Source organism: Gorilla gorilla, chromosome 22 (assembly GCF_029281585.2).
Source record: "Gorilla gorilla gorilla isolate KB3781 chromosome 22, NHGRI_mGorGor1-v2.1_pri, whole genome shotgun sequence".
Lineage (NCBI taxonomy): Eukaryota > Metazoa > Chordata > Mammalia > Primates > Hominidae > Gorilla > Gorilla gorilla.
The window spans coordinates 44696765-44757712 of NC_073246.2; the positions used below are offsets into that span (position 1 = coordinate 44696765).

General features: G+C 51.5%; 1 protein-coding gene across 5 annotated transcripts; it reads right to left on the reverse strand.

Annotated features, from left to right (window-relative positions):
• Positions 1-24380: 24380 nt before the first annotated feature.
• Positions 24381-60711, reverse strand: WDR4 (WDR4 tRNA N7-guanosine methyltransferase non-catalytic subunit). Of its 5 annotated transcripts, XM_019017764.4 has the most exons (12): positions 60586-60711; positions 57898-57963; positions 54730-54870; positions 44655-44811; positions 43498-43610; positions 40816-40876; positions 36791-36889; positions 35671-35735; positions 34680-34863; positions 33349-33418; positions 31134-31335; positions 24381-24553 (listed from the first exon to the last, which is right to left on the reverse strand). In XM_019017764.4, the coding sequence occupies exons 1-11, from the start codon at positions 60672-60674 to the stop codon at positions 31142-31144; spliced, it is 1239 nt and encodes a 412-aa protein (XP_018873309.1). In that variant the 5' UTR covers positions 60675-60711; the 3' UTR covers positions 24381-24553; positions 31134-31141. The 5 variants fall into 5 exon arrangements, with proteins under 5 accessions (XP_018873309.1, XP_004062914.1, XP_055229634.1 ...); XM_004062866.5 differs by having other exon boundaries at positions 24381-31335; XM_055373659.2 differs by lacking the exon at positions 60586-60711 and adding an exon at positions 59385-60144 and having other exon boundaries at positions 24381-31335.
• Between the last annotated feature and the right edge of the window lie 237 nt (positions 60712-60948).

A 60948-nucleotide genomic window follows, 5' to 3' on the forward strand; every position in this document is an offset into this window, starting at 1 on the left:
GACCAGGCCAGCACCTTGATCTCAGACTTCTTGCCTCCAGAAGCCCCAGTGCAATAAGGAGGTATCCACGGGATCTGGCCCCAGAATTGTCCTGGTGCAGAGTTCCAGATCCCAAAAGGGATGAGGAGAGTTTACTTATGGGGACAGCAGTGGCCCACAGGGTGCCAGGGCCCAAGAACAGTGGTCAGGACATCCATGTTAGGAGGTGGGGCCATCCACTGGAAATTGGTTAGACACTGGGGATTGAAACAATAGTAAACACATTGATGATAATGGGAACCAGGTTTCTCACTGTTGGAAAAGGGAGAAAATGGAAAGGGAGAAAATGAGAATGCGCTCCATGGGGTTAGGTCGGAGGAACTGGTGTGCACTCATGGTCTTCAATATAAGTAAATACAGAAATAGATCTGCATAGAAATGTATGCTTGTTTCCTTGCTCTGTCCACTGAGAAGGCCTTAGACCTCAACAGTAATGAATACACCTAGAGCCCAGATCTTGGTTTCTAAATACCATTCTCTAATATATAAAATCAGGGCTCCCTGGAGAAATGGCTGATTGTAGAGCTTGGGCAGGAAAGGTACAAAACAAGCCTGAAATCTTTTTTTATAGAAAGAAGGCAGTGCTCAAAGAATGATGGGACATGTCAAAAAACAACACAGGGGAAAAGAGGTGGAGCAAGATAGCCAAATGGAATCCTCCACCAATTGTCCTCCCAAATTTAACAATGATCTACACAAAAAAGCACCTGCATACGAACTAAAAATCAGGCTGGGCACGGTGGCTCATGCCTATAATCCCAGCACTTTGGGAAGCTGAGGTGGGTGGATCACCTGACATCAGGAATTCAACACCAACCGGGCCAACATGGCGAAACCCCATCTCTACTAAAAATACAAAAACTAGCCGGACATGGTGGCAGGCGCCTGTAATCCCAGCTATTTGGGAGGCTGAGGCAGGAGAATCATTTGAACCCGGAAAGTAGAGGTTACAGAGAGCCAAGATCATGCCACAGCACTCTGGCCTGGGTGATAGAGTGAGACTCCGCCTCAAAAAAAAAAAAAAAAAAAAAATCAGGTGAGCAATCACAGTTTTAACTTCGTATTACTGAAAGAGGCACCACAGAGGGTAGGAAAGGCACTCTTTAATTGCTGACACCATCCCTCTGCTGCCCGCTGGCAGCTGTCACATGGCACAGAGCAATCATCTGTGTGCTTGTGGGAGGGAAGGTGCAGTGATTGTGGGACTTTGCATTGAACTCAGTGCTGCTGCTTTGTCACAACGGAAAGCAAAACTGGGCTGAACTCAGCCAGCACCCACCCATGGAGGGAGCACTTAGACTAGCCCTAGCGAGAGAGAAATTGCCCATCCCAGTGACTGGAACTTCAGTTTGGGCAAGCTTTGCCACCACAGGCTAAAGTTCTCTGGGGGCCTAAATAAACTTTGAAGGCAGTCTAGGCCACAAGGACTGCAACTCCTTGGCAAGACCTAGTGCTGTGCTAGGCTCAGATCCAGTGGACTTGGGGGACATGTGACCTAGTTAGACACCAGCTTGGGTGGCTAAGGGAGTGCTTGCACCATCCCTCCTCCAACCCCAGGCAACACAGCTCACGGCAACGAAAGCAACTCCTTCCTTCTGCTTGAGGAGACAAGAGGGAAAAATAAAGAGGACTTTGTCTTGCGTCTTGCATACCAGCTCGGCCACAGTAGGACAGGGCACTGGGCAGAGTTGTGAGGTCCCCATTCCAAGCCCTAGATCCTGGATGATACTTCCAGACACACCTGGGCCAGACAGAAACCTACTGCCTTGAAAGGAAGGACTCAGTCTTGGCAGGATTCATCACCTACTGACAAAAGGGCCCTTGGACCCCGAATAACTAGTAACAATACCAGCTAGTACACCACGGGCCTTGAGTGAGACTGAGATGTGCTGGTTTCAGTTTCTATCTCGGCCACAATGGGGTAGAGCACCAAGTGGGCTCTTGGGGTCCCTGACACAAGGCCTTGTCTTTTGGGTTCCCTGATGCAAGGCAATTCTGGACCTGCCTTGGGCAAGGGGGTGCCCATTGCCCTGAAGGGAGGGTCCCAGGCCTGGCAGCATTTACCACAAGCTGACTGAAGAGCCCCTGGGCCCTAAGTGAACACTGATGGTAATCAGGTAATACTCTCCATGCGCTTGTAACGGTAGTAGCCATGGGAGAGGCTCCTCTGCTTACGGAAGTGGGAGGAAAGAGTGGGAAGAAATTTGTCTTGTGATTTGAGTGCCCACTTAACTGCAATAGAATAGAACACCAGCTAGATTTCTAAGGTTTTTTGAGTCCAGTTTCTGGCTTCCAGATGGCATCCCTGGACCCACTTGGGATCTAGGGGAACTCACTGCCCTGAAAGGAAGAATATAAGCCTGGCCAGCTTCACCACCTGCTGATTGTAGAGCCCTATGGCCTTGAGTAAACATAGGCAGTAGCAAGGTAGTAATTACGGCAGGCCTTGGGTGAGATTCAGTGTTGTGCTGGCTACAGGTCTGACCCAGCACAGTCCCAGTGGTGGTAGCCACGAGGGTGCTTGTGTCACCCTACCCTCAGCTCCAGGCAGCTCAGCACAGAGAGAGACTCCATTTGTTTGGGAGAAAGTAAGGGAAGAGAACAAAATCTCTGCCTGGTAAGCCAGAGAATTCTTCTGGATCTTATCCAAGACCACGAAGGCAATACCTCTATGAGTCTGTAACAACCACACTGTTACAGGGCTTCAGGTGCCCCCCACCCCACCCAGTGCAGATACAGCTTAGATCAAATCAAAACACCTAAGTCCCTTCAAATACCTAGAAAGCCTCCCCAAGAAGGATGGGTACAAATAAGCCCAGACTGTAAAGACTAAAATAAATACCTAACTCTTCAATGCGCAGACATCAATGAACACCCACAAGCATCACAACCATTCAGGACAACATGACCTCATCAAATGAACTAAATAAGGCAGCAGGGACCAATCCTGGAGAAACAGAGATACGAGATCTTTCAGACAGAGAATTCAAAAGAGCTATTTTGAGGAAATTCACAGAAATTCAAGATAACACAGAGACAGAATTCAGAATTCTATCAGATAAATTTAACAAATAGATTGAAATAATTCAAGAGAGTCAAGCAGAAATTCTGAAATTGATACATGCAATTGACATAATGAAGAACATATTAGAGTCTCTTAATAGCAGAATTGATCAAACAGAAGAAAACATCAGTGAGCTTGAAGATAGGCTATTTGAAAACACACAGTCAGGGGAGATGAAAAAAGAATAAAAATAATGAAACATGCTGACAAGACCTAAAAAATAGCCTCTAAGGGGCAAATCTAAGAGTTATTGCCTTAAAGAGGAGGTAGAAAAAGAGATAGGGATAGAAGCTTATTCAAAGAGATAATAATGAGAACTTTCTAAACCTAGACAAAGACATTAATATTCAAGTACAAGAAAGTTACAGAACACCAAGCAGATTTAACCCAAAGACAAGTACCTCAAGGCATTTAATAATCAAACTCCCATAGGACAAAGAAAGGATCCTAGAAGTAGCAAGAGAAAAGAAACAAATAACTTACAATAGAGCTACAATATGACTGGCAGCAGACTTCTCAGTGGAAACCTTACAGGCCAGGAGAGAGTGGCATGATGTATTTAAAGGGCTGAAGAAAAAAAAAAAAAAAACTTTTACCCTAGAATAGTACATCTGGTGAGAAAATATCCTTAAATAAAGACTTTCCCAGACAAACAAAAGCTGAGGGATTTCACATTCTTTTAAATGCTGTATAGTAACCCATAAAATGAATGTACCATATTTAACACCTAATGTTTAACACATTATTAAATGCCTAGGAGCATTATTAAATAATGAAACATGCCTATAAAAACTAGAAAATAGCCTCAAAGGGGTGAATCTAAGAGGAGGTAGACAAAGAAACAGCGGTAGAAGTTTATTCAAAAAGATAACAACAAAGAACTTTCCAAACCTAGAGAAAGAGATCAATATTCAAGTACAAGAAGGTTATAGAACACTCCTCACCAGACTTCTCCTACAAGAAACGCTAAAGAAAGTTTCTTCAATCAGAAAGAAAAGGACATTAATGAGAAGTAAGAAAACTTCTGAAGGTATGAAAGTTACTGGTAATAGTAAGTACATAGAAAAACATAGAATATTATAACACTGTAATTATGGTGTGTAAACTACTTTTAAGTAGAAAGACTAAAAGACGAACCAATAAAAAATAATAACTACAACAACTTTTTAAGACATAGACAGTACAATAAGGTATAGATAGAAACAAAAGGTTGAAAAGCAGAGGGATGAAGTTAAAGTATGGAGTTTTCATTCGTTTTCTTTTTGCTTATTTATGTAATCAATGTTAAGTTGTCATCAGTTTAAGATAACGCATTATAAGACAGTATTTGCAAGCCTCATGTTAACCTCAAATCAAAAAAATGCAATGAATAAGAAATAATAAAAAGCAAGAAATGAAATCATACCACCACAGAAAATCACCTTCACTGAAAAGAAGACAGGAAGGAAAGAAGGAAGACCACAAAACAACCAGAAAACAAATTACAAAACTGCAGGAGTAAGTCCTTACTTATCAGTAATACTAAACTCTCCAGAAAAGACATAGAGTGGCTGAAAGGATTTTAAAACAAACAAACAAAAACCAAAAAAAGACCCAGTTATCTGTTGCCTACAAGAAACACACTTCATCTATAAAGACACACACAGAGTGAAAATAAACAGATGGAAAAAGATATTCTATGAATATGGAAACCAAAAGACAGCAGGATAGCTACAGTTCTGTAAGACAGGATAGATTTCAAGAGAAAAACTAAAGAAGAGGCAAAGAAGGCCATTATATAAATAATAAAGGGGTCAATTCAGCAAGAGGATATAACAAGTGTAAATACGTATGCACCCAACACTGGAGCACCCAGATACATAAAGCAAATATAATTAGAGCTAAAGAGAGAGATAGACCCCAATACAACAATAACTGGAGACTTCAACACCCCACTTTCAGTATTGAACAGGTCTTTCAGACACAAAATCAACAAAAATAATCAGACATAATCTCTGCTATAGACCAAATGGACCTAATAGGTATTTACAGAACATTTCATCAAACAGCTGCAGCATATACATTCTTCTCCTCAGCACATGGATAGTTCTCAAGGAGAAATAATATGTTAGGTCACAAAACAAGTCTTAAAACATTCAAAAAACTGAAATAATCTCAAGCATCTTCGCTGCCCACAATGGACTAAAACCAGAAATCAGTACCAAGGGGAATTTTGAAAACTATATAAATACATGGAGATTAAACAATATGCTAGAATCGCTCGAACCCAGGAGGTGGAGGTTGCAGTGAGCCAAGATTGTGCCACTGCACTCCAGACTGGATGATAGAGCAAGACTCCATCTCAAAAAAAAAAAATTAAAAACAAAAACAATATGCTCCTGAGTGACTAGTGGGTCAATGATGAAACTAAGAAGAAAACTGAAAATTTTCTTGAAACAAGTGATAACAGAAACACAATATGGGATAACGCAAAGCAGTACTAATAGGGAAGTTTATAGCCATAGGGTCTACATTAAAAAAAAAAAAAAAGATGCCAGGTGCAGTTTAATCCCAGCCTGGGAGGCCAGGCGCAGCCTGTAATCCCAGCACTTTGGGAGGCCGAGGCGGGTGGATCACCTGAGGTCAGGAGTTCAAGACCAGCCTGGCCAACAGTGAAACCCCATCTCTACTAAAAATACAAAAAAATTAGCCAGGCATGATGGTGGGAGCCTGTAATCCCAGCTACTCGGGAGGCTGAGGCAAGAGAATCGCTTGAACCCGGGAGGCAGAGATTGCAGTGGGCCGAGATTACACCATTGCACTCCAGCCCAGGCAACAGTGCAAGACTCTGAAAAAAAAAAAAAAGAGAAAGAAAGAAAAAAGAGAGAGAAAGAGATAGAAAAAAAAGGAAAGAGAGAGAAAGAAGAAGGGAGGGAGGGAGGAAGGAAGGAAGTTAGTTCAATTAAACAATGTAACAATGCATCTTAAAGAAATAGAAAGGCAAGAGCAAACCCAATCCAAAATTAGTAGAAGAAAAGTCAGAGAAGAAACAAATGAAGTGAAATGAAGAAAACAATACAAAAGATCAATAAAATAAAAAGCTGGTTTTTTGGAAAGATAAACAAAATTGACAAACTTTAGCCAGACTAAAAAAAAAAAGAAGATACAAATAAATAAAATTTTAGATGAAAAAGGGGGTTATTACAACCAATATTGCAGAAACTCAAAGGATCATTAGTGGCTACAGTGAGCACTATATGACAATAAATTGGAAAATCTAGAAGAAATGAATAAATTCCTAGACGTATATAACTTGCCAAGATTGAAGCATGAAGAAATCCAAAACCTGAACAGACCAATAACAGGTAACAAGATTGAAACTCTAATAAAATGTCTCCTAGCAAAGAAAAGCCCAAGACCCCATGGCCTCACTGCTGAATTCTACCAAACATTTAAAAAACTAATACCAATCCTACTCAAATTATTCCAAAAAATAAAGGAGAGAATACTTCCAAACTCACTCTACAAAGCCAGTATTAACCTGATACTGAAACTAGACAGACACATCAAGGTAAGAAAACTACAGGTCAATATCTCTGATGAATATTGATGCAAAAATCCTCAACACAATACTAGCAAACCGAGTTCAACAACACATTAAAAAGATCATTCATTATGACCAAATGGGATTTATCCCAAAGACGCAAGGATGGTTCAACATACACAAATCAATCATCACTGTGCTACATCGTATCAACAGAATGAAAGACAAAAATCATAAGATCATTTCAACTGATGCTGAAAAATCATTTGAGAAAATTCAATTTCACTTCATGATAAAAACTCTCAAACAACTGGATATAGAAAGAACATATCTCAACATAATAAAAGCCATATACAACAGACCTACAGCTAGTATCATACTAAATGAGGAAAAAGTGAAAACGTTTCCTCTAAGATCTGGAACATGACAAGGATGCCTAATTTCACCACTGTTATTCAACATAGTACTGGAAGTCCTAGCTAAAGCAATCAGACAAGAGAAAGGAATAAAGGGCATCCAAATTGGAAAGGAAGAAGTCAAATTATTCTTGTTTACAGATGATATGACCTTATATTTGGAAGAACCTAAAGACTCCACAAAAAAAAACATTAGAACTTATAAATTCAGTAAAGTTGCAGGATACAAAATCAACAAACAAAAATCAGTAGCATTTTTATATGCCAACAGTAAACAATCTGAAGAGAAATCAAGAAAGTAATCCATTTACAATAGCCACAAATAAAACACCTACAAATTAACTTAATCAAAAAGTAAAACATCTCTGCAATGAAAATTGTAAAACATTGATGCAAGAAATTGAAGAGGACATCAAAAAATGGAAAGAAAGTCCATGTTCGACCCAGCGTGGTGTCTCACACCTGTAATCTCAGCAGTTTGGGAGGCCAAGGCGGGCGGATTGCCTGAGGCCAGGAGTTCGAGACCAGCCTGGCCAACATGGTGAAACCCTGTCTCTACTAAAAATGCAAAAATTAGCTGGGCGTGGTGGCAGGCACCTGTCATCCCAGCTACTCGGGAAGCTGAGGCAAGAGAATCACTTGAACCCAGGAGACAGAGGTTGCAGTAAGCCGAGATTGCACCACTGCACTCCAGGCTGGGTGACAGAGCAAGGCTCTGTCTCAAAAAGGAAAGGAAATTCCATGTTCATGGATTGAAAGAATCAATATTGTTAAAATGTCCATACTTACTCAAAGCAATCTATAGATTCAATGCAATCCCTATCAAAATACCAATGACATTATTCACAGAAATATAAAAAAAAATCCTAAAATTTATATCAAACCAGCAAAGACTCAGAATAGCCAAAGCTATCCTGAGCAAAAAGAACAAAACTAGAGGAATCAGATTATCTGACTTCAAATTATACTACAGAGCTATAGTAACCAAGGTGCTGGGATTACAGGTGTTAGCCACCACACTTGGACTTGGCTCCTGTGAGTGTTTTTCTTTCTTTTTTTTAATTTTTAATTCTTGTGGGTACATAGTAGGTATATATATTTATGGGGTACATGAGATATTTTGGTACAGGCATCCAATGCATAATAATCTCATCATGGAATATTGGATTTCTATCATCTCCTCAAGCATTTATCTGTTGTGTTACAAACAATCCAATTATATTCTTTTAGTTATTTTGAAATGTATAATTAGGCTGAGCACCGTGGCTCATGCCTGTAACCCCAGAACTTTGGGAGGCTGAGGCGGGTGGATCACCTGAGGTTGGGAGTTCCAGACCAGCCTGACCAACATGGAGAAACCCCGTCTCTACTAAAAATACAAAATTAGCTGGGCGTGGTGGTGCGTGCCTGTAATCCCAGCTACTCAGGAGGCTGAGGCAGAAGAATCGCTTGAACCCAGGAGGCGGAGGTTGCAGTGAGCTAAGATCACGCCATTGCACTCCAGTCTGGGCAACAAGAGCAAAACTCTGTCTCAAAATAATTATATATATATATATATGTATATATAGATCGATATATATATAGTACAATTTAATTATTATTGACTATAGTCACCCTGTTGTGCTATCAAATACTAGGTCTTATTCGTTTTGTCCATTTTTCCCCCCATTAACCATCCCCACCTCCCCTACCCTCCCACTACCCTTCCCAGCCTCTGGTAACCATCCTTCTACCCTCTATGTCCGTGAATTCAATTATTGTGATTTTAGATCCCACAAATGAGCACATGTGATGTTTGTGTTTCTGTGCCTGATTTATTTTAACACAATGACCTCTAGTTCCATCTATATTGTTGCAAATGACAGAACCTCATTCTTTTTAATGGCTGAATAGTACTCCATTGTGTATATGTACCACATTTTCTTTATCCATTCCTCTGTTGATAGGTACTTTGGTTGCTTCCAAATCTTGGCTAGTGTGAATAGTGCTGCAACGGACATGGGAGAGCAGCTAACAGTTGGATAGACTGATTTCCTTTCTTTGGGTCATATACCCAGCAGTTTGATTGTTGGTAGTTCTATTTTCAGTTTTTTGAGGAACCTCCAAACTGTTCTCCATAGTGGTTATAGTAATTTACATTCCCACCACCAGTCGATGAGGGTTCCCTTTTCTCCACCTCCTCGCCAGCATTTGTTATTGCCTGACTTTTGGATAAAAGCTATTTTAACTGGAGTGAGATGATATCTCATTGTAGTTTTGATTTGCATTTCTCTGATGATCAAGGATGCTGGGCACCTTTTTGTATGCCTGTTTGCCATTTGCAAGCCTTCCTTTGAGAAATGTCTGTTCAAATCTTTTGCCCATTTTTAAATCAGATTATTAGATTGTTTCCTATAGAGTTATTTGAGCTCCTTATATATTCCGGTTATTAATCCCTGTCATATGGTTAGTTTGCAAATCTTTTCTCTCATTCCGTGAGATTTCATTTTTGATTGTTTCCTTTGCAGTGGAGTAGCTTTTTAACTTGATGTGATCCCATTTGTCCATTTTTGCTTTGGTTGTCTGTTCTTGTAGGATATTACTCAAGAAATTTTTGCCCTGACCAATGTTCTGGAGTTTCCCCAATGTTTTCTTTTCTTTTCTTTGAGACGGAGTCTCACTCTGTCACCCAGGACAGAGTGCAGTGGTGTGACCTTGGCTCACTGCATCCTCCACCTCCTGGGCTAAAGGGATTCTCGTGCCTCAGCCTCCCGAGTAGCTGGGATTACAGGCATGTGCCGCCATGCCTGGCAATTTTGTGTGTGTGTGTTTTTAGTAGAGATAGGGTTTTACCATGTTGGCCAGGCTGGTCTCGAATTCCTGACCTCAAGTGATCCACCTGCCTCAGCCTCCCAAAGTGCTGGGATTACAGGAGTGAGCCACCGCCCCTAGCCCCCAGTGTTTTCTTGTAGTAGTTTCATAGTGTGAGGTTTTAGATTTAAGTCTTTAAAAAAAAAAAATTATTTCATTTTTTTGAGACAGGGTCTGGCTCTGTTACCCAGGCTGGAGTGCTGTGGCACAATCATGGCTCACTGCAACCTCCACCTCCCAGGCTCACGCCACTCTCCCACCTCAGCCTTCCAAGTAGCTGGGACTACAGGCACATGACACCATGCCTGGCTAATTTTTGTACTTTTTGTAGAGAAGGGGTTTCACCATGTTGCCTGGCCAGATTTAAGTCTTTAATCCATTTTGATTTGATGTTTGTATATGGTGAGAGATAAAGGTCTACTTTCATTCTTCTGAATATGAATATCCAATTTTCCCAGCCCCATTTATTGAAGAGATTATCCTTTCTCCAACGTATGTTCTTGGCACCTTTGTCAAAAGGGAGTTCATTATAGATGTATAGATTTGTTTCTGGGTTCTCTGTTCTGTTCCATTGGTCTATGTGTCTGTTTTTATGCCAGTACCTTACTGTTTTGGTTACTATAGCTCTGTAGTATAATTTGAAGTCAGATAATCTGATTCCTTTAGTGCAGATGCCATGTTAATCTGATGGTCAAGGTTAACATCACCACCAATGGGCCACATTAAAGCTGTGTGCCCTGGCAGGATGCAGTGAGAGCTCTGCGTCGCTTTCACCATCTTCCTGCCCAAAAGGCATAACCTGAGCCTCATCGTGGGGGAATCATCAGCCCAACCCGCACTGAGGGGAGGGGGCTCCACAAGACACCTGGCCTGTGATCATCCAAGGGCAAAGTCCTGAAAGTCAAGGAAAGATGGAAAAGCTGTTCCAAGGAACAGCTCGGAGAAGGAAGAGACATGACCACTAAATGCAACAAGGGATCCTGGAAGGGACTCTTGTGCTGTAAAGGACGTCGCTGGGGCCATTGAGGAAACTCGAACAGGGCCTGTGGATCAGATAATCATGATACATCAGTGCTGATTTCCCGATTTCTATGTCTAGATGTGGTTACGTAGGAAAACATCCCTGTTCGTAGGTAGTTCACACTAACATATTTGGTGGTGGGTTATCATGGTGACAACTCAATTGGTTGAGAAAAAAAAAACCCCTTTGTGATATTCTTACAATCAGTGAATGAGTGAGTGAATGCTAACCCCTCACCACAGTACAGGAAGGTTACAACAAATGCAGTCATAAAGACTGGCTTCAGCCACCCTCTGCAGCCAAACCCATGTGACGGGCCTACAAGTCATCCAAAGTGTGCTCATTCATTCATTCGATGTACATTCATTCATTCCTTCCACATATATTAAGCACCTCTTGTGTGGGGGGGACCGCACAAGGTTCAGGGATCCAAGGACAAAGAAAGCCGTGTCTTCTCTCAAGGAGACAACAGTCTAGTCCATTATAAGGTTTGACTTTGTGTTTTTTGGTTTTTTTTTGAGACAGAGTCTCGCTCTGTCACCCAGGCTGAAGTGCGGTGATGCGATCTTGGCTCATGGCAACCTCCGCCTCCTGGGTTCCAGCAATTCTCCTGTCTCAGCCTCCCAAGTAGCTGGGACTACAGGCCACCTGCCACCACGTCTGGCTAATTTTTGTATTTTTTAGTAGAGGCAGCGTTTCTCCTTGTTGGTTAGGCTGGTCTTGAACTCCTGACCTCAGGTGATCTACCCGCCTCGGTCTCCCAAAGGGCTGGGATTACAGGCATGAGCCACTGCGCCCAGCCAGTTTGTTTTGTTTTGTTTTTTTGACACAGAGTCTCACTCTGTCATCCAGGCAAGAGTGCAGTGGTGCGATCTCAGCTCACTGCAACCTCCCCCTCCCGGGTTCAAGTGATTCTCCCACCTCTGCCTCCTGAGTACCTGGGATTACAAGCACCCACCACCACACCTGGCTAATTTCTGTATTTTTAGTAGAGACGAGGTTTCACCACGTTGGCCAGGTTGGTCTTGAACTCCTCACCTCAGGTGATCCACCCATCTCGGCCTCCTAAAGTGCTGGTATTACAGGCGTCAGCCACCGCACCCAGAGTGGGGGGTTGACTTTGGAGGAATGCCAGTTCCACCCCTGGCTCCAGCACCTTCCTGTGTGTGACCACAGGCAGTCATGGAGCGCCAGGCGCCTCACTCATGAAGTGTGACAGTGATAGCAACTTCCCTAGGTGGCAGTGAAACTTCAGTGTAGCGGCCGTGAAAACACTTCCCACGGTGGCCGGCGGGTACCTGGTCCTTGGGAAATATTATTTTTCTTCTCATTTCCATGGAAATAGCCTTCAGAGTTCTCAGAATCGCTTTCCCCAAAACCTGAAAATTTTAAAGGGGAAACCATTTTCAGAATAAAAAGAGCCACCTCTCATGACTCACACTGCCCCCTGCTGTGGTCCCCTGATGAGGACCAGGGCACTAGTGGGTAAGGTATGGGCTGTGCCTGCCAGAGAGACAAGCCCAGTGTTTCCAACATGAAGTAATACTTACAAACTAAACAGGAGTTCCAAAAATTTTAAACTTGAAGTTGGGGTTTTTTTTTTTTTGGAGATGGAGTTTTCGCTCTTGTTGCCCAGGCTGGAGTGCAATGGCATGATCTCCACTCACTGCAACCTCTGCCTCCCAAGTTCAGGCGATTCTCCTGCCTCAGCCTCCCGAGTAGCTGGAATTACAGGCATGCGCCACCACGCCTGGCTAATTTTTGTATTTTTAGTAGACAGGGGGTTTCACCATATTGGCCAGGCTGGTCTCGAACTCCTGACCTCAGGTGATCCACCCACCTCGGCCTCCCAAAGTGCTGGGAATACAGGCGTGCGCCACTGCACCTGGCCCTCTTGCTTCCTTTTAATGCTGTGTATATTCCTTTGGATGAATGTGCTGCAATTTGATTTTTCATGGACATTTGGTTTGTTTCCAGTCTGGAGCTGTTGAGAATGGAACTGCTGTGAACATTTTTGTGCGAATCTTTTCAGGGACATTGCTTTCATCCGCCTTGGGTAAATGCCTAGGAGTAGGATTGCCTGGCCATCAGTGCATTTATGACTTTATTAAAAACTGCTGATTTTGTCTTTTTTTTTTTTTTTTTTGAGACAGAGTCTTGTTCTGTTGCCCAGGCTGCAGTGCAGTGGCACAATCATGGCTCACTATAGCCTCCAACTAAGGTGATCCTCCCACCTCAGCCTCCCAAAGTGATGGGGTTACAGGTGTGAGCCACTGTGCCTGGCCCAAAACTTCTGGTTTTCTGAAGTGGTTGTGCCACATCCTTGCTAACTTGTTTCCTTTGTGCTTTTTGTGCTTGTTTTTTTTTTTTTTTTTTTTTTTTGAGACTGTGTCTTGCTTTATTGCCTAGGCTGGCATGGCTCACTGCAACCTCTGCCTCCTGGGTTCGAGCGGTTCTCCTGTCTCAGCCTCCCAAATATCTGGGATTACAGGCGCCTGCCACCATGCCCAGCTAATTATTGTATTTTTTTTAGTAGAGACAGGGTTTTACCATGTTGGTCAGGCTAGTCTTGAACTCCTGACCTCAAGCAATCCACCTGCCTTAGCCTCCCAAATTTTGGGATTACAGGTGTGAGCCACCGGGCCCGGCCTGCAATTCTTCTAAGCTGCTTTCCCCCCTCCCCCCGCCCCCCCAGCTTCAAGTGATTCTCCTGCCTCGGCCTCCTGAGTAGTTGGGATTACAGGAATGCGCCACCATGCCTGGCCAAATTTTGTATTTTTAGTAGAGATAGGGGTTTCACCATACTGGCCAGGCTGGTTTTGAACCCGACCTCAAGTGATCCACCCACTTTGGCCTCCCAGCACAGGTGTGAGCCACCGTGTCCGGCCCTAGGCTGCTTTTAGCCATCAACGTGTATTGAGGGCAAGGACATCTAGAGTCGAGTGAATAGTGGAGAGGCACCATGGAAATGCAGCCACCGGACTGCATCAGAGGGACCTGTCCTTGCCCTGCCTTCCTCTGACTGTCTAGTGAATGTGCAGGGTGGGGAGCGGGCCAAGGTTGGGTGCATCGTTTTATTTTAGTTCGATTGCACGGCAGTCTGAAACAGAGCAGAATGCTTCTTCCAGGACTGCGTGTCATTCTGTGTCTGCTTTGAAGTTCGCCATGCCTTTTCCCCACACTCACACGTGCTGTCTGCCAGCCCCCTCCATCATCTGCCAATCCCCTCCAACCGCAGGACTACTCAGTGTCTGTGGGATGCCTCTGCCACCCTCACTGGAGCTGTGGCCACGAGACGTGCTCTGGATGCCTCAGCGGGTCCCTCAGGACCTGCAGGGACAGTATCCCGCACAACATCAGGACAAAGTGCTCTTGGCTTCTAGTTCTAGAACGAGCGGCTCGTGCCAATCAACCCTGCTTCCAGCTCTTCCTGTCTTTATTTTTTGACCTGAAAATGTGCATTTACCTGTTACTGGGGAGACTGGCTAGCCAGGCAGGGAGCGCGAATCCTAAGTGCACACACATTCCTCCGTGTGAACAGACCACAGCTTGCTTTTCATTGTCCTGGCCACATCAGGAAACAGCACCCGCAGCGGCTTTGCAGACCCCTCCCCTCAAGTGTTCTTGTATTCAACCCGTCCCCTGCAAGACGTAAGGATGACCCTGACTTCTGACACCTGACGTTGGCTTTGCCTGTTTCTGAATTTGGCTGCAGAATCACTCAGCATGTTCTAAGGGCAGAGTCACTGGTGTCGCTGTGAGTACACATTGCCTTATCGAGGGTGCTGCCTCCCCGTGTCAGGCTGTGGTGCTGCTGGGAATTGCTTGCATGTGTCACACCTGACACAAAAGTTAGCCAGGCGTGGTGGCACGCGCCTGTAATCCCAGCTACTCAGGAGGCTAGGGCAGGAGAGTCACTGAAACCTGGGAGGCAAAGGTTTCAGTGAGCCGAGATGTCACCACTGCACTCCAGCTTGGAGACAGAGCAAAACCCCGTCTCAAAAAAAAAAAAAAAAGAGAGAGAGAAAGAAAAAGAAAACCTGGCAGATACCTCCTTGCCCTTGTGCTCAAGGTCAACACTGCCAGTCATGAGACCCTTGGACATGTGGACCCCTGGTGTGGTACCCTGGGAAGGTGCATGCACTTCCCGCCAAAATGTGTAGCCTGTGAAATGATGTCAGGCCAAACATGGAGACACATTCCGCAGCACTCACCCCTCAGAGGTGTCATGACCACTGAGGCCAGGACGAACTGAGGGACAGTCACAGCGTGGAGGAGACTAAGGCGACAGCAAAGGGCAGCCTGGGAGCCTGGCTTGGGTCCTGGGACAGGAAGATGATGGCGTGGGGACACTTTTTAAAGTACGGAGTCACTTGGCCTGGCTGTGTTTGTGCATAAACCAGCAGAGGGGGAGAAAGTGGTCAGGTCATAGCGGGAGGGCCGCAGGGGACATCCAGGGGAAGTGAGACCGGGAAGGACTCCTGCCTGATTTTCCTGCCTTCCTGAATTTCTGTGTTTGCAGGGGCGGGGAGGGGGATGTAATTTACATACAGCAAAACAGAGAGATCTCAAAAGATGCTGTTGGGTGAGTACTGTCAAACGTGTACACCATGTAACCGTCACCCCAGTCAAGACGTGGAGTGTTTCCATCACCCCTCAGGCTTTGCCCCGTGCCCCACAATCATACTTCCCAGTGCCGCACTTAGACCGGGTAGGCAGGACGCCGTGCCTCAGGGCTCGGGCTGACCGAGGAGGAAGCAAATACTTCAGCAGCCCTACTCAGGGGCCGTGCTCTAGTATTTCTTTGGGATTTTCCAAGTCCATCTTTGGTGCTTGGGAATGGTTGGTCCCCATCTTTCCCATGTAGGGCACTCTCTGATCCTCTATACCCTACCTCCTAGGGTCAACCAGTCCATGCCTGTCTTGGCCTTCAGCAGTGCGTGTATGTGTGTGTGCATGCGTGCATGTGTGCACACATACCCTTTGGTGTTCTGCTGTTCTACTTTTCTGGTTAAGCACCCAAGGTGGTGGGGTAGTGGCGGGGGTCCTTCACCCTGTGCACTCCAGGACACACCCCCATCCCCTCTGTAGGCTCCACTCCACACCACCTGCCCACCTCCACACCTATGACCTCGTCCCCTCTCGCCTCTGATCAGGATGGTGATGCTGTGGTGAGGTGGTGTTCTCCCAGGTCCATCTCCAGGCCTGTAGACAGAAAGACGGGCCTTCCTCACACAAGTGGACCTCTCTTCTCGCCTGACCCAGAGCCCTGCTGGAGGCACCCAGGGAGGCAGGGGTGTGGGCGACACTGGGAATGCTGCCATCGTGGCTGAGGAGTCCAAGTGGGCCCATGACTGGAAGTGTCCTGGTCTACTAAGAATTTTTTTTTTTCAAGACGGAGTTTTCCTCTTGTCGCCCTGGCTGGAGTGCAATGGCCTACCTCGACCTCCCAAAGTGCTGGGATTACAGACGTGAGCCACCTGGCCGTATCCAGTTATCTGTTAATATCAGTATGGATTTGGGGACATTTATTTTATGCTGTTATAAACCAGTGCTATGGCCATTGACTCATTCCAGGTTTGGCCCCTGGGATCTCCCTCAGGCTGGCCCCTGGGTTCTTTCAACAATTCCCCATCTTTTTCAAACACATCCTCATTTCCTGGGTCCACAAAGTACTCCAGGCTTAGCTAGGATTTCGTCTGCCCCAGTCCTGGAACAAACCAGTTCTCCAAGGATTGCCAGTTTCATACACTGGAGAATAGTGCTAGAAAACGAAGATCTGAGTGCAAGGTGAGCTCACTGTGGCTGGGATATCATCGTTTCTAGACCCTTTGAGCTTAAAGACCTAGAAAAGATGTGCACACATAATAGCCCAAGCATAGGCAGGCTTCTACATTTATTCCTGTATCTACCTGCATATATATACATGGTAAAAACCATGGGTTTACAGATACCTTGGAGCCAACCCAACACCAAGGGCTTTCCTTGGCCTCCCTCTGGCTCTCACTGTCCACTGCAGATTAGATTTACCTGTGTGGTCAATCCTCGTGTGTACATACATTTCAGAACTGCTGGCCTGGACCCGTGTGAAAAACAGTCACCATCTACAGCAGGGGTGTCCAAGCTTTTGGCTTCCCTGGGCCACATGGAACAACTGTATTGCACCACACATAAAATACACTAACATTAATGATAACTGATGAGTTAAAAAAAAAATCGCAAAAAAATCTCATAATGTCTTAACGAAAGTTTACAAATTTGTGTTGGGCTGCATTCAAAGCTGTCCTGGGCTGCATGCAGCCCAGAAGCCGCGAGTTGGACAAGCTTGATCTCCAGTATTCTGTCCAGTTCTTTTTGTCTTTAAACTTACAGTATCCATCAAAATCCTATTTTCCAAAGTTACTTTTTTTTTCTTTTTAGATAGAGTCTCACTCTGTGGCCCAGGCTTGAGTGTGATCTCAGCTCACTGCAACCTCCACATCCTGTGTTCAGGCCTCCTGCCTCAGCCTCCCCAATAGCTGGGACTACAGGCGTGTGCACCACCATGCCCAGCTAATTTTTGTATTTTTGGTAGAAACAGGGTTTCACCATGATGGCCAGGCTGGTCTTGAACTCCTTACCTCAGGTGATCCTGCCTCAGCCTCCCAAAGTGCTGGAATTACAGGCGTAAGCCACCGTTCCTGGCCCACAGTTACTCATTTCTTTCCTTCACCCTGGATTCAGGGTGGTAAAGTTATTGCTTTTGAACAGTGAAGTTCGCTTGTTACTGTTTATATCCATTTGGAATTTCTCCCACAATCTGGTTGATCTTCATTGTTTATTTTAGGGGGCTGTGAAACATCACTGTGATTCTAAGAATGTGATTCACAGAAAGTCTCCTTAGAAAAATGTTGCTCCGCCCCATCCCTGCTACTCCATTCCCGTTCCCTTCTTTCTGCCCCACTCCCATCCACCCCTGCAGGCAACCACTCTCTTTAGGTCCTGGTTTATCCTTCCTTCCTCCAGAGCACCCGAGTAACTGCTTCTCTCCCCATCTCCCTTACCTGAAGAGCACACGCTGCAGATACACATCTGCACGTGCTTCGTGCTCAGCAGCGGGTCGTGGGAACCACCCCACGTTGTCACTCATCTGTCACGGCTGCACAGTGCTCCCTTGTGACACAATGCACAGCCTATAACCTTCTGGGTGTTTGCATATTGTTGGACGTGCATCTTCAGGGCAGACTCCACCAAGCGCTGCTTCTGGGTGTGGGTCAGACTTGGGACCTGGGAAAGGATCCAAAGGGCACTGTGGTCCGGTCCAGACCAGGGTGAGGCGTGGAGGAGGCTCTGCACAGCCATTTGCAGCTCAGCCAGCACCGGGTGACGGCAGGGAGGCCTGGGCTTCTGCACTGGCTTCTGGCCTCTTCTGGGCACCCACGCTTTGTCCATGAATGGAAAGCAACGCTGACGGCTGCCAAATGTGTCCAGGACATTTCTGAAACTCCTGTCCCTCTCTCTGTCCCACTGTCCACCTCAGTGACCTCCTCTCTTCGCGGCTCTCACCCCACACTCTGCCACTGCCACATTTTCCTCTGCGCCCAGCCTCTGCCTCCACCTGAAACTTTCCTGGAAATCTCAAAATGTAACTCCAGGTCCCGCTACCCTGGGCAGCACATCCCCCTTCAGAATAAAGGGCACCAACCATCCCCTGGCACCTGCCTAAGCCATACCCCTTGCTCCCCTCCCCAGTCCCTGCAGCCCAAGGGTCCCCTCGGCCACCCCAAGTCCCCACCTGGGCTTCTGCCGCACCCCCGCTGCCCTCCCTCCCCCTGGCCGGCAGCACCTTCTCCACCTGGGCCCCTCTGCTCACAGCGCCCCCCGCCCCCATCTCCCCAAGGGGCGGGGAGCCAGGGCATGGCCCTGAAAGCCTAGCCCTGGCCTTGACCTCCCCGGAGCGCCCTCCCCACCCTCCGCCCTCTGCCAGCCCCGGCCCCTGCCCTGGCCCCGTCCTTGTCCTCTGCTGCTTGCCTTGGGGTCGTGCCCCACAGACTGGGCTGCGCGTGGGGGTCCTGGCGGCCTGGGCCGTCCCATGCCTACGGGGATGGGCGAGGTCCTTCTTGGGGCTTCTCTGACCCACTCTCCAGTCACCTGAGGGCGCTGCTTCCCCGCGGCCACCCCAGGTTTCTGTGCAGCCGAGGCCTCCGCCTCCGCGGCCGGGTGATCCCGAGACCCCGGGGTCCAGGGAGGCGCGGGATCTGCTCCCCCGGTCCCAAACGCACCGGCTGCGCCTTAGGAGGGACAGCCTCCACCCATGGCGCTGGCACCAAGGGGCCGCTCCTCGGACTACAGCACTTGCTCGTCGCCCTGCGCCGTTTAGTTCTCATCACCAGCAGCCTGGACTAGGGCCCGGGTCCTTCTGGCCTCCTTCCACAGCCCGCTGCACGTCTCACCCACTTCCCCGAGGTGCTGTCATTGTTTAGCTGGGACCCTCAGCCTCCGTGGTTTACAATCGTCAGAAACCCCAGTTCATCAGGTCACTATTGATTCTGGTTTGCATAATCCTTTCTAAACTGTGACTGTTCCCTGTCAAATTTGTTTTTGAAATGGAGTCTCTCTCTGTCACCCAGGCTGGAGTGCAATGGCACGATCTTGGCTCACTGCAGCCTCCACCTCCCAAGTTCAAGCGATCCTCCTGCCTCAGCCTCCCAAGTAGCTGGGACTACACACACCACCAGAACCAGCTAACTTTATATTTTTAATAGAGATGGGGTTTCACCATGTTGGCCAGGCTGGTCTCAAACTCCTGACCTCAGGTAATCCACTCGCCTCAGCCTCCCAGACTGCTGGGCTTACAGGTGTGAGCCACCACGCCCTACCGAGCAGTGGTTTTTAAAGGCAAAATGAAGGCTGGGCATGGTGGCTCACGCCTGTAATCCCAACACTTTGGGAGGCCGAGGCAGGCGGATCACTTGAGGTCAGGAGTTCAAGACCAGCTTGGCCAACACGGTTAAACCCCGTCTCTACTAAAAACTCAAAAAAAAATAGCCGGGCGTGGTGGACACCTGTAATTGTAGCTATTCAGGAGGCTGAGGCAGGAGAATCTCGAACCTGAGAGGCTGAGGTTGCAGTGAGCCAAGATTGCACCACTCCACTCCAGCCTGGGCAACAAGAGTGAAACTCTGTCTCAAAAAACAACAACAACAACAACAAAAAAAACCCTGCTTTCTGGCTGGGTGTGATGGCTCATGCCTATCATCCCAGTACTTTGGGAGGCAGAGATGGGAGGATAACTTGAGCCCAAGAGTTGGAGGCCAGCCTGAGCAACATAGCAACATCTCACCCTACAGGTTTTCTTTCCTGTTCCCATCTCTTTATCCTCCTTGGCTGCTTCCTCCACTCCATTCTCCTGCTCAGGAATTTGCTCTCCAGGGTTTTTCATTCTGCCCCTTAGCAGAGTGTGTTATTCCTCCGCTCCGTTCTCCTGCTCAGTTTGCTCTCCAGGGTTTTTCATCCCGCTCCTTAGCAGGTGTTCCTGTTGCTTTCCACGGTCAGTTTTCACTCCCAAGGCCTCTGTGTTCTTCTCCCTAATGGTGCCCTCTCCCAAATCTGATGGAAGCCCGCCCCTGCCTGCTCTGGAGGTCCCCAACCCCCAAACGTGGTGGGTGGGTCGCTTGGTGCTGCCACTGACTCCTGCCCTCAAGAGCTGCCTCTCATTTCAAGCTGATGCACTTCTCGCTGTGACCTCACAGGAGGAATGGCGTGTCCCACCTGTCTCGAGAGGTTGCTGTCTGACATCAGTGCAGGTGTAGAGAGGAGGGGGCAGGGGTGAAGGGCCATCGTGGTGCAAACCCCACTTCCTCCAAGGAGGAGCTGAGCAGAACAGGAAGCGTCAGGCCTTCAGCTCCCACACCTCCGGCTGAGGCTTCCATACATGACCCAGGGCAGACTGGTAGTGAAGTCCCCATGCTCAGCCAGGAGCACCGCTGAGGCCTCCAGTGCACCGAGGGGTGATGTGCAGAGGCCTCGCCGCATCCACGGTGGTTTTTTGGTGGGCAGCACTTGCATGCCCCAGCCTGGAGTGGCCCTGCTCATGACCCCAGCCCAGGGGTGTCTGGCAGGAAGGGGTCTCGGGACCATCTGCTCCAGGGTCTCCTTGGAGCAGTAAAGGGAAGTGCCTGCCATCCGTGAGTAGAGCCTCGCAGAGTGCTGGGAGCGCCTGTGGCTGAGGATGGGGCTGGCCTGGGAGGACGAGGAGCTTCGAGGCCACGGAAAGGAGGCGGGTTCCCGGGGCCGCCTCAAGCCCCCAGGGGGGCAGATGGGAGGGGCTGGGCAGGAGGAGGGTTCCCGGGGCTGCCTCTGTGTACCTGCTGTGCCTGCTTGAGTTAGGCCCTCCTGTCTGCACGCCACCCCTGCTGGCTGCAGTGACTCCATCTCCAGACCAACTGTGTGTGTATTTGTATGAGTGTGTGTGGCGTGTCTGTGTATGGTGTCTATGCATGTATGTGTCTGTAAATAGTATGATGTGGTATTTGTGTATGCGTATCTATGTGGTGTGTGTGTGTCTGTGTGGTGTCTAGTGTAGTATGTGTGTGCACAGCTGTATGTGGTGTGGTATATGTTTGTGGTGTCTGTGATGCTGTGTGAATGTGCATGTGTGGGGTGTGTATGTACATGTATGGTGTAAGTGGGATGGTATGTGTGTATCTGTATGTGGTGGTGTGCGTGTGTTTGTGGTATGGTGTGTCTGTGTGCATGTGTACATGTATAGTGTGAGTGGGGATGGTCTGGTATTTGTGCATATGCATGTATGGTTTCTGTGTGTGTGGCGTAGTATGTGGTATAATGTGTGTGTGGTGTGTGGTATATGTGTGCGCCTGTATCTGTATGGTGTCTGCGCATGAGTGGACGTGTGTGCGTATGTGGTGTGGTGTGTGTATAGTGTAATGTGTGGTGTGTATGTGCGCAATGCACATGATGCGAGTGCATATGTGATGTTTGGTGTGCATGTGTGTAATCAGGGTATGTGTGGTGTGAGTGTATGTGCACATATGGTGCATAAGTGCCTGCGTGGTGTGGTGTATGTACTGTGATGTGTGCTGTATGAATCTATGTATGTGCATATATATGGTGCGAGTGTGTGCGTACGTGATTGGTTGTGCGTTGGTGCATCTATGGTGTGTGCATGTTGTGTGGTGTGTGTGGATGTGTGTATGTATGAAGGTATGTGCATGTATGGTGCATGTGTGTGTGGAGTGGTGCGGCACGTGAATGTGCATGTATGGTGTGAGTTTAGTGTGGCACGTGTGTGGATGCGGATGTGTGGTATGTGAGTGCATGATGTACCTGTACATGTATGGTGCGTGTGTTGTGTGTGGTATGTGCACGTATGGTGTGGAGTGTGCACGTGTGATGTGTGGTACATGCGTAAGTACATGTGTGGTGCATGTGTGTAGTGTAGTATGGTGTGGTGGGTGTGTGTGCATGGTGTGGAATGTGCACGTGTGTGTGGGTGTGCACGAGTGCGTGTAGTATAGTATGGTGTGGTGTGGCACATGCGTATGTACGTGTATGGTGCACGTGTGTAGTGTGGTATAGCGTAGCATGGTGCATGCTCCACGCTCCTCTGGGACCCTCAAGCTTCCCTGCCTCCTCTGTGGGGACCCCTGGGTGACGTCTTGCTGTAGAGGAGAGGGCGCTGCTGTGCGATTCTGGTCCAGATGGTTCAGCTGGATGGTTCAGCTGGTGACCCTGGCCTCCCCATGCCAGGCTCCTGGAGGCCATTCCCAACGTCCTGGGGGGAGGATTGAAGCCACGCCCCTGGGTCCCACGCCCACCTGGTCCCCTACCCCCGAAACTGCACTCTTGGGGCCAGCCCTCCCCACACCACCTCCACCCCTGGCACGACCCCTTGCACCACTGCCACCACACCCAATCCCCCCTCCCCCGGATCTGGGAGCTGGGATTCTGCCCTGCTGTCCCCGTCTGGGGCCCCTCTCCTCTGCAGGTGCCTCAGTTGGGAGGAGGGGTGGCTGTGAAGGTGAGGATGAAGGAGATGGCCCAAGAGCACAGCCTGGGGGCAAGTTCCCAGAGAAGCACTCGCTGGTAATGGAACAGGGTCACTCGCTGTCACCCACCTTCCTTGTGACAGTGGCGCTGTGGCCCATCCACCATCACCCCAGCGCTTCACCATGAGCAGCTTCACGAATCCATGCCCAGCTCACTGCAGAATCCCCGGGCGCCAGCGCTTCGCCAAGAGTGGCCTCCAGACTCCACATTTTAAGAAGGAACTCCCACCCCATTCAGCTCGCTGTAGAATCCCCAGGGTCCCTGCCAGCCTGGCACCCAGCGTGCCCCTCAGTATTCTGGGGATGAGTGGGGGAGTCCCTCTGCCGGGAAGAGGTCCCTGGCTGCGTCCCTGCAGGGCGGTGGCTGAGCCCATGCCTCGACCCCAGGGCCAGTCCCCGCCGGGTACCATCCTGAGCAGGGCCACAGAACGGATGTCCCACATGGCCAGGACCCCTGTGGCCACCTGACCCCGGGGGGTTGTGGCCCTCGGTGAAGCAGGTGACCGGGCGGGCTGTGGGGTTTGTCAGCTCCGCAGCGTCACTGCCACTCAGCGTATGAGTTTCCACTCCCAGCACTCAATGATCAGCTGAGCAACTGCAGGTGCCTCCGAGTGCTGGGAGAGGGGATGCTCAGCCAGCCAAGGGCCTTTGCCCCAGGGGAGTAAAATCGGGGCAATTCCTGGTGGGTGTGGGCTGGGCTGGAGAAGCTGGGCCTCGGGCTTCTCACCTGAACCACAGGGTGGTAACCCCTGCCCCTCAGGCGGCATCGACGTGACCTGCCTAGTGCACAGTGAGCCTGAGGCAACACGGCCACCACCAGGAGACTCCCTGGGGAAGAGGCCCCCAGACAGCGAGGTGCCCATGAAGGAAGTTCTGCACAGGGGCCGCAGCCGTCCAGGAGATGGGAGGGCCCTGTCTGGAAGGGGAGTGGGGCAAGCGGGCCACTTGGCCTCCCTGGTATAGGTAAGGCCAAGGCAGCTAGAATTGGGGACAGAATACCTGCAAAGGGGAGGGGAGCTGCACAGACGAAAGGAAATACACACCAGCGTCCCTTTGGGGTCTTCGGATGAACACCAACCTACACATTCTGTAAAACCCCAGGACGCCAAAGAGTAGCTTTTGAGGAAAAAACAATCCTCCGGAGGGTAAGACAAACAAGTCCTGCCTTGCACAGAAATCACCCTCGTCCCTCCAGCCAGTGTGCAGACACTTCTGAATACCCAGGATTCTGCAGGGACAGCAGGAGGGTCACACCTGGGAAGGACTAAATCATCCAAGGAAAGGCTACTTCAGCCTCACTCTAGTGAGCTTAAAACAAACCTGAAAAAGACCAAATTAATCTACATGGGGCTTAACAGCCTGCCAGAAAGCGTAATATTCTTTAAAGGAACGTTAACAAAACTTCACAATAATGTAAATCTCACGTGTTCCTAGTCAAAAATTTACTAGACAGACTCAGTAACAGAAAAACATATCCCATAAGCAGAGGACAAATCACAGATGCTCCTCGACTTACGATGGAGCTACATCCCAACAAGCTCATCGTCGGCCGACAGATCACACGCAAGTGGTCCACAGTCGAAGAAACAAGACCTAGATATGACAGTAATAATGAATTAGCAGAAAAGGAACAATTATCTTAAATTTGCTCCATATGCTGGAGGGTATTTTTTAAAGCATGATTATGATTAAAAGAGAAATGGAAGACACTGGTGTGCTTTTTTGTTTGTTTGTTTTTTTGAGACCGTCACTCTGTCACCCAGGCTGGAATGCAGTAGTGCAATCACGGCTTGCTGCAGCCTCAAACTCCCAGGCTCAAGTGATCCTCCCACCTCAGCCTCCCGAGCAGCTGGGACTACAGGCATGTGCCACCACACCTGGCTAATTTTTTTTTTTTTTTTTAGACAGATTCTTGCTCTGTCGCCCAGGCTGGAGTACAGTGGCGCGATCTCGGCTCACTGCAACCTCTGCCTCCCAGGTTCAAGCGATTCTCCTGCTTTAGCCTCTCAAATAACTGGGACAACAGGCATGCGCCCAGCTAATTTTTTATATTTTTAGTAGAGACAGGGTTTCACCATATTGGCAGCGATTCTCCTGCTTTAGCCTCTCAAATAACTGGGACAACAGGCATGTGCCCAGCTAATTTTTTATATTTTTAGTAGAGACAGGGTTTCACCATATTGGCCAAGCTGGTCTCAAACTCCTGAACTTGTGATCCGCTGTCCTCCCAAAGTGCTGGGATTACCGGTGTGAGCCACCGCACCTGACCTTTTTAATTATTTTTAAAGATGAGGTCTCCCTGTATTGCCCAGGCTAGTCTCAAACTCCTGGGCTCAAGCAATCCCCCTGCCTCAACTTCCCAAAGTGTTGGGATCACAGGTGTGAGCCGCCAGCCTAGCTGGAAGACATTTTTTAAAATACCAAAACCAAATTTACAGAGATGAAAAAACACAATGGCTCCTACAGAAAATGGCCATAGCTTAACAGCAGCTTAAACGATCAGTGGGCTTGAAGACGTGGAAACAGAATCTACCAAAAATGAAACGCAAACTGAAGAAGATGAGCAGACTCACGGACCCATGAGTCCACAGCAAGCAGCCCATTTGAGTACCTGGGACTGCAGGAGGCAGGGGAAGAGACTGTGAATAGCTAGAATATTTCCAAATTGCATAAAAATGACAAAGCCTACAAATCTTGACAAACCCCCAAAACACACACACATACCCTAAAGCTTATCAAATTACAGAAAACCAGGGATAAAGAGAAAAAATCAAAAGCAGCCGCAGAATACATACATGATGACTGTCATGTATCAGTCAAGAGATGGAAACATTTAACACGAAGAACGATTCAACAGGAACAGAGGGTTCCACTAACATGTAAAGAGACTTCTGAGCACAGAGGCGCTGAGGCCTCGGGAGAACCTCCACCGCCAGGACTGAGACAACAAACCCACAAGCATTGAGTCTGGATCTCGGTGAGAACCTCGGAACCCCACGTCGGCTGAGACGCAGCTCTGAACTGAGGGAGGCTATGACGTGCCGGGTGGTGCAGTTGGCCGAGGTGCAGCAGGCCAAGGCCTGAGAGCAGGAAGCCCGGGGCGGGAGTGCCAGCGAGACTCACCCAGAAGCTCTCCCTGGGGCAGGAGGGAGGCAGACTCCCTGGGGCAGGAGGGAGGCAGACGCCCTGGGAGCTGGACAGAGGCAAGGAAGCTTAGCAGGAATCCTTCCCACCGTGGTGAATGAACCTGGGTGTCGCTAAACTCCTGGAGACTGTCACTGAGAGCCCCCGCCCCCACCATGAGGCTGGCAGGCACACACCACGGAAGCCAGGAAAAGCAAGCACACTGGAACCAGGAGGGCAGACCCCTCCCTCCTGTGGAGTCCCTCCAGCTCCTTCCAGTGACAGAGCCAAACACTGTGCCAACCTGCAAAGGAGGGTAGAGGGAGGGCCCTGCCCAGGGTCACACGGCAGGGCTGAGAAGGGTGCACTGGGCACGGAGAGGCAAGACAGGGATAGCTGGAGACACCGTGTGGGGGCCACACATATCTGCACGTGCACATACAATCACCCTCCCACTGTGAAGCACAAAACAGGGCTCAACAAATCTAAAGAGAGGGAAGTCAGCAAAGTATATTCTGAGACCACAATGGAATTAAAACCAGAAACCAGAAACAACAACAAAATCTGGAGGAAAACCCTAAATGTTTGGAAATTAAACCATACTTCCAAATAACCCACAGACCAAAGATCTCGCAAGGGAAATCAGAAAGTAAAACGTATCACGTCAACATATATGGGGTACAGGAAGAAACACAGAAAGCTCTCCTTCCCGGAGGGGCCCTCGCGGCTGGTCAGCTGCTGCTGGCTGCTGGCAGGAGGCCTCAGTTCTCTGCCATGGTAAACTTTATAGGCTGGCTGAGTGCCCTCGTGAGCTTGCGGCACATTTCCCCCAGGGTAAGTGATCTAAGACGGGTAAGTCAAGGTTTTGGTAAGGTGGCCTCAGAGAACAGGATCAAGGTTAGGTCTGGATCAAAGGTGGGCAGTGTCACTGGCTCCCTGCAAAACTCCACACCACACACTATGGGCCTTCCAAGTCGATCATGAGCCGCCACAGCCGCAAACACTAGGCGTGAGGATGCACTGCGTTTTCCACGCTGGGGTCGGGGTCTGGGATGAAGGACTGGCAGGATCTTCCAAGAAATGTGCATAACTGAGAGCCAGCAATTCCACACGCAAGTACACACCCAACAGAAATGCTTACAATGTTCCAGAAGATGGGTGCTGGCCGGGGGCAGTGGCTCACACCTGTAATCCCAGTGCTTTGGGAAACTAAGGCAGGAGGACTGCTTGAGGCCAAAAGTTCGAGACCAGCCTGCGAAGCAGAGCAAGACACCATCTCTACAAAAACTACAAAAATTAGCCAGCATGCAGGCACACACCTGCAGTCCCAGCTACTCAGGAGACTGAGGTGGGAGGATCGCTTGAGCCCAGGAGGCCCAGTGAGCCAAGGTCACACCACTGTACTCCAGCCTGGGTAACAGAGCAAGACCCTGTCTCTAAAAATAAAAAAAAAACAGAAGACAGGTGCCAGCATGTTCATCACTGCACTATTCCTAACAGCCAAACTGTGGAAACTACCCAAATGCCCATCGATAATAGAACGAACGCACTGTGGAATTTTCACACAATGGAGTACTTGGCATACATAGCACTGAGAATGAACAATCCACAACCACAGGCAACAAGGTGGATGAGCCTCACAGAGAGTGGAGCAGAAGCAGCCACAGCAAGAGGGAAACTGAGGTCAGGCCGGCCAGCATGCGTGTGCAGTGCCTAGGAGGGAACATGGGCGTGCGGGCTTCTCAGCAGGTGCTAAGTGTCCTGCTTCTCGTGGGTAGTCACACACTGCATTCAGTTGCTGAAATCCCAGTTCCAGCATTTCACATGCACTTTTCGGATGTACAGTACGCACACTGTAATCAAAATGAAGAAAGACGGGCTGGGCATAATGGCTCGTGCCTGTAATCCCAGCACTCTGGGAGGCCAAGGTGGGAGGACTGCTTGAGCCTGGGAGGTTGAGGCTGCTGTGAGCTGAGATCACACCACTGCACTTCAGCCTGGGTGACAGAGTGAGACCGTCTGGAAGAAAGTGCTTAGAATTAAATACAATAGATTGGGTGCAGTGGCTGACACCTATAATCCCAGCACTTTGGGAGTGCGAGGCGAGAGGATCACCTGAGGTCAGGAGTTGGAGGCCAGCCTGGCAAACATGGCAAAACCCCATCTCTACTAAAAATACAAAAATTAGCCAGGCGTGGTGGCGGGCGCCTGTAATCCCAGCTACTTAGGAGGCTGAGGTAGGAGAATCGCTTGAACCCGGGAGGCGGAGGTTGCAGTGAGGTGGAGGTTGCAGTGAGCCGAGATTGTGCCACCGCACTCCAGCCTGGGCAACAGAGCAAGACTCTGTCTCAAAAAAAAAATAACCAGATACAATGACCAAATTTTCTTCATCAATTAAAGAGGTAGAACAAAGTCCAAGGAATGTCCCAAAAGTAAAATACATAGAAACTAAAAAAATAACGGAAGAGAGCAGATGAAATTGAAGGAGTGAGATCCTCCCAGATGGCAAACAGGGTGGCGACGTCTCACAGAACAGACCCAGCTGCGAGGCAGTCACGGGGGACAGGAAGGCGGTGGGTGCTGCTGTTCTGGGTGAAGGGGCCAGAGACAAAACTCTAAATACACGCGGAGCTGGGTTCAACCCATGTAACTGTAAGAGGTATTTCTGGGATGACTTCGGGCAGGTGAACAGGAACCAGTCTATCAGTCAAGGTACCAGCAAGAAGGCAGCTGCGCCATCCACTGAGACACAGAAACGGCTATTGGCAGAGGGACCAACTCAGGACCAAGGCAGGATGCTGAGGAATAGCAGGAAGCCAACCCGGCTGGGGAGGAAGCAGAGCCTCAGAGTAGCCCCGCAGTCCTGGTGGAGAGACACAGTCCTGTGAGGAGGCCGTTCTGTCTCAGTCCCAGCCACTCCACTCTGCAGCCATAGCACAAAGCAGACACAGATGAGACGTGGACAGACAGGAATGGCTGCATCCATAAGTTTATTCTCAGACAATGAAATGTGAATTTCATGATTTTCATGTCATGAAATATATTTTTGTTTTCAACCATTTTTAAAATGTAAAAAAGCCATTCACAGGCCATCTATCAGGCCGTGGGCAGGATGCAGCGCATAGGCCTGTCTGCCAGACCCTATTTTAGGTGAAGATGCCAGCAAGACCAACCTGAACCTCTCCTAAAACCAAGACTTTCAAAGCACACTATGAACGAGAAAGCATGCCCTGCGCCAGATGCCCTGGCAGCGTGAAGGAGGCCAGGCTGCTTGTACAGGACAGTGGCCCAGCGTGACCCCTGCCTTCTGAAACCCCTGATCCCCAGCAGAGAGGAGTGGGCCTCAGCTTTGCAGACAGCACTGTTTCCAGATCAATGTTAAAAGGAAAACAAGGCACTTACGAAAAATTTGAAGCATTCCAGCTTTTGATACACAAAAGGATTCTGAGTACCCAGCGATAGCCCACATCAAAGTCATCGCCAGCATGAACCTGTTCCTGTGTGGAGACTTCATCACTGGACAGCAGGTAGGAGCCGGCCTGAACGAAGTAAGTGATGTACCCAGAAGCCTGCCCATTGCAGAAGCCTCTTCCCAAATCACGCGGCGCACACCTCACACACAGCACACAATCACACAGCGCACACCTCACACACAGCGCACGATCACGCGGCGCGCACCTCACTCAGCGCACGACCACGCGGCGCACACCTCACACACAGCGCACGACCACGCGGCGCGCACCTCACACACAGCTCACGATCACGCTGTGCGCACCTCACAGCGCACGACCACGCGGCGCGCACCTCACACACACACAGCGCACGACCACGCGGCGCGCACCTCACTCACACACAGCGCACGACCACGCGGCGCGCACCTCACTCACACAGCGCACGACCACGCGGCGCGCACCTCACACACACACAGCGCACGACCACGCGGCGCGCACCTCACACACACACAGCGCACGACCACGCGGCGCGCACCTCACACACACACAGCGCACGACCACGCGGCGCGCACCTCACTCACACACAGCGCACGACCACGCGGCGCGCACCTCACTCACACACAGCGCACGACCACGCGGCGCGCACCTCACACACACACAGCGCACGACCACGCGGCGCGCACCTCACTCACACACAGCGCACGATCACGCGGCGCGCACCTCACACACACACAGCGCACGACCACGCGGCGCGCACCTCACTCACACACAGCACAGGCACCAAGGAGTTTTGCCTGGTATATTAGGTTGCTGCTAAACATTCCTAGGAAGTTGCGAAGGTTCATCCTTGCTGATCGGTGATTGAAATTCAGCAACATCCCTGTGGCTCTGCAGTGTGTGCCAAGGTCAAATCAAATCATAACGACGTCCTCAATCACCTCCCTGTAAACCGGATGCCAGCCAGGCCCGTGCTCACACTTCCTGAAACAAGTTCACCGTCTGCGCCACCGATGCCAGACAGAGCTCCCTGCGACTCCGCAACGTGTTTCTCACTTCCCACAAGGGAGCCTCTCTCCAGGAGCAGCTCCTGAGCACAAGGGCTATGGCTGGGGCTGGGGCGGGCTGAAGCATTCGTGCTGAGTTTCAACAGCCTGGGTGGTGAGCAGCTACTGCGGGACAGCACGTCACCTGGATGCTGAGACGGCGGAACAACACGACAACATCCACCATGCTAGAAACGTCTGCCCACAGATGCTCCTAGAGGAAGACGCAGCGGACACGAAGGGCGGTATGAGAACAGGAGAAACAGACAGCTGCCGCCACCACCGGCTCACACGCAGCCTCCAACATGAAAAGAAAGTGCTTCAAGAGCTTCCACTCCACTGGTCTGGCTTCCCTTCAACCAGAAAGGGGGCACAGGCACCCAGCAAGAGCCTGTGCTGGTGACACAGAATGTTCTTTCTAGAGCCCAGGGGACAGCCCCGTCCTCTGAGCTGGTCACAACTGACGTCACCTTTTCCTTCTTAAAGGGACATGCCAGGATGCAGGGGAACAAGTTAAAAAGCTTTTCCTAATTTGAGGTGAGAGGCACCACTGACCGCCACGATCAGCAACTTAACGTCGCCTCCCCCGGCCTCATCTTCTTGGCATGCCCGTTGGGCCCAGGCGGGGGACTCCGGCGCCGCTGCTTCTTCTCTAGCTGCTGCTGCAGTCTCTCCTCTTTCTTCTTCAGGTAGGAGGTCATGTTGTCGAACGTGGCCTTGTAGAGACTGCTGAAGCTGGCGTCTGCGCCGGCAGAGCCTGTGATGGGGGAACAAGGACAGGTGCCAGGTGGGGCAGGAACATGGGACTCGGCCACCACAGCGGGCCCCCTGCAGCAGGGAGTTACCTCGTGACTCCCGTAGTCCTCGGTGGACTGTGGAGGGCGCCTTCTGGGATGGCTCCCCACGGTGCCCACCTCCTGGGACCCACACCCTGGCTGGACCTGAGGACTGGCTACCAGCAGAATGGGGCAAAGACGAAAGAATGTAATGGAAACCAGGGCACCAAGGCTGGGCCTCCACCCCGCCAGCACTCTCTGCTTGCACGCCCGGAGAAAGCCACTACTGCACCATGAGCCGTCCTGTGGAGGGGCCCAGGTGGCAGGGGACCAGGAGCAGCAGCCTCTGGCCAACAGCCAGAGAGGCCCTCTGTCCTGCCGACAACCCAGACTGAGCCAGGTCGGGCCCTGCCTGGTGAAGCTGAGGTGGCCACCTGCAGAGACACAGCTCAGCTGAGTCCGGACCCCTGACCCACAGCAACAGTGAGATAGTAAGGGTGGGGTGCCTTAAGGCATCGAGTGGGGATAGCATGTTCTGCAGCCACAGGGAATGGACACGGATTTCATCTACTTTATCTAAGTGCCAAGGATTGGGGGCAATGACTGACCACAGGCACACGGAGACAGCCTCAGCCTGGCCAGGAAACCACAGGCCCAGCCGGTAACCCGCGCACCAGCCATTGCCTGAAGCCTGCCCATCCAGCAGGTGGCGCAGCCTCCCCGCCCCTCCAGTGACTCTGCTGCTTGTGGGACACTCTAGCAGCAGCCCTCCCCCGTCCCTCTCCCAATGCAGGCCCGCAAGTCTGCGCCAGGAACAGGCTGCTCTATCTATGGAACATCTCAGGAGAGCGAGTCCAGGCTTTGGCCTGAGACTGTTGTGCAAAGTGACACTCAACAGGTCTATGCTGTCCGTGGCCTAGAGCACGGGGGCCATGAGCACTGCAGATGCCCGGCCATGAGCACTGCCGCCTGCAGTCCCTGACACAGCCAGTGACAGGCCCACTCTGAAGTGTTCCTAAAGCAGATCCCAACCACGCTGGGGGGCCCGACCCTGCCCGTCTCAACCCTCAACATCCTAAGCAAAGCAGGAGGGAGGCAAGCCTCAGAGGCAGAGCCAGTGTGCCGCCACTCGGGGAGCCTGGCAGAAGGCGGCTGGGCCCCCATCAGCGGAAACTCCTCCGACCTCAGTGTGAATCCCTCCAGAGCTCCAAGGAACCTCAATGCTCACTGGAGTGGGGTTTGGCTTTGAAAGACTTCAGAGCAGCAACTTCTTGTCGTGAATGAGGCACCTGGATTCCATGCTGGGCTAATCCATCCTGCAGACACCATCGCCTACAAGACTGCACAGTGCTGGCACAATGACGCACCCAGAACTACGGTGTGTCATGTCGCCAGAAGGCAGGGTAGAAAATGTTCATCCAGCTCCTCCCTCAGCCTGGCTGCTCTCCTTCCTGCAGCCGCAGCCACGGGAGTTGCTGGCTAGATTCCCTCCCCTCAGCTGAGTGTTCCCGTCAGGACAGTGACCATCCTGTCCCTGCTCAGCCTCCTGAAGACCCCCGGGGCCTCTGGCTAGACCCCCACTAAACCTCCCAGTGAGGCCCTGCACTTGCTGACGCACACTGCAGTGGGATCAATTCCCTCAACACCGTGGACCAGGCCTGAGGCAGCACAGCACCCGCTCCCTCTGGGAGCCATCAGCTGCCAGCCCTGTCCTGGGGACCTTCAACGCCCAACTCTGAAGGCAGGTGCTCAGACCCTGAGCCCCCGGTTCCTGAGTGGCTCTCGTTAGCCTGACTCCCATGGGGGGGCTCCTTCTTCTGCTGTGCATCACCCACCTCCTGCCCTGCCCCCGCCTTCTGGATGGGGACACACGCTTACCCTCCCCCTTTATCTGCACACCAGGTCCCCCGGGCAGGTCACAGTGTGTGCTTCTGCTTTCTCTGGGGACCACGCTGGGTGTGACCCCCAAGGGCAGCCTGCACCCGTGCTCTCACCTTCCAGCATGGCCCAGTTCCCACGAAGAACACCAGAGACTTTCTTTAACACGGCGCTCTCAGGAACAGACTGCAGGCGACAAACAGGAAATCTTCATCAGAAAGAGGCAGCCCTGGAAACCCAGCACCAGGACGCAACACATGCTGGCCAGAGAGGCTTGCAGGGGAGGTCCCCTCCTGGTGCCTGGGGACCCCCATTCACCTTCTGTGGAGACCTGGGGAGGCAGCCCCCGCAGCTGACCCATGATGCCAGGGCAAGCTCTTCACATGCAGTTCATCAACCTCAGGGGCCCAGCAGGTGCGACAGGCACCCACTGGGGACATCATGTGGCCTGCCACTTCTCAGGTAAAAAGAACTGGATGGCTTAAAAGTGCTTCCAGGTCAGGCGCAATGGCTCACACCTGTAATCCCAGCACTTTGGGAGGCCAAGGCGGGCGGATCACCTGAGGTTGGAAGTTCGAGACCAGCCTGACCAACATGGAGAAACCCCGTCTCTACTAAAAATACAAAATTAGCCGGGTGTGGTGGCGCATGCCTGTAATCCCAGCTACTCGGGAGGCTGAGGCAGGAGAATCGCTTGAACCCGGGAGGCGGAGGTTGCGGTGAGCCGAGATAGCGCCATTGTACTCCAGCCTGGGCAACAAGAGCAAAACTCCGTCTCAAAAAAAAAAAAAAAAAGAAAAAAAAAGTGCTTCCAAAGTGCTCAACTGAGCTTTGGCAAATGGGTACCTACTCCACTCAACTCCACAGCAACCCTGTGAGACGCAGGGCGGGCAGGGGCATTGCTCCCACGTTACCAGGAGCAATGCGGACAAGGTACAGGGTTCGCCCCGTCCCCCAGCAAGGAAGCAGCTCGGCCCGCCGCCCTCGCCCAGAGACCCCACCGTCTCCCCAGAGGAAAGCAGCTCAGCCTGCCGCCCTTGCCCCCTCCTCTACCCGGGGCTCCACATGCTCCTGAGGACTCAGCCAGTGCCCCAGGCCCGAGGCTGTGCTAATCCAGCCTCCAAGTGTTAGTCCCACACACCCTAGCCACACTGAGTGCCAACTTCATCGCTAAGTGTGGTGTGGGGGGCCACACACTCCCCCAAAAAAAGAACTGCTGCAGACATCACCACGTGGGACAAGCCAGCCAGGCCGGCCAGGCACCCGGCTCCCTTCACCCACGGTGGAAGCCCCAGCCACTGCCATTCAGGACACAGACCCTGGGCCCCAGAAGTGGCTGAGTTGAAAGAGGCTTACCCGTGGACCCAAAAAACATAGCTGCTGCCCCACACCCCCCAGGCTTATGGAAAGGCAGGGCATAGGACATCTGGAAGGTGCCGAGTCTCACCTGCCACTGGTCGCCCATAGGCCTGTAGAGCACCAGGGGGGCTTCCTGGCAGTCCTGGAGCACCCACAGCCCCTGGGTCTCCTCGAAAGCCATGTCCCACACTTGGTGCTGGAACGCCAGCTGCTGCCTGTACACCAACTGCTGTCTGCGGGCGTCCAGCTGGAAGATGTAGACCACAGGAGTGCTTGCCACGAAGAAAGAGAGCATGATTACTAGGACTGCAGGCCCACGGGCTCCGCTCTGCAGCCAGCACCCCAGACGGTGCAGCCCTCGCTGGTGCCACCTCAGGAGAGCCTACGCTGAAAGCCCCAGCTGCGCCACTCCCAAATGCCGGCGCCGGGGAAACCATGGGGTGACGTACACTTTTTTAAGTCCTAAGCTCTGGAGTGGCTCGTGGTGCAGCAATAGCTAACCAGCACGGTACAGGCAGGCAGGGCAGGAGGATGCAGGCCCTGGGCTCAGGCGCAGCTCTCCTCTCACACCTGCGTAGTTCTAGAACGAGCTAAGAGACCTCCCCAGGCTGTCATAAGGACAAGATGAAAACTGCCGAAAGCACCAAATAGAATACCTTTCCTGACACACAGAAGTCACTCAGGAAGCAGCAGCAGAACTGCACTCCACCCCTAAACCCACCTTGTCAGCACCACCAACCCCAGGGGTTCCCATCCAACCAGCCCCGAGCCGGGAGTGAGGTGATGCCACCACGACTGGCCCAGAGGAAAGTCTGTCATCTCAGAAGGCCAGGCAGAGGCTGCTGGTGCTCTTTACGCCAGGGGAGTTCAACGTCAGGTTGAAGAGCGCTGGCTGAGAGGAGCCCCCACCCTCACGCAGCAGCAGTCATCAAAAGTGACATTCTCAGAGGGAGGTGCTAGACCAATACCACCGCCGTTCAGGACCTCTTCATTGAGGACGTGGGCCAGAGGCCAACCCGCTAACTCTTCCCCCTGCAGTCTGCAGAACCAGAGGCCACAGAGGTGCCGCCGCAGCTTACCCGTCGCACAGGAGCGCCACGCAGTTCTCCTGGCACCAGAACGCAATCCTGGATGCGGCAAACCTCTAAAAGGAGAAGAAGCCCATTAACTTCACGCCACCTGCAGGGGCCCGGCGCTGGGCGCTCTGATCCAACAAGAGCAAGACCGAAGGATGCTCACGCCCCCACATATCGAGGAAGAGGAAACAGCACTGGAACATTCTGGAATCAGTGAGGAAAGGAGGGTAACCGATTCCCTGTTTCCCAAGCAGATGACAAAAGCCCCCCAGTGGTTCTGGCACTCCCTGCAGGGCCTGCAACAGCCTCCAAAGCCAACAAAATGGGTCAGACAGTGAGGAGAGGAGGGAGCGGAGGACACAGGGGAAAGGAAGAGATGAGAGCGACACATACAACTGCACTGAGCTCCCACAGTTCCTGGCAGAGGAAATATTAAAAATGAAGAAGAGGCCGGGCACAGTGGCTCACGCCTTTAATCCCAGCTACTCAGGAGCCTGAGGCGGAGGTTGCTGTGAGTCGAGATAGCACCACTGCACTCCAGCCTGGGCAAGAGTGGGACTCCATCTCAAAAAAAAAAAAAAAAATTTCTTTTTAAATGAAGGAAACTTCCAGGAACCTGAGTCCACGTGAAGCATGAAGGAAAAGGCCTGGTCCTCTCTTACACAGCTGCCTGGCAGGGGGCAGAGGCCACACCACACAGTTCTCTAGGAAATGGAACAGACCGTTTGGCGAGAAACTTCGCCAAGGCCTGGGCTTTCAGGGTGTCATGAGATTGCTCCAAGCTGGCCAGAGAATGCTGGAGTGGGCCCGGCCCCACCCCTGCCCCACCTGGCTGGCAGACCCACAAAGGTGCATGCTCAAGCACCTCCATTCCTTCCACTTCAGAGCAGGATTAGAGGCCTTCCTGTACATTAACTGTTTGCACGCAACGGGGAGACAAATTATTTCCCACTGACATGACGAGCCACCTTCAGAATTTGAAATACGAGATTTCCCTCACACAGGAGGAAGTCTAGCATTGAGAGCAAACGTTTCCAACGGCGAAGTGACTTTTCCACTCAAGTCAGGCGACTGCAGGTGTCTACAAGCACTCAGTCGCCCAGGAGTGAACAGAAGCAGCTACCTGGGGGGCCTGGGGGTCCACCAGCTCCTGCAGACTGGCCAGGTGACAGCAGTGCAGCTGGCGGCCGCTCCTGTACTCCCAGAGCCTCAGGGTGCCGTCCTGCACAAACCAAACGCACAGGTTAGCACACGGTTGCGGGGCTTCCGTCAGGCAGGGTGACAGAGAGGACAGCTGCGTGGTCAGGGCTCCGCTCCGTGACAGCCATGCCACCCACCCTCAGGAATTAGAGGCTCTCTGGTCTGACTGCGTAAATCGCTCACGCAAATCATCAAGGACAACGGTGGGGAACGGAAGGTGACCGATTCCCTGTTTCTCGAGTGCCAATATGCCCAGGCAGGTGACAAAGCCAATGAGGCAGATCCCAGCAAAATAAGCCAAGGCCGCTAGATGGCCAGGTTGTCATCCGCCAGGAGGCCAGACCACATCTGCTGTGCCCGGGCCAGGCGTAAACACAGGCATGCACACAGGTGCAGACACTTCAGCAATCACGCATTCCCACAGGGAGACACGTGTGGGCTCATGAGTGCGTGGCCACTGCTCCACTTCACTAAGAATGACAGGAAGGACATGGCCATCAGCAACCGTCCCATGACAACTGGTACAACCCTTCAGGAAGCCGACACGGGAACCAAGAGCCTCCATGCTCTAAAACCATCATCAATGAAAAAAAGGGTTTCTCTTTTTTTTCTTGGTTTTATCTGTTGTTATTTTTTTGTTGTTTAATTGAAATGGGGTCTATTCCACACTGCCCACTGCACTGCAGTGGCTATTCACAGGCTTGCTCCTGGCTCACTGCAGCCTCTGACTCCCAGGCCCAGGCAATCCTCCCGCCTCAGCCTCCGAGTAGCTGGGACTACAGGCATGAGCCACCATACCTGGCTTAAAAAAAATTCATTACAGCACTAATTCAGTGGAGAGAAATAAATCCATACTCATTAAATCTAATGAGAGAGTGTCTGTGCACTATTTGTGAGTATTTTTAAATGACTAAATGAAAAAGATGAAAAGTAAATACCCCAAACAGCTAACAGTAGATGCATATCCTCTGGGTGCCGAGGTAAGAGTGGATGTATGAATGCACACGCACACCCATGCACATACACACGCACACACACACACCTTTCTACAAATGTGGCAGATAAACATGGAGACCAACACACACATCTACAGGCATTTCACTCACCCCCAAACCTCTCTACGAAGACAAGAAAAAGATGTTTAATAACCACGAACCCACTAAGACAAAGACAACAGGCAAGAAGAGAAGGCAGCCGCGGAGAGACAGCAAGGAAACCTGGGGGCTGGAGGCCAGGGAACAAACGCACCAACCACAGAGAAGCCCGAGAGGTGCCAGGACCTGCCAAAGACCAAACCGGGCCAGGCAGCCTGAAGACCAAGGTGGTGAGGGGAGCTGTCAAATGTCTTTACAAAGAGAAATGGGACCTCCCTGATGCATCCTCAGCCCCAAACTCCAGGCCAGCAGAAGGCTCTGGGGAAACGGAGCCAAGAGGCCCCTGTCTCGGGGATGCCAAATACTCACTGAGAAGAGAGCCACCTAGCCCCTTCGCACTCACCTCCCAGAGCCCCAGGGGACAGACCTGGGCAAGAGTGAAGGCCGGGACACTGACCACCCAGAAGAGACCGACTGACCCACACGTTCTACGGAGTCCACAGGCAAGGGGCTGCTGCCCACAGACACCTGCTCTGAAGCCCCTCGGGCCCCACCCTGGGTGCACACACCCAGCCTCTGAGGCCGGCTGGTGCTGACTCCCACCACACACAGGCAGATGGCATCGCCAGACATCCGAGGAAAACCTCCAATGAGAAAGGCAGACAACACACTCCAGAGAAGGGAATCAAACACAAGGCCAGGAAGAAATCGAAGAAAGAAAAGTCCATGCTCATCTCAGCGAGATAAGAGACACGTGCACTATCCGAGAATGGGTGGCTGCAAAAAAGAACGTGCCGAGGGCAAGAAAGAACTAAAGATTCAAAATAATCCTAATAAAACTCAAGTCTCCACAGAAGGCTGGAAAGTAAAGTTGAGGCAATCTCCCAAGAAGTAAGACTATTCCTAAAGGAGTAGAAATACGAGATTGAACAGGAAAGAAAAAAACCAGAGAATTACGGCCCAGCATGGTGGCTCTCGCCTATAATCCCAGTGGGCGGAAGTGGGTGGATCGCTCGAGGTCAAAAGTTTGAGACCAGCCTGGCCAAGCTGGCAAAACCCCATCACTACAAAAGTATAAAAAATTAGCGGGGCATGGTGGTGTGTGCCTGTAATCCTAGCTACTCGGGAGGGCTGAGGCGGGAGGATTGCTTGAGCCCGGGAGGCAGAGGTTGCAGTGAATCGAGATCACGCCACTGCACTTCAGACTGGGAGACAGAGCAAGACTCTGCCTCAAAAAAAAATAAGAATCAGAGAATTAAAGTGGTTCAACTAACACAAGCTTTAGAAAAAGTGAGCAGGAGGCAGGGGTAGAGAACAGAAGGTAATTACGTAAGAAAATGCCCCAGGTCGGAGGACACTGAAAATCACTGGCTGTGTGGCCAACTCCCCTCTGGGGCCCACCAAGTCATCTCAGCGGCTTTGACATCGCACACTGGGGCAGAGAAGGTCCTCCAGGCAGAAGGAGAGCCCAGCTGTCACCCCACGGACCCACGGCAGACAGCTGCAGGTTTCTACAGGAAGCGCGCGGGGAAACCCACAGGAGCAACCAGCTGGAGAGCACACTGTGCAAGGCCTCCCAAGCTCCGAGGGAAACCGTTTCAACCAGGACTTCTACGCCAAACTAACAACCAGGCCTCAAAGGAGATTAAAGGTATTTCCAGAAAAGCAAAGTCAGAAAACACTGACCCTCCTCGCGCCTTTTGGCAGCTACCAGATGACGCGTTCCACTCAAACAAAGCAGTAAGCCATGAGGGACAGATGGGGCCTGGGGAGGCTTCTCTGCCCGTGGAAGATTTTCCTCATATTATGAAAAAGACTGGAAGGTGCACAACAAACCGCTGACGAAGCCTGACCCTGACCCTGACCCTCTGGAGATTACGGCCACACTTTTCTTCTCTCAGGTCGCGTGGCTGTGTGTTAATTTGAAGAGCAGGAACAGGAGGCTTTGAATGAAGCCCAATCAGAGAAGAAACACAGAAGCGGCCGGAAGGTCCATCAGCCATCCTGCCACACCACACAAAGGACCAACACAGACAACACAGGGAAGGACAGCGAAGAGGAAGGTGGTGGTGTGCGGGCAACAATTCCGCAAGAGGACAGAATCAGACCCTGTGAGGAATCCAAGGCCCTCACTTTGGCAAAATCACTAACAATCCTTCTAACACATTCCTCAGAGAAAACACGTCTCTCATCACTAAACTGTAAGGCTTCCAGGACCCAATTGCTGGGACACAGAAGTTGTACCCAACAAGCAAAAACGCACTGTGGTAACCCGGGTGCGGGGGCTCGAGCCTGTGGTCCCAGCTACTTGGGAGGCCAAGGAGGCAGATCGCTTGAGCCCAGGAGTTTGATACCAGCCTGAAAAACGTAGCAACACCCCATCTTAAAAAAAAAAAAAAAGAAAGAAAAAAAGGAAAGGAAAAAAAATGCAGCCTGTAATGGGATGGACTGAGACCCCTCCAGGAGTCAGAGAAGCCCCCCGTCTGTTTCTACCTGAGATCCTGATCCCCGATACCATCGTAGATGCAGCAGCCGCCCTCTCAGAAGGGAGCCTTCCACACACCCGTGCTAGTTCATCCCACAGGCAAACACACATGCACCTACGCACCCCCCACACGCAGCCCTGAGTGAGCGGCCACAGGTGGGGAGCGAGCCGCAGGCAGCTCTAAGATCTGAAAACAAGCACCATCGAGTGCACAGCCACGGACAGCCAGGGGCCAGTGATCCAGAGGGGCCAGTTCCAGGAGGCACTCGGGGCCAGCGATCCAGAGGGGCCAGTTCCAGGAGGCGCCCACCCCACCCTCCCTGCAGGCTCAAGAATCCAGGGGTGAGTGACGCTGGGCAGAACACTTACCCCAGAGGAGGACAGAAGCAGCCCGGGCTGAGTTGGCACCACGAAGATGCGGCTCACAAACCTGTGAGGGCGAGAGCGCGGCAGAGTCAGCGAGCCCAGCGCCCGCAGGGACCGGGAGGCCTGGGGAGGCCGCCTGTTCATCTAAGGAAGAGAAGCCTCTGCCCTAAACCCCCGATCCAATAAAAACAGGCAACATGGGAAGTAGCTGTTAACCCTAACCTGGTTAGGGTTAACCAGGTGAAGGCCCCTGGATGCGGTCGGGGAGGTGAGTGAGGTCTTTCCTGGATCCCCAACAGCACAGCAACCTCTAACCCAGGCCGCTCCTCAGCCATGCCTGCCAGAGACCCAAGCGCCTCTGTGCCCCTCTGCAGCCCCCTCTGCAGCAGCTCTGCTCAGCGGCACCTCCACAGGCCCCCCAGCACCCACCCTGGCCCAAGGCACCTGCACTGTGATGAAAGGAGCCTTGGGGGAGACTCAAAGACACAGCACACAGGGAGGAGGGTGGAGGGAGGAGGGCAGCCAAGCCCACGGACAGATTCCTATCAGGGTCCTGATGGCCCCTCAGCAACAACTCTGAGTGACCTGGCCAGACAGCTGTCTCTGCTGAGCCCGGCCCAGTCCTCCCGTGAGGGGTTGGCCTGCAAGCACAGGACTCAAAGTCACAGGGACCCTCCCATCAGAACAGCCGTGAAGAGTGACCCAAGCAGCCCAGCTCGCCTGCAAACCCATCTTGGCTCGGGCACCTACAAGGGTGACAAGGCCCCTTTTCTTCCCGCTCTAACACAGTGGCCTCAAGCAATCCCTCATGCACAGGGTTCCCAGGGACCCTGGAATGGGGTGGCCCGTGAGCCTCACTCCATCTCCGCCAGTCATGGCCTCTGCTACCTTGGGCTAGCCATCGCGTGAGCCGGGCCCAGTCCCGCAGCCACCGCCCTGCACGGCACCACAGCACCAACAGCAGCCCACAGCCCAGGACAGATAGGGCACAGGACGCCCCGTGCAGAGGGCATGAGTGGCCTCACAGTTCTCAACAGTTTGAAAGGCCGGGAAACCAGTTTCCAGGGGTCTGAAACAAAATCTCAAAACATAATTCGTCCAATCACTGCAGTATCTACTGAGCACCTACTCATGCCAGGCACCATGCTGAGGGCTGCACACACCAACAGGCCCAACAGACCCACAGAACCACTCAGACGCAGCGGGAGACGGCCAGTGAACCAACCGATACTGCAATGTCAGCAAAGGGCACAGAACAGTACATCCAGCAGAAACACAGCTCCAGCCACACACGGGGGCCACGGGGCTTTGTTTTCAATTTGCCAGCCACTATGTTGAAAAGTAAACGGGCAGGCCGGGCACGGTGGCTCACACCTGTAATCCCAGCACTGTGGGAGGCCGAGGCGGGCGAATCATGAGGTCAGGAGATCAAGACCAGCATGGCCAACATAGTGAAACCTCGTGTCTCTACTAAAAATACAAAAAAAATTAGCCAGGCGTGGCGGCAGGGGCCTGTAGTCCCAGCTACTTGGGAGGCTGAGGCAGGAGAATCGCTTGAACCTGGAAGGTGGAGGTTGCAGTAAGCCAAGATCACGCCACTGCACTCCAGCCTGGGCGACACAGGTAAGAAAGAGAAAAGAAAGGAAGGGAGGGGAAGGGTGGGGTGGGGAGGGGGGAAGGAAGGGAGGGGAAGGGTGGGGTGGGGAGGGGGGAAGGGTGGGGTGGGGAGGGGGGAAGGGTGGGATGGGGAGGGGGGAAGGAAGGGAGGGAGGGAGGGAGCAGTTGAAGTTAATTTTAATACTATGTTTTTACTCAATACATCTAAGTGATGAGGCATTTCCCTAGAAGGGTGAGAAGCGTGTTCCCGTCAGCAGAAACCTCCCTCACGTGCCTGACGAGGCAAGGGAGCTGCAGAGACGCCATCGAGAGATGGTGAAGGGGAGGGGCCGGGGGGCTGCAGGCCAGAGAACTCCAGAGCTGGATCACTAGCAAACTAAATGCAAGTCAGAAGCAGCTATCCTGAGGCACACACCAGTGACTGGCCTTCTTAAACAGGAAATGTTTGGATCAAAACCAGGAAAACACAGGCAACCTCGGCACTGAATTTCCTCCCTCCAATTTCTTCCACTGCCTCAAATAATATATTTTAAAACATTTCAGCCAATTACACTAAGCGTTTTTCCTTTGTGTAAATTCTAATGAGCTTTTTGTGTGAGACAGAAGCGGGCATTCAGAAACAGCTCCACATGGGTCCTGGCAGAGCGTGCTGCCACGAGAGACGCCGCCACCTGGCTGCAGAGGCCGCTTAATTCTTGGACAGCTGAAATCACTAAAGTTCGTCCTCACCCCCAACACCCCCACCGCCCACCAGCGAACAACTCCCGGGCATGGTGCAGCGGTCCCCACACTGAGACAGGGGTTTCCCGGAAACAAGCCCTTCCCGTTCGGTCAGGCCCAATGCGAAGTTACCGGCACAGACTCCAGGTAACAGCACAGAGTGAACCCCACCCTTTCGGGGCTTCTGCAGGCAGCACCATGGCGCCTGCAGTGACCAAACACCAAGCACGAGGGCTGCTGTCACCCGCATGGGGCCTCGCCAGCTACAACGGCATCTGCTGAGCCGCAAGCTGACGCTGTTTTCAAACAGAGCTTCTTTCTGCTGGAGGGGCAGGAAGGGGCACTCACTCTGTGTGCCCCAAGCAGAAGGACTCGATGCTATGGGGCGCCGCGGCCCAGCTGACTCGGATCTTCTCGTCCCGGTCGGCAGTGAGGATGAAGCGGTCATCAGCACTCACAGCCTGCATCACCAGGGGCCAGAAAAGAAAAAGCCGCTCACCTGAGTCTTCCCGAATCAAGTCCCTCATGGAAGCGGGCAGGGAGGCTGCAGCCTGGCCGCCAAGAGGATGCAGCCTTCGAGGACAGACCAGCGTGGCTCCTCCCCTCCTCCCGTCCCTACATCTAATTGGTGGCCCTCATTCTCCCTCCCCAGAGGGTCCCCGGCCACCTCCAGCCCTCACTCCTCAGTGCTAGAGCAGGCTTCTGGGGTGGGGCAGTGCCACCCCTGCCTGCCTGTCTCCCGCACCTCGGCAAATCCAGGCCCCACGCCCATTTCCACCCGCCGCAGGCCTGCTGCACCCTCCTGCCCAACACTGGGTTGCCTTCCTTGCCTTCCTGTCACACATGTCCCCACACCCATCTGTCACCAAGTCCCAGTGAGGTTCCCTTGATACCCCACACTCGCCATTGTTCCTGACTGTCCCTGTGTGCGTCCAATCCCAGCTCCACCACCAGGGCTGTGGGCCTGCGCCCTCTGGGGCTCCAGGTGTGTGTCTGTGACACACGGGGCACACAGAGTGGGGTGACAGGGGCAGCTGGGAGCAGTGCTGAGGTGATGCTCCTACAGCACCTGGCACAGCTCCGGGCCAAGGAGGCGGAGCCAGAGGCTCGTGGCTGCACCTGTTCCTCCCACACCTTCACTTCCAACCTGGGGCCACCTACTGGCCACCTCCTGCCTCACTTGCCTTCTTCGTTCTCCCTGCTGTCTGCTCCACCTTCCTAAATCCTGTTCCCACCACTCCCCTGCTCCCAAATCTGCAGAGGGCTGTCCCTGCTACGGGGGAGCCCCACTCTCCCCACCAAACGCTGGGGTGCAGGCCGGGCAGACGTTGATTCAGCCTGTACCCCACATACCATGTCCCCCACGTACTGCGTCTAACAGCATGGACAGGTGTCTGAGCCTTGACAGGGTAGACATTGACTCAGCGTATGCCCCACGTACCACGTCCCCCAGGTACCGTGTCCCACACCTGCCACGTCCCCCACCTACCACGTCCCCCACCTACCACATCTAACAGCATAGACAGGTGCCCCAGCTCTAGACGGCCACACCCATGTGGCTCCAGCACCGAAAAGGAGTAGACGTCTCCAGACTTGTCGGCCACCAAGACCTTCTCCTCCGAGGCTATGAAGGTCAGGGCTGTACACCTCCTTGCCACGGTCCTAGAAGGCCAGAAAGACACCCCCATTAGCTTCCAGGAGCAGCGCAGGGTCCTCGACAGCCTGGCAGGCCACGTGGGCGGTGGCCGGCACCGGTACCTGGCCATATGCTCTGTTTTCCAGCTGCTGAAGGTGGTGCCAAAAAAATTAAGCAATGCCAACAACGGGAACAAAGCCAATGCCTTCGACAAATCTACTTTCACAACGTTTTTCTTTAAGAAAATTGCTCCTAGCTGGGCGCAGTGGCTCACACCTGTAATCCCAGCACTTTGGGAGGCCAAGGTGGGGATCACGAGGTCAGAAGATCAAGACCCTCCTGGCTAACACAGTGAAACCCCGTCTCTACTAAAAATACAAAAACTTAGCCGGGCGTGGTGGCAGGCGCCTGTAGTCCCAGCTACTCGGGAGGCTGAGGCAGGAGAATGGCGTGAACCCGGGAGGCGGAGCTTGCAGTGAGCCGAGATCCCGCCACCGCACTCCAGCCTGGGGCGACAGAGCGAGACTCCGTCTCAAAAAAAAAAAAGAAAAGAAAAGAAAAGAAAATTGCTCCTGATGGTGGGATCTAGGTAGTGGATAAATGGGTAACAAAATCCTCAACTTTCCTGTGTGTTTGAAAACTGTCATCAAGAAATGGGGGAATGGTTCCTTAACCCCAGAGTCTTCATCATGCATTGAGGGAGACAACGGCCCTCTCCATAAACGCCGAGTGTGCTGGGGGCCACTGTCAAGGACAAACGCAGGCACCAGCCTCCAAGGCCCCCCAGCCTTGCCGCTCCCCTGACCCACACCGACCCCTGCTGCTCATTCTGCTGCGTCAAACCAGGAGCCTCAGACAGACAGCCGTGCCCCGTGCCCTGCAGAGGGATGGAGGGGCCTGGCCACCCTCGGGGCAGGACCCAGCCCAGGGCAGCAGTGAGGCAGCACTCTACCCTCCTCGGGAGGAAGCTCAGTTATCCAGCGTGTGAGAGGCCTGCGCTCCCCCCAGTCCACATCCACATCAGCACGTCCATGAATCCAACCCCGACCCAGAGTCATGGATGCACCAGAGTTCCGGATGCAGCACGTTTGCACACTGCTTCAGTAAGAACCAAAGTCACAGTTCGCTCCCTCTCCCTCACCAGGGCTCAGGGCTACATTACTTCCTGGGGCTCTCATTTCCACATCATTTCTACTAGAATCGTCCCGTATTTATGTCCTCTCCACAAGGCAGGGACCCATATGTTCTATTTTACATAGATATGAGTTGTAGCACAGCTTCCCACACACGCAGTTAGCCACAGGGCCTCACTACAGAATGGCAGCCAGCCCTGCTTCCCCACCCCCAGGGCTGTGGCAGCACACACTGCCCAATACGCAGCCAACACCAGGCAGACAAGTACAGGGCACCCGGCCCACTGCGGCTGGAAATTGAGATGGAAGCTTCAGGAACGCTGTCCTCAATGAGGCCCCTATGTTTCTCTCAGGGGCAGAGGGACTAAAGGACAGAAAAGGGCAGGCAGGACCTTTGGGCCACACCCCAGGCTGGAAGCAGCATCCCTCCTCCTCCCTCGCAGCTGTGCAGCAGAGCTGCAGAAGGGAGGCAGAAGGGAAGTATAACGGGGTAAACACAGAGAAAACAAGGACAAAGAAAGATAATTACGCCCTGGAGCAAGATTAATCAGAATTCTCAGGATGTGCTGCAATTTTAAACAAACAGCCCTGCACTGCACCAGCGACACAGCCCCCAATGTCCGATGGGCTCATTAAGCAGCTGCCACAAACACGACCATGGTGGCACAGAGGAGCAGCCCAAGAGGATGCCACAGGGAGGGGGGATGGACTTGGACTCACAGGGCGCTCATCCCCCCAGCCAGGCTGGAAGGCGTGTGGCACAGATGGCCCCCGACACCGTGCCTCCTGCCCAGCTCAGCAGAGGGCACTGCTCCGCGTCCCTTTGTCCTGCCCCAGCCGGAGGCTCCCAGCCTCTCCAGCTGGGCTTATCCTGGCACCGATTCTAGGACGCAGCTCAGCCTTACTCGCAGGCTTGGGTGCTAGGATCCGAGGGAGGTCACAGAATGGGGCAGGTCATTGGACCAATGGCAAGCCGGCCTGTCACCCTAGCTGAGGCACAACCCCGCCCGCCCTCCGACCCCCAGCCTGTGCAGGGTCTCGGGTCTCAGCACTCCCTCCACAGTCACTGGGTTCAGGGCCCAGAGACCAGCAGAACCCAGTAAGTAGCCACCCATCTCCACACCCTCTGTTCTCTGCCAGGAGTCGAGTGGCTGAGCCCTGAACTCCCAGACTGAGTTGGCACTTCCCCGAGCCCCCCTCCAGAGAGCCGCCTGGGCAGCCCCAACAGGGCACTGAGGACACCAGGCGCCATCCACACCCACACTCCAGCAGCCAGGCGCTCTCTCTCCACCCCCTGGGCAGAGCGAATCTGATGGTTTTCCGGCTCTGCCTTTCCCACGTGCTGCCGTGGCTCTCACAGTCGTTTTCGGAAACACTGACTCCACTGGGAGGATTTCTCCCTCATAAACACACATGTCAAAATCAATGTATCACTCGTCACCCTGTGTCCTCATCTTCGGCTTGGAAAACCTGGCCTCAGTCCCTCGGGCCAAGAGTCTCCTGACTGCCCAGGTGGCAGGCCCTCCTGCCCTTGCGGTTCTAAACTGCTACCTGGGAAAGAATCGTTGCTGCCCACAACTTCCATCTTGGCTGCGCCTCAAAACCCTTCAGCAGGAAGCTTCCCAGCAGCAGCTCAGTAACAAAGCGACCACGGGACAGAGCCTGGGGTCTCGCCCAGCTCAGGGGCATCCCGCAGCGGTGCAGGGCCTCAGTGAAATGCAGAGAGGCCACGAGTGCATGGAACCTCTAAAACTGAGCGGAGGTGGATGTGCTAAGCGTGGGCAGTTTTCTGGAGAGAGGGTGCATCAGATCTAAGAGTCTGAGATCTAAGAGGCATAAAAAGGCTCCAGGTGTGGGGAGCAGCCCCCATGTTTGCGGGCCAGCCACAGGGTGCTGCCTGCCAGCTCAGCATGGTTCCACTCACCCTAGTCCTCTCCTGATAAAACTCACCCTATGCCCCTCTCCCTGCCCCACTCTCATCCCCCAAACCTACTCCTCCTGCCACAATAATCCCCTCCAATTTCTCACTGAGAGAAAGGGTACAGATTTCACTCCACCCGATGCTGAAAAGTTCACAAACCCACAATTCTAAAGGAATTTTAAAAAGATTATTGAGGAATTTGCCAAGAGATGCTGAAAGTGGCAGTAACTTCACACCTGTACCCACTGTCCTGCAGTTCAGCTAGAGAAAGGGGAGGCAGCAACGCGTGCCCTACACCAAGGTCAGGAGAAACCCCAAGCCACACCATCGAGGCAGGATTTTGTAATCTGCTGCCTGGACTGCATCAAATCACATGGTCCATCTTCCACACCACCTAAGGCAAACATTTCCTACACGAAGTTATACCGCTGACATCACTTTCAAAACCAAGAGCAGGCCGGGCGCAGTGGCTCACCCCTATAATCCTAGAGCTTTGGGAAGCCAAGGTGGGCAGATCACCTGAGGTCAGGAGTTCAAGACCAGCCTGGCCAACATGGCAAAACCCCATCTCTACTAAAAATACAAAAAGTAGTCAGGCGTGGTGGCTCATTCCTATAATCCCAGCTACTCACGAGGCTGAGGCAGGAGAATCGCTTGAACCCAGGAGGTGGAGGTTGCAGTGAGCCGAGACCGTGCCACTGCACTCCAGCCTGGGTGACAAAGAGACACTCCACTCCACAAAAAAAAAAAAAAAAAAAAAAAGTGAATGCACAGGTAAAGGGGCACTGCCAAGAGCCAGCCACTGCTCTTTGCTCACATGCTGCAGGCTGCCCATCCCTCATCCCAAATGCTCGGGACCAAAAGTGCTTTGCACTTCAGATTTGTTCAGGTTTTGGAATATTTGCAAATACTTACTGGTTCAGCATCCCTAACCTAAAAATCCAAAATCCGAAACATTCCAGTGAGCATTTCCTTTGAGCATCTTCCCTATGCTCACAAAATTTCGGATTTTGGAGGATTCTGAATTTCAGATTAGGGGTACTTAAACTAGTTGCACTGCCCACTCTTGGACTTGTGCTTTTTTTTTTTTCTTTGTAGAGACAAGATCTCACTATGCTGAGGCCAGACTGGCCTCGAACTGCTGGCCTGAAGGGATCCTCTCGCCTTGGCCCCTGAAAATGCTGGGATTACAGGCATGAGCCACCATGCCAGCCTCCCAGAGTTTTACCAGGTGCTTCCATAAAGAGAATCACACCAGCACACGACCTTCAAAAGATGAGTCAACACAGCAAGACATCTCCCTCTTGGCAAAGCACCTGCAACCAAGGATGAAGAGGCCCCGCCACCCACCCAGGCTGCAGCTGTATCTGCATCCACCACGAGTCCCAACTCACGGAGCTCTCAACCTCAAATGACCTCCTCCAAGAAGCCAACTGCCACAGGCAACCACACTGAGTGGAGAGAATTCTAGATTCCTCCCTCCTCTGGGCCATGCACAATGCCAGGAGCAGAGGCCCCGTCCCTCTGGAGGAGTCAGAACCCCTGGAGGAGCCCTGGGCCTCCGCACTTCCATCAGGGTGAAGAAGCTCCACTGTTAGGAACCAGGACACAGCTGGCAGGCTGACTGGACATCCCCCTTCTCCCAAGTTCAAAGTGAGACACTACCTCTGGACAGCGAGCCCACATTGAAGTAAAGTGACACTCCACCCACGTCTCCATCCTTCTGGCAACCTCAGAACTTCACAGCCACAGCACTGTCCTGACTTGAAAGAGTCAGTGTCTTCAAGACACGAGTGAGCTCCCTGCCCGCTCACCCCCACCACCAGCCAGGCCTACGGCACACACAGCCAGACCCAGCCTCCCCTACCCTCTGCAGGCAGTGGCTACTCCTCAAATGGTGTCTGGTACCAGACATCAAAAGCCTTGGCACAGGGTACACCCTCTGCATAGTGAAGAATTAACCTTGCCTTTGGCCTCATCTCCAAGAGTAGGGGCCTTGGGCCCCACAGGCAGCCTAAGTACGTGATTTAGGGCAGGGGCCTGGGGCCACAAGGTGTCCACTCCACCTCTGGAGGGGCTGGGAACTAAAGGTCAGCCACCCCCACAGCATGTGATCAACCCCAAGAAAACCGCTGGACACCAAGGCTTGGGAAGCTTCGCTGTGTCTGTTGTCACACATTGGTGCCGGTAAACCCACACTGTCCACACCTCTGCTGTCCCAGTTGCTCTGGCTCAAACTTCCCAAAGTTTAAAGGCAGGAAGAGGTACAAGGAAACGGTAGCATTTGAGCAGTGGAACAGTGCAAACAATGTAACAACTCAGCTACAGCGAATGACACAGTGTTGTCAACACTGCCCTGGCGGGGGGAAATAGGCTATAGGCTAGCACATGCCACCACTACAGTGTAACACATGCAAATCCTGTAATCCATCTGCAGAGAGGAGGAGGAGGGCCTGGCCCCAGCGCTCATCCCATACTCTGGCTCTGGGTGGTGCAATTCAGGGTGGTTTTTGTTACTGCTCTCATTTTGTACTTCTCAGTGGTTTCCAATTTTCTGTACGGACCAAAACCAAAGGATAAAAAAGGCAAAAGGTAGCATGAGAGGACACCGAACTGTACTCCAGGGGAAGCAGACAAGTGAGAATTCGCTCCCAACTTCTACAACCCCACTCACCATAGCTGAACGGGAACCCACACATTCCACTGTTGTCTAAGTAACTGGATCACGTCTGAGATCCGTGTACACATCAGCACGTGGATCTCAGCTCTGCACCAGTTCTTGACCCCAGGGCTTTGAAGTTTTGTCAGCTAAGGCAAGGGTACTGGAAAATGCTAATCCAGTCTCAGTGGTTACCGGTGCAGCTCACCTTACACACCTGTGCCACAGAAAGGCCATGTGAGAAAGGCCATGTTGAGAGCCACACTTTGGGAGATGGGCTTATTTTGTAAAAATAAAGTGTCCAAATATAAAGAGCTCCTACAAATAAACAATACCCCAATGGAAAAACATAGGATATGGAAAAAAAAAAAAAGTTTACAAAACACAAATGATTCTTAAGTATATAAAAAGTTGCTCTTCTGGCCAGGCGCCAGTGGCTCACACCTGTAATCCCGGCACCCTGGGAGGCCGAGGTGGGTGGATCACCTGAGGTCAGCAGTTCAAGACCAGCCTGGCCAACATTGTGAAACCCCATCTCTACTAAAAAAATAGAAAAAATTAGCCGGTCGTGGTAGTGCATGCCTGTAATCCCAGCTACTTGGGAGGCTGAGGCAGGAGAATCACTTGAACCCGGGAGGCAGAGGTTGCAGTGAGCCTAGATCGTGCCATTGCCCTCCAGCCTGGGCAACAAGAGCGAAACTCCATCTCAAAAAAAAGAAAAAATGCTGACCACCAATAGAGGGATAGTCAAGAAAACTGCGCAGCTGGGCTCAGTGGCTCACGCCTGTAATCCCAACATTTTGGGAGGCCAAGGTCAGCGGATCACCTGAGGTCATGAGTTCAAGACCAGCCTGGCCAAAATAGCAAAACCCCATCTCTACTAAAAAGACAAAAATTAACTGGGCATGGTGGTAAGTGCCTGTAATCTCAGCTGCTCGGGAGGCTGAGGCAGAAGAATCACTTGAACCCGGGAGGTGGAGGTTGCAGTGAGCCGGGATTGGGCCACTGCACTCCAGCCTGGGTGACAGAGCGAGACTCTGTCTCAAAACAAAGAAAGAAAGAAATCACAGAGCATATGGCCTAGCCCAGATGAAATTAATCACAAAGTCTGTGCTTTCACAAGACACCCAAGCGGCTCTTGTGCACTATGCCTATGCCAGAGCTCAGCCAGGGCCTTTACTTTAGGAAAAGAATTACCAGGCCAGGCGCAGTGGCTCACTCCTGTAATCCTAGCACTTTGGGGGGCTGAGACAGGTGGATCACCTTGACGTCAGGAGTTCAAAACCAGCCTGGCCAACATGGTGAAACCCCTTCTCTACTAAAAATACAAAAAATTAGCCAGACGTGGTGGCACACGCTTGTAATCCCAGCTACTTGGGAGGTTGAGGCAGGAGAATTGCTTGAACCTGGGAGGCAGAGATTGCAGTGAGCTGAGATCGCGCCATTGCACTCCAGCCTGGGAAACAAGAGTGAAACTCCGTCTCAAATTAAAAAAAAAAACTACCATCAGATTCTCTTAGATCATTTCATTTTTAACTTTTGGGAGTCAAAGCCCCATTTGAGAATCTCATGTGAATTATGAAAGCTCTCTACAGCAGCCAGTGTCCAAAAGGCAAGATGAACTGTTATGTGCTTAACTGAATCCTCCAAACCACAACTCCTATGTTGAAGCCCTGACCTACCTAGGACCTCAGAATGTAACTGTATTTGGATAGGACCTTTACAGAGGTGAAACAGAGGTCACTGGGGTAGCCCTGACCCCATCTGACCAGTGTCCTTTCAGGAACAGGAAATGAGGACAGACACAAAAGGACGACTCTGTGAGGACATAGGGAGAAGACGCCATCAGCAAGCCAAGGAGAGAGGCCTCAGAGGAACCAGCCCTGTCCTGCCAGCCCCTTGATCTTGGTTTTCCAGCCTCTACAACTGTGAGAAAATTGTTATTTAAGGCCCCTAGTCTGTGGTATCTTGTTAGGCAGCCCAAGCAGACTAGGACAACTACTATCTTCTTTCAATACTGAGAGGTGAAAACCTGTCCATCCCTCCTTCCCACAGGTTGTCCAAGAAACCCAAAGTCAAGGCCAACCTACTAGAAAGCCCCTGCCACCTGCAGAGATCCCTGTGGAGGGGCTCAGGGCAGGACACCTCAAGGCCACCTTGAGGCATTCACCCTGAATCCTGAAAACACTTCCCATCTTCTCTATTCTAGGTCCTAAATGACTTACTCATGTGGCCATCTCAGCAAGAGGATGCCGTTCACAGGCCTTTCAAGATAAAGATGACGCGATCCACAGCAGTCAGGTGGAAGCAGCCATTTATTATCAGTTATAACTCAGATATGTAGGGACATGCATTTAAAAGTCATTTTCCTACTGGGAAACCATCACTGCCTATGGGAAAGGAGCCAGAAGGCGGGTAAGAAGGGAGACTGACGCATACTCTTTGGTTTAATTTTGTTGTGTTTTAAGTTTTTAAACCATGTGCATCTATTACCTACCTAATACACAAAGACACAAAAACATATTGTAAATCACATATACATAAAAACATATATAATAAAACCTGTATACACAAAAACACATAAGAGTAGAAATGATGCAGCGTTTCAGGGCTTTCTTTTTAACCTGACTGGAAGAGAGGACAGAGCAAGCATTCATTGCTTTTGACGCCACCTAGAATTTGGCTTTTTTTTTGAGATGGGGTTTTGCTCTTCTCACCCAGGCTGGAGTGCAATGGCACGATCTCGGCTCACTGCAACCTCCGCCTCCCAGGTTCGGGAGATTCTCCTGCCTCAGCCTCCCGAGTAGCTGGAACTACAGGCACGCACCACCATGCCCAGCTAATTTTGTATTTTTAGTAGAGATGGGGTTTTGCCGTGTGGGCCAGGCTAGTCTCGAACTCCTGATCTCAGGTGATCCGATCCGCCTGCCTTGGCCTCCCCAAGTGCTAGGATTACAGGTGGGAGCCACTGCACCCAGCTGAATTTGGGTTTTTACTCTTCTCTTTGAAAATAAGATGAGGCTGGGAGCGGTGGGTCATGCCTGTAATCCCAGCACTTTGGGAGGCTGAGGCGGGTGGATCACCTGAGATCAGGAGTTGGAGACCAGCCTGGCCAATGTGGTGAAACTCTGTCTCCAGCAAAAAATACAAAAACTAGTCAGGCATGGTGGTGTGCACCTATAGTCCCAGCTACTCGAGAGGCTGAGATGGGAGAATTGCTTGAACCTGGGAGGCAGAGGCTGTAGTGAGCCAAGATCACACCACCGCACTCCAGCCTGGGTGACAGAATGAGACCCTTCTCCAAAAAAAAAAAAAAAAAGATGAAATAAAAATCTTAAAGACAGGCCGGGCGCAGTGCCTCACACTTGCAATCCCAGCAGTTTGGGAGGCCAAGGCCAGCGGATCACCTGAGGTCAGGAGTTCAAGAGCTGGCCTGGCTAACACGGTGAAATCCCATCTCTACTAAAAATACAAAAAATTAGCCGGGCATGGTGGCGAGTGCCTGTAATCCCAGCTACTCGAGAAGCTGAGGCAGGAGTATCACTTGAACCCGGGAGGTCGAGGTTGCGATGAGCAAAGATCGCGCCATTGCACTCCAGCCTGGGCAACAAAAGCAAAACTCCGTCTCAAAAAAATAAAAAAAGAGGAATAGGGAAGGCAGAAGAACCTTTCCGGACTTTGCTAAGTAAGAGGGCAAGGCATAGCAATATCTCTGTTCTTGCCAGAGTTACTGGCCTCCCCATCCCCACGGATCCACTCCCCATCCACTCTTCAGATACTCAGACATATGTGCACTAAACCCACCTAGCTTAATACTATGGTACAGACCCCTCAACAGACCCCAAATCCCTACCACTCTCCAGGGCAGGCTCACAGCCTTGTTCCTGCTAATCACAAGGACAGAGGACTGCCCTGGAAAACAGGGGCACCAACACTGTAGGCGGAGGGACCAGCAGCAGGGCCCGGCTCTGTCTTCCAAGCCCACTGATCGGAGTCTGCTACCTAACTGTTCACCACTTAACGTGGGACAGAACAGCACCCCTGCACCCTCCCAGAACTGCTGTGAGGATCAGATCAGCCAACACACATACGGCACTGAAAGCGGTGTCTGGCACCAAACTGCGGCTCTGCGTCAACCACTTATCACCATGTTATGGTCACTATTGCTACAGGCATGCAAGGACAAGGTGTGCATTCGACATCTTAAGAATCCAGCGTTAGCATCTCATACCTGACACTCAGACATTGCCATGGTTTTGTACGGAAAAGAATCAGACGCTTACTGTCATCGGTTAAAGCAAAATAGCTGCCAGACTTGGAGAAGGTGGACGCCAGAATCACACCGCTCCCCTGGTCCAAGGGCGCGTCCTCCCTGAGGAAGAGAGGAGGAAGACGGTTAAGCTTCACCTAAGGAAATAAGCCTGCATTCCTTGTTGGCCAGCGTGGTAATTTCTAACATGGGAGGAGGTAGAAACCGTTAAGGGGATCACGTAGCCAAAATACAGACATATTAAAGGGACATGGGGAAGTTCAAAACAGCTAATTTTATCAGCATGAAGCCTAACTGAACAGAAAATCTCCCAGCATACATGCCAGAACCCAGAGAGCTAAGCTGGAAGAACCCTCAATGACACGTGGCCCTCTTCCTCATGGGCAAGGACTAACCCAAGGCTAGAGGCAGGGATAAACTCACATTAACAATACTAATAACAGGCCAGGTGTGGTAGCTCAGACCTATAATCTCAGCACTTTGGTGTTTGGAGAAGTCAGGGACCCCAAACGGAGGAACCAGCTGAAGCCATGGCAGAAGAATGTGGATTGTGAAGATTTCATGGACATTTATTAGTTCCCCAAATTAATACTTTTATAATTTCTTATGCCTGTCTTTACTGCAATCTCTAAACATAAATTGTGAAGATTTCATGGACACTTATCACTTCCCCAATCAATACCCTTGTGATTTCCTGTGCCTGTCTTTACTTTAATCTCTTAATCCTGTCAGCCGAGGAGGATGTATGTCACCTCAGGACCCTGTGATAATTGCGTTAACTGCACAAATTGTACAGCATGTGTGTTTGAATATGAAATCTGGGCACCTTGAAAAAAGAACAGGATAACAGCAATGTTCAGGGAACAAGAGAGATAACCTTAACTCTAACCGCCAGTGAGCCGGGAGGAACAGAGCCATATTTCTCTTCTTTCAAAAGCAAATGGGAGAAATATCGCTGAATTCTTTTTCTCAGCAAGGAACATCCCTGAGAAAGAGAATGCGCCCCTGAGGGTGGTTCTCTAAAATGGCCCCCCTGGGTGCAGCCGTCTTCTGGTCGAGACTGTAGGGATGAAATAAGCCCCAGTCTCCCATAGCGCTCCCAGGCTTACTAGGATGAGGAGATTCCCGCCTAATAAATTTTGGTCAGACCGGTTACTCTCAAACCCTGTCTCCTGATAAGATGTTATCAATGACAATGGTGCCCGAAACTTATCAGCAATTTTAATTTTGCCCCGCTCCTGTGGTCCTGCGATCTCACCCTGCCTCCATTTGCCTTGTGATATTCTATTACCTTGTGAAGTACGTGATCTCTGTGACCCACACCCTATTCGTACACTCCCTCCCCTTTTGAAAATCCCTAATAAAAACTTGCTGGTTTTTGTGGCTTGTGGGGCATCACGGAACCTACTGACATGTGATGTCTCCCCCGGATGCCCAGCTTTAAAATTTCTCTCTTTTGTACTCTGTCCCTTTATTTCTCAAACCGGCCAACACTTAGGGAAAATAGAAAAGAACCTACGTGAAATATCGGGGGTGAATTTTGCCCGATATCTGGCTGAATTTCCCCCAATACTTTGGGAGGACAAGGCAAGAGGATCGCTTGAGCTCAGGAGTTCAAGACCAGCCTCGGTAACATGGCAAAACCACGTCTCTACAAAAAACTACAAAAATTAGTCAGGCAGCCCTAGCGCAGTGCCTCACACCTGTAATCCCAGCATTTTGGGAGGCCGAGGCAGGTAGATCACAAGGTCAGGAGATCGAGACCATCCTGGCCAACATGGTAAAACCCCGTCTCTACTAAAAATACAAAAAAAAAATTAGCCGGGCATGGTAGTGCGTGCCTGTAGTCCCAGCTACTCAGGAGGCTGAGTCAGGAGAACCACTTAAACCAGGGAGGTGGAGGTTGCAGTGAGCCGAGATAGCGCCACTGCACTCCAGCCTGGCAACAGGGCAAGACTCCATCTCAAAAAAAAATTAGGTATGCTGGCATGTGCCTGTAGTCCCAGGTACTTAGGGGGATGAGGCAGGAGATCACTTGAACCCAGGAAGTCGAGGCTGCAGGGAGTTATGTTTGTGCAACTGCACTCCAGCCGGGGTAACAGAGAGACCCTGTCTCAAAAAATAATAATAACGATTAAAACAAACTGAGCTACAATACCAATGATAACTAAAGAAAGCCACCATACGAAACACTCACATGCTCTACTTTTATATCTCAATTAGCTGAAGTTAACTTCCTATACCTGCCTTCAACCATTATTTCAAGGAGCCAGTAAGATGTGATTACTGACAGAAACTAAAAGTATTTAGAAAAGTCCTAACACTGTGCTTTTTTTTTTTTTTTTTTTTGAGACGGAGTCTTGCTGTGTCACCCAGGTTGGAGAGTGCGGTGGCGCAACCTCGGCCGACTGCAACCTCCACCTCCTAGGTTCAAGTGATTCTCCTGCCTCAGCCTCCCGAGTAGCTGGGACTACAGGCACCCACCAGCATGCCTGGCTATTTTATTTTTAGTAGAGATGGAGTTTCATCACATTGGCAAGGCTGGCTTTGAACTTCTGACCTCAGTCAGCACCCTGGCCTTCCAAAGTGCTGAGATTATAGGCATGAGCCACCGCACCCGGCACTAACACTGTACTCTTTTTTTTTTTTTTTTTTTTGGAGACAGAGTCTTGCTCTATCCCCCAGGCTGGAGTGCAATGCCACAATCTCAGCTCTCTGCAACCTCCGCCTCCCAGGTTCAAGTGATTCTCGTGCCTCAGCCTCCCAAGTAGACGGGATTACAGGTGCCTGCCACCACGCCCAGCTAATTTTTTGTATTTTTAGTAGAGACAGGGTTTCGCCATGTTGGCCAGGATGGTCTGGAAATTCTGACCTCAGGTGATCCACCCACCTCGGCCTCCCAAAGTGCTGGGATTACAGGCATAAGCCACCATGCTCAGCCAACAATGTAATCTTAATACCTAACCTAAAAGTTACTTTTATATGTCTCTCCTGAGGTGCTACTTATCTGCACCACTGTGTGACAGAAGCCAAGAATTCAGCAAGTAAGACAACAATTGCTTCTTAGACCCTCTGGTCCCATTATCGAACCATTAAAGCAGGCCCTGAAAAAGCTTCCCCACATCTCACCCTTTATTTTCTTGTGACTTCTTTTCTGCAGCACTGCAGTCATAGATGAAGAGGCTGTCATCATCACTAAAGAGAAATAACAGAATAATTTTAAAAGGAGTTATCATTAGAGAGAAATAACAAATATTTTTTTTTTTGAGACAGTTTCGCTCTCGTTGTCCAGGCTCGAGTGCAATGGCGCGATCTCGGCTCACCGCAACCTCCGCCTCCCAGGTTCAAACGATTCTCCTGCCTTAGCCTCCCCAGTAGCTGAGATTACAGGCATGCACCAGCACTCCCAGCTAATTTTGTATTTTTTGTAGAAAACGGGGTTTCTCCATGTTGATCAGGCTGATCTCAAACCCCCAACCTCAGGTGATCCGCCCACCTCAGCCTCCCAAAGTGCTCACAGGTGTGATGTGAGCCACTGCACCTGGCCCTAATTTTTTTTTTTTTTTTTTTTTTTTTTTTTTTTTGAGTTAGAGTCTCGCTCTGTCACTCAGGCTGGAGTGCAAGGGCATGATCTCAGGTCACTGCAACCTCCCCCTCCTGGATTCAAGCAATTCTCCCGCCTCAGCCTTCCCGGTAGCTGGAGTTACAGGTATCTGCCACCACGCCTGGCTAATTTTTGTAGTTTTGGTAGAGACGGGGTTTCGCCATGTTGGCCAGGCTGGTCTCAAACTCCTGACCTCAGGTGATCTGCCCGCCTCAGCCTCCCAAAGTGCAGAGATTATAGGCAGAGCCACTACGCCCAGCCTAACAATGATTTTTAAAGGAGCACTTTGTTAAGAAAAAAAAAAAAAAAGTTGATTTTTTTCTCTGTGGAACAAAAAATATTTGCACACTCATTAAATTAAAAGTTGTATACTTGACAAGAAAACTGTCTAGATACAATATTTCAGGGAACAGTTAACAAACTTTATTTGCTTAATCTCTTATTGGAGTATGTCATACTGCATAGTTCTGTGGGAAAAAAAAGTTCAGTAAAACAAATGAGTTTTTTTTGAGTAAATACTCAACAGGAATTAATATGCTATTCTTTTAGGCACCACAAAATCTATGCGACATGGTTATAAGAAATTACGGGCCGGGCGCGGTGGTTCACGCCTGTAATCCCAGCACTTTGGGAGGCTGAGACGGGCGGATCACGAGGTCAGGAGATCGAGACCAGCCTGGCTAACACAGTGAAACCCCCATCTCCACTAAAAATATAAAAAATTAGCCAGGCGTGGTGGCAGGCGCCTGCAGTCCCAACTACTCGGGAGGCTGAGGCAGGAGAATGGCGTGAACCCGGGAGGCGGAGCTTGCAGTGAGCCAAGATCGCGCCACTGCACTCCAGCCTGGGCGACAAAGCGAGACTCAAAAAAAAAAAAAAAAAAAAAAAAGAAATTATGTTCTGATACTGTTGAGCGTTCAGTGGGATTCTGTATACAAATTTCAAAGAGCCATTACTATTTAGAAACATATCTCACCTACCTGAAAGTGTTCCCATGACCCCAGGCACTTACCAACATAAGAATCACCCATTTTCCATACTGAACCTAAACTTCGGTTTATCCCATCCTCACCCCCTGGCACGTATCTTGTACATATTTATAGCCTTTAAAGTGAGTGCACCAAAAAACTTTCCATATGGAACCGTGGACTTGTCTTCCAAGTCAGAAACTCCACCAGCCACTAGAATTTCCTCAAAATGCATAGACTGAAGGTAAGCAAATCGTGTCTAATATATCCACAGCTCACTCTGGCAGATATTAGACCGTGAGTCTCTAAAACAAAATCATCTGGGATATGTGACGGGTTTCTGAGTACAATTTTTGTGAGACCTAATTTAACATCGAATTGGCTTTCTGAAACCAAACGAACAAAAAATATACAGTATATCTGACAGACACGTCATCCGTTTCAAGTATGAAATCACAAATAACCTGGGAAAGGAAACGAGGGGCTGAAACTGACAGCACTACTAATTGCTCCGAGAGTCCTGAGTTAGGACTATTCCATCAACAAACATTTACTAAGTTAAAAATCCCCGGCGTCGTCCTAGCACTGGCGGTACACTAAGGAAGGAGAATAAAATTACGGAAAGCAAAACCCGAGCCGTGCGAAGGGCCGCTAGGGAGGTGCGCACTGCGAGCTCCACGTGCACCCTTGGGTTGGGTAAGTGTCGGAGATGACTTGGAGCCCTAAGGAGCAATTAAGGCCAGGTGAGTGGATGCAGGCCGGGAAGAGGGAACAGGCAACCCTGCAAGGAGAGGGAGCGCGCTCGGAGGTCAGTGAGCTCGCAGTGAGTAAGCCCTTCCCTTCTCCCCAGGGAGACCCGAGGCCCGCTTCTTCCCAGTTCTGCAGAGCGTGTTCGGCCGGGCCTTGCTGACTGGTCAGCGTCGCCCCACGTGCTCTGCCTACCCGGTCCCCGCCGGCGCCGCGGCGACCGGAAACGACCCGGCGCTAACCGGGCAAGAACACCGCAGACCAGCCATCTAGTGCAAGGAGCGCGCCGGGGCCGGGGAGCGGACGCCGAAAGCGGACCCTCCAGGCGCAGAGACGCGGCCAGCCGAGACTGCGGCGGAGGACTCGAGGGCTGGAGCGGAGTTCCCCCGGGTCACCCCAGAGTGGGTGCGACCAGGCGGTGCGGGAGAAGCGGGGTCGCCAGGACCCGACGCGCGCCCGCAGCCTGGTCTCCCTGTTCCAAGACCAAGGCCCCCTCACCTGCTTGCTATGGAGGTGGCCAGGAATCGGCTGCCGCCCCGCACCACCAGCGTCTGGCCGCACAACGCCAGTCCCACAGAGCCCGCCATGTACCCGCCCGCCTCACCGCCATACACATGTGCCAGCCCAGAGCCTCTTCCTGTCCGCACCGGTCGGTGACGCCAGGCGCAGACGCCGAGAGATGACGTATCCCCCACCTACCGCGCATGCTCAAGGACGAGCCTGCCTTGAGCATGCGTGAAAGGTGCTGTGACCGTCCTCCCGGTTGTGGCTGGTGGCTTTCGGTGTTTCGGGTTTGGCAGTTCACTCACCAAGGTGATCTGATGGAGTGCACTTCGCACGATTCCAAGTACTTGCCTAATG

Bases quoted from the DNA above. Each gene is read 5' to 3' on its own strand.
- WDR4 (XM_019017764.4), bottom strand. From the start codon at position 60,674: ATGGCGGGCTCTGTGGGACTGGCGTTGTGCGGCCAGACGCTGGTGGTG. The intron at 57,964-60,585 runs GTGAGGGGGCCT...ATTTCTCTTTAG, and splicing joins GCCACCTCCATAGCAAGCAG to TGATGATGACAGCCTCTTCA. The intron at 34,864-35,670 runs GTAAGCTGCGGC...CTTCGTGGCAAG, and splicing joins GTGGCGCTCCTGTGCGACGG to CACTCCTGTGGTCTACATCT.